The following is a 72,089-nucleotide window of genomic DNA, read 5'->3' as shown; positions in this document are numbered from 1 at the left end:
TCCCCTATAAAATATTCCCACCACACTGTCCCCACTTATATACTATGACCGCCACACTGCCCCCTAATAAACTAAAACACTACACTGTCCTCATACCCACCACACCTTCCTCAATTATGAAATATGCACACTGTCCTCACATTATGCTGCTCCCTCCTCACAATGTCCCATGCATGCTGCGCCCTCCTCACACTGCCCCTCTCCATACTGGGCCTCCCATGCTGCCCCCTTGTCACAATGTCCCATGCATGCTGCCCCTCTCCATACTGAGCCTCCCATGCTGCCCCTTCTTAATGTACTCCAAATGCTGCCTGCCCCTTTTCCATAATGAGACCATCATGCTGCCTCACTCATCATACAGAGACCACCATGCTGCCCCACTCATCATACAGAGACCAGCATGCTGCCCCACTCATCATACAGAGACCTCCATGCTCCCCCACTCATCATACAGAGACCACCATGCTGCCCCACTCATTATACAGAGACCACCATGCTGTCCCACACATCATACAGAGACCACCATGCTGCCCCACATATCATACAGAGACCACCATGCTGCCCCACACATTATACAGAGACCTCCATGCTGCCACACTCATCATAGAGAGACCTCCATGCTGCCCCACTCATCATACAGAGACCTCCATGCTGCACTACTCATCATACAGAGACCCCCACACTACCACACATCTAATGCTGAGCCCCCTCCCACACTAGCTCACATTTCATACTGAGTCCCCTACATTGCTCCACTCCATACTGAGCTCACCCATGGTGCCCCCTTTCCATACTGAGCCCTCATACTGCTCTTGTCCGCATTGAACCCCCCATAATGACCCCCCCATATTGACCCCCCATATTGAACCCCCATGCTATCCCTTATCCATAATGAGCTCTGAATGCTTCCCCCTCTCCATACTTAGTGAGTTGATACTCACAACACTTCTGGGGTGGGGCGCAAAGAGGGTCCAAAACCGCCTCAAGTACACGTAGAAACTTGACAAAAACTTGACTCTCGAGATCAATGTGAATAGTGGTTTTTATTGTGAACAGCTTGTAGGAGCAGCACAAGCACATCATTGCCACATAGACAGCGAAAGACACCACGCCATACCCAGCTACGCCGCTCACCATGCTACTATACTTTCTGAGGACCCTCTGCACGCACAGATGAAGGTCTTTCCACCGAAACACCTCTGCTTGTGCTGGTCCTACAAGTTCTTCACAATGAAAACCCCTGTTCACATTGATCTTGGGTGCCAAGTTTCTACATCTACCCCTCTCCATACTGAGACCCCCAACATACTGAGTCCTTATACTTTTCCCCATCAATTTTCTCCCTTGCACTATCCCTCACTCTGTAAGCTCCCCTAAACCCCCCCATCTACAGCATTAGGCCCCCTAAACCCCCCTCCTACAGCAATAGGCCCCCTAAACCCCCTCCTACAGCACTAGGCCCCCTAAACCCCTCCCCTACAGCAATAGGCCCTTTAACCCCCCTTCTACAGCAACAGGCTCCATTAACCCCCCCTCCTACAGCAACAGGCTCCATTGACCCCCTCCTACAGCAACAGGCTCTATTAACCCCCCACCTCCAACAGCAACAGGCTCCATTAACCCCCTCCAACAGCAACAGGCTCCATTATCCCCCCCAACAGCAACAGGCTCCATTTAACCCTCCCTCCTACAGCAACAGACTCCATTAACCCCCCTCCAACAGCAACAGGCTCCATTAACCCCCCCTCCTACAGCAACAGGCTCTATTAACACCCCCTCCCACAGCAACAGGCTCTATTATCCCCCCAACAGCAACAGACTCCATTAACCCCCCCAACAGCAACAGGCTCCATTAACCCCCCTACAGGAACAGGCTCCATTAATCCCTCCCAACAGCAACAGGCTCCATTAACCCCCCCTCCTACAGCAACAAGCTCCATTAGCCCCCTCCTACAGCAACAGGCTTCATTAACCCCCTCCTACAGCAACAGGCTCCATTAACCCTCCTCCTACAGCGACAGGCTCCATTAATCCCCCTCCTACAGCAACATGCTCCCTTAACCCCCCCCAACAGCAACAGGCTACCTAAACCTCCCCCTCTTCAGCAACAGGCTGCATTAACCCCCCCTCCTACAGCAACAGGCTCCATTAGCCCCCCTCCTACAGCAACAGGCTCCCTAAACCTTCCCCTCTACAGCAATAAGGCCACTTGACCACCATCTTCTTTAATCGGCCCCCTAACTCTAAAGGGTGCTTTACATACTGCAACATCGCTAGCGATCTCGTTAGCGATGTAACACGCCAGATCGCACATATGATTTGCCGAGATCGCACATGTGACCGGCGCTACAAAAATGACCTATGTGCAATCTCGGCAAATCTTATCTGCAATCTGGTGTGTCACATCGCTAACGAGATCGCTAGCGATGTCGCAGCGTATAAAGCACCCTTTAGACTATACTAATAGCCCCAGCCCCCCTAACCACTGTCGAGTCATAGGCTCCCTAATCTCCAGACTACAATAATAGGCCTCCTAATCCCCAGTCTATAGCCTCTGTTTTCCCCTCCCCACAATCCTAGCTGTATAGCTTCACCCTGCCCCTCCCCCACAATCCTAACTGTATAGCTTTGCCCTGCCCCTCCCCCACAATCCTAACTTTATAGCTTCTGCCTGCCCCTCCCCCAGCCACAATCCTAACTTTATAGCCTCTGCCTGCCTCCCCCTCTCAAATCACAGCATTAGGAACTCTGCCAGCGGTTACCTGCTCCTGTGCCGACGCCTCCCTCCTCCTCCTTTTCCGGAGCTGCAGCTCCTCCTCCGGTGTTCATCATCCTCCTGGTGCTGGCTCCGGTGAGCGCTCTGTCCTCTGCGGCATCTACAGCTTTGGATGCCACAACATGGAGCTGATCGGCGCGCCTCTGACCCCGGAAGTGCAGGCACCGGCACTTCCGTGGTCAATCAGCTCCCTGTTCACGGCGCCCGCAGTTTATTTGCATGCGCGTCTTAAAGACACAGATACAGATAGAAGGAGGTGCGCATCTCACACCCCTCCCCCTCCAAAAACATAGCGGATTTAATAGGCTGTCTAACGGAGGGGGGGAGGATGTAAAAACAATTATTTTTTTTTGTTTTGCAGCCCGAAGGTGTTGCCCCCCGCAACCTGCCGCCCCAGGCACCGGACCACGGGTGCCTAGTGGTAAATACGGCCCTTGTTGTGACCAGTGTCACTTAATGATGTAATAACTCTGAAATGCTTCAGCAGATTCCAGTGATTCTGATATTGTTTGTACCACATTACAGTACACAATATGTTGTGCAATTTTGTATGGAGAACGCTGATACCCCATGAGTAATAGAAAACTACCGTGTGTATGCATGGCAGGGCTCGATGAGGATTATGCCAGCACAGCTCCTGTGCCCGCACACTTGCCATGACATACCATTACGTCTATTTGTTGGAAGACAGATCAATCTGCACAAGTGCCACTTGCACAGACCGTGCTGGAGCAAATTGTCAATAAGAGACACACTCAGATTTATATCTCGTCATTGAGCCAAGCTCTAAATCTGCGTATCTGCCACTACTGGCACCATTTTACTGAATATGATTGAGAGGTCAACCTGCGTGCACTTTTACTGAAGACCATTGGGAGATGAATCTGTGCAAGTGTTGCTCACAGACAGCGGAAGTGCAAATTTTATTAAAGGAAGCTTGTAAAGACACCAGAAGTGGGCAGAGGTGTCAGGACTAGAGATGAGCGAACCGGTAGCGGTTCGGCTCAAGCTCTGTTCGCCGAACCGAGGTCTCGTTCGAGTTCGGTTCGGCAAAAACTTGAACCTATAGGAAACAATGGGAGGCAATCACAAACACATAAAAACACATTATAAATGTACACATACAGTTAATAAACATTGCCATAACACTTACCGGTGGCCGCGATGCGTCCTGCACTCTGTCTCCTGTCGCTATTCCTTCCGATGATCGCTGCGTCCTCCCAATACCCAGCACTGACAGGACTTTCCGTGGCGTCATCAAAATAGCCATGTGAGCAGTCACGTGTCTGTTATCTCATTGGCTACAGACTCGTCAAATGACTATGACGCGTCATGTAGGACCTGTCATTGCATCTCTCTGTTACACGGTGAACGTTTGTGTATCGCCGTGTACCGGCGACATGCTCTAGCAAACGGTCGACTCCCCATTCTGCTTCCCCGTTCCGTTAGATACCGGCTGACACAGCCGATCAATAACGGAGATCACCGTTGCCATAGCTAACTGCGGCTCCGGGAATCACATGATCGGAGCACCGTTGCTATGGTAACGCGTCTGTCAGCGGTAATGTTACCGCTAACAGCCCGCAGCACTGATCACTCACGGAGTGAAGGCTGCACGGGAAGCAGCGTCTTCCCCCATGCAGTGCTGTCTGATGTATTAGAGCTGCATGTGTTGAACGAGAAAGACAGAAGAGCATGGATCGTGGAGGGCTGACAGTGAGTAATAAACATGGAGTCTCTAATGTGTCTGTGTATTTATTTCTATTAAAGTTTTTTTTCTCTGTGTGGGGTTTTTTTTAACCCTTTATTGGAGATTATTAATGGCCGGGTCAAACTTGCCTGACATTAAGAATCTCTGACTTAATACTAGCTAGTAAAACAAAGCCAGTATTAACTCATTATTACCCAGCAAAGCTACCATCATCGGGGCTGTTGGAAGAGTTGGATATAGTGCCAGATGATGGTGCTTCTATGAATGTGCCATTTTCTGGGGAAACCGCAGATTGCAATTCGCAGCAGAGGCGCCCAGAAACCTTGGGCTAACCTGTGCTGCGGATTCCAATCCCCAACTGCCTAGGTGTACCTGGCTTGACACAAAAAGGGGGCGAAGCCCACGTCATTTGTTTTTTAATTATTTCATGAAATAAGTGAAATAATAAAAAAAACGGGCTTCCCTATATTTTTGGTTCCCAGCCGGGTACAAATAGGCAGCTGGGGGTTGGGGGCAGCCGTACCTGCTTGCTGTACCTGGCTAGCATACAAAAATATGGCGAAGCCCACGTCATTTTTTTGGTGGGCAAAAAACTCCTGCATACAGTCCTGGATAGAGTATTCTGAGCCTTGTAGTTCTGCAGCTGCTGTCTGCTCTCCTGCATACACTAGTGAATGGAGCATGCTGAGCCTTGTAGTTCTGCTCCCCCTGCCTCTCCCTCCAGCATACAGTCCTGGATGGAGGATGCTGAGCCTTGTAGTTCTGCAGCTGCTGTCTGCTCTCCTCCATACAGACAGACAGAAGACAGCAGAACTACAAGGCTCAGCATACTCCATCCAGGACTGTATGCAGGAGTTTTTTGCCCCCTGAAAAAATTATGTGGGCTTCGCCATATTTTTGAATGCTAGCCAGGTACAGCAGGCAGCTACGGACTGCCCCCAATCCCCAGCTGCCTATTTGTATCCGGCTGGGAACCAAAAATAAAGGGAAGCCCTTTTTTCATTATTTCATGAATTTCATGAAATAATTAGAAAACAAATGACGTAGGCTTCGCCATATTTTTGTGTCCAGCCAGGTACAACTAGGCAGCTGGGGATTGGAATCCGCAGCACAGGTTGGCCTGAGCTTTCTGGGCCCCTCTGCTGCGAATTGCAGTCTGCAGCCGCCTCAGAAAATGGCACTTTCATAGAAGCGCCATCTTCTGGCGCTGTATCCAACTCTTCCAGCTGACCTGGTGAAGGGTGGTTCGCTGGGTAATAATGGGATTAGGGCTAGCTGTATATTATCAATTGAAATCATTATTACCCAGTGAGCCACCGGCATCAGGGCAGCTGGAAGAGTTGGATACAGCGCCAGATGATGGCGTTTCTATGAGAGCGCCATTTTCTGGGGTGGCTGCGGACTGCAATTCACAGCAGAGGGGCCCAGAAAGCTCGGGCTAACCTGTGCTGCAGATCCAATCCCCAGCTGCCTAGTTGTACCCAGCTAGACACAAAAATGGGGTGAAGCCTACATCGTTTTTTTTTTAATTATTTCATGAAATTCATGAAAAAAAAAAAAAAATGCTTCCCTGGATTTTCCATTGCATGTGAAGGTAACACCAAGCAGTGGGGGTTAGCAGCCAGTAGCTGCTTGGATTACCCTTAGTTAGCAATACAAAAAATGCAGTGGGAGCCCATATATATTTTTTTTTAATTATTTATTTACATAACTAAAAACAAAATGCGCTTCCCTGTATTTTGCTGGACATCACAGTGCTGTAAAAATAAATCTTTAAAATAAATGACGTAGCGCTCCGCGGTATTTTTGATTCTCAGTGCAGATAAAACAGACAGCTATGGGTTGCCACCCCCATCTGCCTGGCATTACCTTGGCTGGCAATCAAAATTCAGGGAAGCCCATTATTTTTTTTGTTTAAAAAAATAGTTAAAAAAAAATGACGTTGGGTCCCCCCATTTTTGATAGCCAGCTAGGGTAAAGCAGACGGCTGTATCCTGAATACCACAGCTGGCAGCTTTACCGTGGTTGGGGATCCAATGTGGAGGTCACCCCAGGCTCTTTTTTTATAATTATTTTATATATATTAATAATTACAAAAAAAAAGTAGGGTCCCCCCCAAATTGGATCACCAGCCAAGGTAAAGTGGACAGCTGTGGTCTGGTATTCTCAGGGTGGAAAGGTCCATAGTTTTTGGCCCTTCACAGCCTAAAAATAGCAGGCCGCAGGCGCCCCAGAAGTGGCCATCAACTAGATGAGCCACTCAAGGCGCTTCACCCCAGCTCATCCCGTGCCCTGGTGCAGTGGCAAACACGGTATTAAATGGGGTTGATACTAGCTGTAAGGTCACCTGACATAAAGCCCAGCAGTTTGTGATGTCATGGCATCTATCAGAAACCCGACATCACAAACTGTTAGTACTAACAAAACAAATAGACGAAAAAAAATGTATTTGAAAAAAAACTCCCCAAAACATTCCCTCTTTCACCAATTTATTGTAAGGAAAAAAAATCAGGGGGTCCCACGATGACTCTGGACCGTCTAGAATATGGGGGGATACGCTCAGGGAACGTATCTCCCATTTTCTAGGAGTGCAGACCCTCCATGTGAGGAGCGTGGGTGTAATGAATCTGCACCCACTCTCCCCGGGTCCACAGCAGCAGAGTCCATGTCATAACTGTTGCTACCAAAGCTGCAATGCCCTGCTCATGAGATAAGGGCATTCCTAATCAGGAGAACTATTCTACGTTTCCAAATATTGGTATTTGCTGATATTATTGCTATTCCACCTACTATATATTGGGGATAGGATCTTGGAGATGGAATACCCCTTTAAGTCCAGTTATCCAGCTGAATGAATACTAAACAGAGCTCGCTATTTAGACATGTTTTCTTGTGGCGTATAACGGACTCTCATGTTTGGTAGTCGTTCAGCAGGGCAACAGAAATAGCAAATCCCTCCATTTTTAAATGAAGTATAGCTCTCCTGATCAACTATGTTCCACGAGCAGGGCATTGCAGTAGCTTACAGATGCATGGTTACCACCACTCACTGTGTCTGAACACAGGAAGCTGAGCTGATATCCGCTCTGTGCATGCGGCAGCGTCTATTGTGAAGGAGGGGGCCGCGGGGGATCAATGCTGCACAGGTACCGTGGGAAACTGGGGAACACCGGTGGGGTTATAGGGGGTGACCTGGCAGGGCCTGGGGAGGAGTTTTCTGTCGCATGTGTCATGGCACATGCGACAGAAATCAGAGGAGTAGGGTGAATGCAGCCGGCGCATTGCAGTGCGCGCGGCCATCTTGGATTTCCGGGAGGGGGTCATTGGGGGCACTTTGGCGACACCGGGGGACTGGAGGGGACCGGGAAGGAGATTTATCTCCCATCTGACATGTTTGTTCATGCCAGATGGGAGATAAATAATTTTTTACTGGCGCTGTCGTTTACTGTAACGTGATCACCGGTATACGGTGTATACCGGTGATCACGTGAGCGGGGATCAGAAAAACCGGCCTGAATCATGATCTCCAGGGTCTCAGCTACCCCTAAAACTCCGGAGATTTTCTGATGCTGGGGGACACTGTTCACTTATTTCTGCCTGCTGTTTATAAATGGCAGATCAGAAAAAGGCTACATTCACACAACTGATCCGTTTTTGCGGTCCGCAAAAAAAAGTCTGATTTTTTCACGGGTGCATCCGTGTGGCATCCGTTTCCGTTCCATTTTGTTAGGTCCGGGTGGTGGATCCACTGGGCCGTGCACCCCACCGGAGGCCTGGGTGCACGGTAGCCGGAGCACTGGCGTGGCAGGGACTGCGTCCCACAGGGGACGGGTAGAACAGTCACTGGGGCTTCAGAGTTCCTGGAGACAGTGCAGGAATCTGGCACAGGTGCCGGGTAGGAATGTCAGGCAATAGTATTGATCACAGGACACGGCACAAGGGGGACCTGAGCACCTAGCTTTCAAGACAAGGCTTACAAGACACGTTGTACAGGCCCCGCCCACATGGCAAGGCCAGTCTTATATACCCAGCACAGCCTCATGTCATATCCTGCTGCAGCAGTGCTGGGCCCATAAGACCAAGTGAGTGGGCGTGGCCCGACCCTATACAGAAGCATGAGTCAGACACATGAGACTGGGGACAGGACACAGGAAAGCACAAGCGGGAGCGGCAGCCATGACCGGTGGACAAGTGGACCGGATCAGTGGGTAAGGAGCGGTGCTGTGCAGGTGCGACCGGATCAGTGGGTAAGGAGCGGTGCCGAGGCATCGGGAGCATGACACGTATACGGTCCGTATGTCATCCGTTTGTCATCTGTGCGCCTTCTGTTTTTTTGGCGTACTGCCAAAAAACTGAAGGAGGGAAAATACATAAATTTGTACACTTCATATCAGTCTTTTCTGTCATTATAATGGCAGAAAGACACATAATGTCCCACTCTCCTGCATTTTGTAATTTTGCACCCTTTGGTGCCTTTCATGTGGCACTAAGGGGTGCTTAGCTTTGTATTTAGCCAAAAAAATAAATAAATTTAAAAAAAAAATGACGTGGGGTTCGCCCTATTTTTGGAGCCAGCTAGGGTAAAGCAGACAGCTGCAGCCTGCAGACCACAGCTGGCAGCTTCACCTTGGCTGGTAATCCAAAACTGAGGGCACACCACGCTCTTATTTTAAATTAAATAAATAATTAAAAAAAAACACGTTGGGGTCCCCCCAAAATTGGATTACCAGCCAAGCTAAAGCGGACAGCTGGGGTCTGATATTCTCAGACTAGGGAGGTCCATGGTTATTGGACTCTCCCCAGCCTAAAAATAGCAGGCCACAGCCACCCCAGAAGTGGCGCACTTGCCCTCAAGCTCTGGGGTTGGTGAGGTCAGGCGTCTATCAGATACCCGACATCACCAACCCAGTCAGTAATAAAAAAAAAATAGACGACAAACACATTTTTATTTGAAAAAACACTCCCCAATACATTTCCTCTTTCACCAATTTATTAGAAAGAAAAACAAATCCAGGTCTGCTGTAATCCAAGGGGTTCCCATGGCGATCCATACCATAGTCACTGTCCCAGTCCATGAAGAACAGAATGTTCCCCATTGGCTGGGAGAGAAATGCAGTGACCTGAGCTAACATCAATAGGTCAGCCCAGGTCACTGCAGGGCATGACAAGTGCTGCTGTCAGGAGCAAGGTACATTACCTGCGGTGACGATCTCCTGCACTGCTGACAGTAGACCTGTCACTGAGTTCAATGACCTTCACAGCCAAGTATCGCGAGAGTCTGTGACGTCACCGCTAGTGACAGTCTCGGGCCGCAGTGAAAGATGTGAAGCGGCAGCCATGGAGGACAGTGACAGCGCTGAGGTAGGGAGGGCGGGACTTCATCACCGCAGGTAAGCCGAGCGGTGTAATGTGTGCGGAGTGCGAGGTGGGCGGAGCCTAGTGGGGCCATGTGTGCAGAGTGCCAGGTGGGCGGAGCCTAGCGGGGCCATGTGTGCAGAGTGTCAGGTGGGCGGAGCCTAATGGGGTAATGTGTGCAGAGTGCCAGGTGGGCGGAGCCTAGTGGGGCCATGTGTGCGGGCGGCGGAGTCCGAAGTGGGTGGAGCCTAGCGGCGCCATTTGGCGCTGAGGACGTCAGTGTCGTGGACTGCATGGCTGAGGACAGGTGAGTGTGTGTGTGTGAGTGTGTGTGTGTGTGTGTACATGCCGCGTGCAGGAGGGGGCGGAGCGAGCTGAGCGGGGAAGTGTCGGCTTCCTGCACACGTAACTAGGATAAATATCGGGTTACTAAACAAAGCACTTTGCTTGGCTACCCGATGTTTATCTTGGTTACCAGCTTACCGCAGGCTGCCAGCGATGGCTCTCTGCACACTGTAGCTGTATAAAGCCCTGCTTTTGCTGATAGAACCGTTCTCGAACGTAACTCGAACTGTCGAGCTTTTAGCAAAAAGCTCGAGTTCGAGTTCTAACTAGAACACACCCCAAAATCACTCGAACCGCGAACTGGAGAACCGCGAACCACGCTAAACTCTAGTCAGGACAGAAGTAAAATACTCTACTCACAGCCTTCCTCAATGCATCGGAAGCTTGTTACACTCAAATATCAAATGATGATTGAAGAAAAACCATAATGCAGGTTTCTTTACTAAAGTTATCTGTTTAATCTGTATAACAGCACCATTATGGTAATGCCTTTATTTTAACACCGTCACAACATGGCCATTTCCAATTTTATATTTCAATCAATATAGCTTTATGAGAGCTTGTTTTTTGTGGAACGAGTTGTACTTTTCAAAGACATTATTCATTTAATGATATAGTGTACTCTTAAATGGGAACAAAATTCCAAGTGCGGTAAAATTGCAAAACAATGCAACTCCACAATTGTTGTTTGGGTTTTCTATTTACAATATTCACAACGTGGTAAATCTGACCTTACAGTATGGTTCTCCAGGTCAGTACAAGTACAAAAATAAAAACATGGATATATTTTTTTTTATTTAATTGGTGAAAAAATTTTTTAAAAATTTAATTTGAACTTTTGGGTGTTTTTTCAGATTTTTAAAAACTTTTTTTTAACTTTTTATTGTATATCTGATCCAACCGCAACTGTTAGGCGGGCTTTGCACACTACGATATCGCAGGTGCGATGTTGGTGGGGTCAAATCGAAAGTGACGCACATCCGGCGTCGCTCCCGACATCTTAGTGTGTAAAGCCTTTTACATACGATTAACAAGCGCAAAAGCGTCGTTATCGTATGATCGGTGTAGGGTCCGCCATTTCCATAATGCCGCTGCTGTGACGGTACGATGTTGTTCCTCGTTCCAGCAGGCAGCACACATCGCTGTGTGTGAAGCCGCTGGTGCGAGGAACATCTCCTACCTGCGTCCCGGCCGGCTATGCGGAAGCATGGAGGTGGGCGGGATTTTACGTCCCGCTCATCTCCGCCCCTCCGCTTCTATTGGCTGCCTGCCGTGTGACTTCGCTATGATGCCGCACGACCCGCCCCCTTAGTAAGGAGGCGGGTCGCCGGCCAGAGCGACGTCGCAGGGCAGGTGAGTGCATGTGAAGCTGCCGTAGCGATAAAGTTCGCTCCGGCAGCAATCACAAGATATCGCAGCTGCGACGGGGGCGGGGACTATCACTGCAGCGTCGGTAACACATTGTTACCGATGTTGCAGCATGCAAAGCCCGCCTTAGAGGCACATGTCATCATAGCGTGCAAGCCCATATCAAATTAAGAGACACAAATAGTGATGAGTGAGCACCACCATGCTCAGGTGCTCGGTACTCTCCAGGGCAGTTGGATGCTTGGATGGGTGTGAATCGAGTACTGAGTGTAATGGAAATCAACTGGGGAACTCTGGGAATCTTTCAGAACGATCTTCGAGTCCCATTGACATACAGTACATTATACTCCGTACACAAGTTGAGCCCACCCGAGAGTCCAAATGCTCATAGGGAATACCGAACACCCAAGTATAGTAGTGCTCGCTCATCACTAGTCACCACATATGACATAAATATACATCATATGTCGTGAAGGGGTTAGCATGCAAAATCGTAATGACAGTTTCTCTGTAAGCTTCATTTATGTTTTCAGGATAACAGATAAGCAAATATGCTAACACATGTGCAAGAGTCTGTGAAGAAACAGAGTTTAAATAATACATGTTTATAAAGGAATCATTAAAACTTGAAGGTTTATTTGTTCATAAATAGTTTAAATATGCTATAGGAATTTAAGAGGTATAAAAAATATGAAATGTCCAATTATCTAAATGTTTCCTATAAGGTGAAGCCCTATCCCTGGCAAATAATGATCTACTCTAAGTTAATTAAGTTTCTGCATTTAGTTGAACACTTGTAATTGTTCCTGAAGATAAACTGATTTTCCTGTGTATCAATTATAATAACTAGCTGCCCTTTATTGCTCCTAGCTTGTTAGTTTCTTTGCAGAACTATAGTTTTACATCTTATTTTAAAACCTCTTTTCTTGTAAATGTTAATGGTTATTAATCTGTATATAAATAAATGCTGATTTCTGTACATCTGTTAATTGTCCTCATTTCATTTTATCACATTCCTAAAAACCTAAATAAAAATATGCAGATTGAGCAAAGACCAACAAGACAGTAAGTGCTTTGCTAATGAAACACTCCAATTCATCAAGATCATCATTTTTCACGCTGGTTTTGATGAGGAGGCATGCTGGAGTCAGACACTCCCGATTCTTCATGAGCAGGTCCATCTCAGCAGCACATCATCCTGAGTTAGCGGGACAGGTGCTGCCAAGAATAATGGTAGTCTAATCAAACAAACCATCTACTTACGCTCATTTGGTGCTCATTGGAAGTGAAATCATTCTATCCAAACAGGTCATTAAATGACCACCAACTGGTAATCATGTAGCCAATCTGGTTGTTTAACACCTGCCAACGGCTTTTGTAAGCCCACCCTTAGAATATTACTATTCTTTTTACTGAGTTTTCAATCACAGCCAGACTTTTAATAATTTTTATATTCTCAAACTATTTCTGAGGTTGCTATTATTTCTAATTATGTTAGAGTCGAGTATTTTTCAATTTTACAGTCAGATTCTGCGTAACATTGTAGTGCTGTTTTCATATGAATGCCTTTCCACTATTCACTTGCCTGACATAACAGAAAGCTGATATATGAAAAAGCTAAATTAGACTTAAGTTACAATGCGGATTTCCGATTTCAAGATTGGACCCCCACAGATCTCAGTGAGGAGCAGATCCTAATATGTTGGTGTAGACAAAGCAAAGTTCCTATAACTTTCAAATTTATTAAACCTACTTTGAAAACACAATAATTGAAGATACCATTGAAAAAACTTCATTAAAAATGGTAACAGACAGGAAACGATATGATATATGGGAGTAAGAGTAAACATATACAATATACAAATGCTACAGGGCCCTATGAATCTCCCAAAGGGATGGCCCTACCTTGCTGCGGAGGTCGGCACTCTAAAGAAGGCAATGGTGCCCCCGCTTACCGATAACTCTCCCTGGGATTCCCTAAGGAGTTCCTAAACTAGAACCTGGCTGTACCAAAACATATCCACAAAATGGAGATTTAACTGTGAGGGGTTAAATAACTGAAATAGCCAAAGCAAATACCACAATGAGTGTAATAACTGCAAATAGCCAAATAAAATCATAAAAATGCAAAAAGTCCAAAAAAAATGGCTAGAGTTAACTGGTGCGCACAACAGTGTCCATTATCCACCTCATCCTGGGACATTTACAACCTACTCATGGCCTCCTGATGAACCTGAAGCAGAGGAGAAATGCATTGAGTCTGTCCTTTCTGAACAAATGCATCAATAAGGAAACTTTTTTTCCTTTTATTTCACTGGTTTGACTTGTGATTGTATTGCTCATCTTTTTGAAGTTCCATTTAATTATTTTTCTGGGCACTGTGGTGGACACCATTTAACACTACCCATTTGTATGGACTTTTTGCCTTTTTGTGACTCTATTTGGCTATTTGCAGTGACTACACTGATTGTGGTGTTTGCTTTGGCAGCTTCAGTTATTTAACCCCTCACAGCCAAATCTTCATTTTGCTGATAAGTTTTGGTATGGGCTGGTTCTAATTTAGAGACTCCTTAGGGAATCCCAGGGAGAGTCATCGGCAAGCGGGGGCTCCATTTGCACTTTTTAATGTACCGACCTCCGCAGCAAGGTAGGACCATCCCTTAGGAACATTCATAGGGCCCTGAAGTATTTGTATAATGTATACGTTTACTCTAACGCCTTTCTATCGTCTAGTTTCCTGTCTGTTACCATTTTTAATGGAGTTTTTCTATGATATCTTCACTTATTGTGTTTTTAAAGCATATTTCATACATTTGTAAGTTTTAGGATTTTTTTTCTGTCAACCAACTTTTTGGATTCCTCCCATATTGTTAATGGTTAGCTTTTTTTCTGTAGACAAAGCAAACCTGAACATTGATCCAACAAGAATCAGATATTAACGTGAAATGTTGGAAGCTTAGTGAAATTAGCTTGATCTATGCAATAAGAATATACATTTCTAATCAAATATACTTACAGTAACATAACTAATGTTCCTAATTAATAATCCACATTCTTTTAAAGATTTCACATTTCTCCTGTTACTAAGAATTTCTAGCTTTGGTGGTATCAGATGTCTTGTTCCTGTTGTGCCTCTATTTTAGTCCTTTCGACTTTTCTTTTATTTAGCTTCTTCCATTGTTACTTTCATTCTAGCCCTCTGGAGCTCTGTTCAACATTTAACTAATGAATGTTTTATAAATGACTTTGTGTTACATGCTTTTATAAGAGACAAGACAGCTTTCTTTCCTAAACAGAGCAGCAGGGTCACAAATTTCTTTACTCTGTTGTTCTAAATTGGCTCAACAAACCAAAGAGAATCCAAGAATGAAAGAACTGAAACATGAACAGACAGTAAAAAAAGATTTGAAGAGGCATAAGAGATCAGCAGGATGAAATCTTCATTCCCATAGGGAAGGCTTGTACTGTACATCACATAGGTAGTAACATTTTGTTCCACCTGTTTTCTCGATGAGAATGTGTATCTGGAACATTTTGGTAAATATTCGAGTAAGAGAGATAACAAAAAACCCATAACACCATGTAATTCAGCCTCTATGATTACAAAATTCACTAACTTGTATAGGCATAATGAACATTATAAAACTTATGCATGAATCGTCCCACAGCGGTAGAAAAAAACATCCTCATATTCATTGACACTCAGTGCATGCATTATTGATAAGGTAGAACATACTAAAAGATTAATAAACCCAAGAATAAATATAAACTAGATATACATAAACCTTTCGCACCACAAAACATGAGATGAGAAAGATTATATATAACTGTCATCTATTCACATAACTGGAGTATTTCAGTTATAGGAAATAATTGCCCTGACTTAGAGGCATAACATGTTGGTTATTGCACCTCAAAATACCATCTGTATGAAGTTCAAAGAAGATATGACAAGCCATGGAGAAAAAGACATGGATCGCACATCCCAAAAATACATTGATCTAAAAGCCGCTAGGCAAAAATGTAAATAGAACATGAGGTTCTTAGTTACCATTCTGATCAGACTGTATTAAGCCCACTGCCACGTCACGGCGAACCTCTTGAGTGGGTCCCTAATCTAAAGCCTTTATGGTGCGGCACTGTGCACCAACCACCGCCGCAGCGACAAAGCACCAGCAAGGCAGGCGACCTGGCGCCTAACAGCACCCATGCTGCAAGGCAAAGCCCCCAAGGCTCCAGGCCGCACTGCCCCACTGTCACGACATCACCACAACAGCGGCCACTGCACAGCACCAACACACAGTGAGAGAAGCTGCGCACTCACCTCCCACCGGCTCCCATATGTAAACTGGGAGCAAAAAAAGGCTGACCCCTCTTGCAGTCTCCTGCTGATTAAAAACACCTGTGCCAAATAGGGGGAATGCAGATCCAAGCAATAAACAGAGGGGGATAGACTGTTATATAACAAGCCATGGAGAAAAAGATCATTGTATTTTTAGGATGTGCGATCCATGTCTTTTTCTTCATAGTATGGTATTTATATCAGTCTATCCCCCTCTTCTTTTTTTGCTTGGATCTGCACTCTCCCCATTTGGCACAGGTGATTTTAATCAGCAGGAGACTGCAAGAGGGGTCAGCCTTCTTTTTGCTCCCAGTTCACATATGGGAGCCAGTGGGAGGTGAGTGCACAGCTCCTCTCACTGTGTGCTGGTGCTGTGTGGTGGCTGCTGTTGTGGTGGTGTGGTGTCGGTGGGGCGGCGCGGCCTGGAGCCTTGGGGGCTTTGCCTTGCAGCATGGGTGCTGTGAGGCACCAGGTCGCCCGCCCTGCTGGCGCTTTGTCACTGCGGCGGTGGTCGGTGCACGGTGCCACACAAAAAGGTCAGGTTAGGGACCCACTCAAGAGGTTTGCCGTGACGTGGCAGTGGGCTTAATACAATCTGATCAGAATGGTAACAAAAGAACCTCATGTTCTATTTAATTTTTTGCCTAGCGGCTTTTAGATCATTGTATTTTTGGGATGTGCGATCCATGTCTTTTTCTTCATAGTATGGTATTTATATCAGTCTATCCCCCTCTTCTTTTTTTGCTTGGATCTGCACTCTCCCCATTTGGCACAGGTGATTTTAATCAGCAGGAGACTGCAAGAGGGGTCAGCCTTCTTTTTGCTCCCAGTTCACATATGGGAGCCAGTGGGAGGTGAGTGCTTAGCTCCTCTCACTGTGTGCTGGTGCTGTGTGGTGGCTGGTGTTGTGGTGGTGTGGTGTCGGTGGGGCGGCGCGGCCTGGAGCCTTGGGGGCTTTGCCTTGCAGCATGGGTGCTGTGAGGCACCAGGTCGCCCGCCCTGCTGGTGCTTTGTCACTGCGGCGGTTGTCGGTGCACGGTGCCACACAAAAAGGTCAGGTTAGGGACCCACTCAAGAGGTTTGCGGTGACGTGGCAGTGGGCTTAATACAATCTGATCAGAATGGTAACAAAAGAACCTCATGTTCTATTTAATTTTTTGCCTAGCGGCTTTTAGATCATTGTATTTTTGGGATGTACGATCCATGTCTTTTTCTTCATAGTATGGTATTTATATCAGTCTATCCCCCTCTTCTTTTTTTGCTTGGATCTGCACTCTCCCCATTTGGCACAGGTGATTTTAATCAGCAGGAGACTGCAAGAGGGGTCAGCCTTCTTTTTGCTCTCAGTTCACATATGGGAGCCAGTGGGAGGTGAGTGCACAGCTCCTCTCACTGTGTGCTGGTGCTGTGTGGTGGCTGCTGTTGTGGTGGTGTGGTGTCGGTGGGGCGGCGCGGCCTGGAGCCTTGGGGGCTTTGCCTTGCAGCATGGGTGCTGTGAGGCACCAGGTCGCCCGCCCTGCTGGCGCTTTGTCACTGCGGCGGTGGTCGGTGCACGGTGCCACACAAAAAGGTCAGGTTAGGGACCCACTCAAGAGGTTTTCCGTGACGTGGCAGTGGGCTTAATACAATCTGATCAGAATGGTAACAAAAGAACCTCATGTTCTGTTTAATTTTTTGCCTAGCGGCTTTTAGATCATTGTATTTTTGGGATGTGCGATCCATGTCTTTTTCTTCATAGTATGGTATTTATATCAGTCTATCCCCCTCTTCTTTTTTTGCTTGGATCTGCACTCTCCCCATTTGGCACAGGTGATTTTAATCAGCAGGAGACTGCAAGAGGGGTCAGCCTTCTTTTTGCTCCCAGTTCACATATGGGAGCCAGTGGGAGGTGAGTGCACAGCTCCTCTCACTGTGTGCTGGTGCTGTGTGGTGGCTGCTGTTGTTGTGGTGTGGTGTCGGTGGGGCGGCGCGGCCTGGAGCCTTGGGGGCTTTGCCTTGCAGCATGGGTGCAGTGAGGCACCAGGTCGCCCGCCCTGCTGGCGCTTTGTCACTGCGGCGGTGGTCGGTGCACGGTGCCACACAAAAAGGTCAGGTTAGGGACGAACTCAAGAGGTTTGCCGTGACGTGGCAGTGGGCTTAATACAATCTGATCAGAATGGTAACAAAAGAACCTCATGTTCTATTTAATTTTTTGCCTAGCGGCTTTTAGATCATTGTATTTTTGGGATGTGTGATCCATGTCTTTTTCTTCATAGTATGGTATTCAAAGAAGATATGAAATGTAAAGAACATCAGAGAAATACAAAGGACTGAAGTGGAAAACCCCCAAAAGACTCTTAAAAGACTTACAAATCTTTTAATAGAACTTATAACACTACATTGTCTTCAGGAGTGCACATAGAAATCATGGGGCCCTATAGCAGAATTTTTAATTTTCCCCTTTCATTGCAGCCATAAGGTATGATGGCAACAAAAAGGGCTCCATAAAAACTGTATGATACCTCACAGTTAATTCCTCCACAGTATCCTCCACATGCCCAGTATAATGGCCTTACTCCTTACTATTCCCCCTTTCAACTACCATGGCAATGAGTGACCGCCAACACAATAAGATCCCCAACTGTAACCCCCATACAGCCCCTCATGCAGTAGTATTGGCCTATAAATAGTATAATGACCTCTATTATGCCTTCAAATAGTATAATGGCCCCCACACAGCTCTCCGCACAGTATGATAGACTCCACACAAACCTTCACACTATATATATGCTTGCATACAGTATAAAGGTCCTTTACTAACTGTAGATAAAGTATAAAGGCTCCCTAATAGCTCTCCAAATAATATAATGGGCCCTACAAAGCCTTCCATATAGTATAATGGGCCCCACATAGTCCTCGAAAGAGTAATGGGCCCCACATAGGCCTCCATATTGTCTAATGCACCCCATAGTCCTCTATATATTTTAATGCACCTCATAGTCCTCCATATATTATAATGCATCCCCAATAGTTAGCCATATATTATAATGCACTCTTTAGTCCTTCATATAGTTTAATGCACTCCTCATAATCCTCCATGTATTATAATGCACCCCATATTCCTCCATATAATATAATGCAGCCCAGATATTCCTCTATATAGTATTATGCAGCCCCCATATTCCTCCATATAGTAATATACAGCCCCATATTCCACCATATAGTATTATGCATCTCCCATATATCATTATGCAGCCCCCGTATTCCTCCATATAGTATTATGCACCCCTTATACTCCTCCATATAGTATTATGCAGCCCTCATATTCCTCTATATATTATTATCCAGTCCTTATATTCCTTCATATAATATTATGCACGCCTTATATTCTTCCATATAATATTATGCACCCCCATATAGTATTATGCACCCCTTATATTCCTCCATATAATAGTATGCACACCTTATATTCTTCCATAAACTATTATGCAGCCCTCATAGTACTCTATATGGTATTACATACCCCTTTATATTCCTCTATATTGTATTACGCAGTCCCCATAGTCCTACATATAGTAGTATGCAGCCCTTATATTCCTCCATATAGTATATTAGAAAAAGAATACCTGGGTCCATAGTAATCCAAAAGTCTTAATCAAAGTCACCAAATTACTGAAAGACTACTTAAAAATTGACTCGGTATCCAATAGTGATGTCAGTCATGTGGAAATAGACCATAAATTATATTCAATATATATAATGTTATGCAGACAGCAAAAAGTGATTCAATCAGACAGAATTTCTTAAAAACAACAAAGAAAAGACAGGGCAATGTGAAACATTCAAGGGTCAGACAAAAACATTCAGTATATATCAGATTCCAGCATCATTATATCAAAAAATTGTATAAAAAGTGCAAATAAAGGTTTATATGACACAATTTATATAGAACATTAACCTTGGAATCCCTGGAAAAAATTGTACAAGTCCCGGTTAAAGAATGCAATCACAGTAATGTCTATAATGCAAAATACCTATAGTATTAAACTGGAATTGGTCAGACCAGACATGCGTGCAACAATATAGAATGAAAAGAACCAGGGAGGTACATGGAAAAATGTCATGCTACCTTTTGGGCATTCATGATAATTGCACAAACCATCCAGGGATTAAGTTAACCACCAAGGCTGCACAGGGGACCCTCCAGAACACTCTACCCTGCACCTCGATGCGCATTAACACATGCAAAAGAAATTTTTTAGCAATTCATTTTAACAAGTTACAATTAAACTTTTCATCCCTTTATGGGAGGCATCATTCCTTCAACGTTGCAAACAAAACTTTACAATAAAATATAACATCTGCATTATTAACATTTTGTACAACTTTTCAGGAGTCCATTGTGGCGCCCCTGAGGCTTCCGTCGCCACAGGTCATTGCACCCCATCCAGCGGTGTGATGCCCCATTCTGGGAGAGGAAGGGAGTGAACTCCGGTCCCCTGGTAAATCCACACTACACCCATTGCTAGGAACACACTGGGACCAGGGAAAGTGGCAGAAAACCCTCCCATGCTGCATGCTGGGAGGGGTCGTAAGACCCATCCCTGCTCCTATAGGGTAGATCAGAGCAACTGGGGAGGTGGGAGGAGCCACAGAGTGCAGACACAGAGAGGAAGGTCTAGTTTAGTCAGTTGAAGAGTGAAGAGAGGGTGGGGAAGGAGGAGGAGGCCTGCTGGAGGCAGGCAAGGAGGAGAAGAGAAAGGAAAGAAAGCTCCAAGTCAGTCAGGAGCTGAAAGGAAAGAAAGAGACGCTTCCTGGTGAAGATCCTGGGACTCAGAGGGTCCAGGTGACACCAAGCAGAGAACAGAAGGGGTCCCAGGGCCACGGGTAGCTGTAGAGCTGCGGTGGCCTGTTCCACAAGAACATCGGTGGAGGGATCAAGCTGCAACAGGGGACGGTCCCTAGAAACCGGAGGAGTGCAAAATCATCTCCAAACAGTAAAAACCGAGGCCCAGGGAATGTTGTAAACTCCCCGGGCCACAGCCCACAGTAGTACCTCTAGAAAAGGGATAATCAGCCGACAGGTGACTCCCCAGCCTGGAGGCTGTTGTGGAGGCCAAGCCAGGTTCAACCTACCAAGGCAAGGCTAAGGAAGACAGCTGAAGGCAGAGACACTTAAGAGAAGGGTACCGGCTTTTACTCTCAGAATCACCCAGAAACGGCGGAGGTCCCTGACAGTGGTCCCAGCAGTCCAAGGGTCCCTGCAGGACTGTGACAAGAATTGTGAATAAAGAACTTGAAACTGTACCCTTGAAGTTGCCTCTGTTATTTCATCTGCATAGACACTCACAAGCACCAACTGTGCCCCGGGGCATTGCTCCACCTGTGGGGAGTAGTACCACCACTGCTGCCATATCATCCCCCGGAGGCCTCATACAGCAGCGGCGGCTTATTAGCCGCATACCACAGGTGGCGTCACGAACACAAACTTTATTCACCAAGCCACATATTTTACTGACACCCACCAGGGCCACGGAGCCGGGCCCAGCCACCACTGACTACCACCGGACTAGTCCGGCCCGGCACCGGGTGTCCCACAGCCCTGGGGTGGGCGAGTCAACTTTTGGCGTCACGAACAGGATTTCGTGCCCGGTTCCACCGGGTACTGTGCGCCTGAAGAATCGTGAAATAGCCTGTGTTTTACTGTGAGAAACTGCCGCCATTGAAGCCACTGAGCGCGGGAAGAAGGGGGGCGTGCCAGAAGAAAGGGCGCGAAGAGAAGCCCCACCCCCTTGTCCAAGAAAAGAGCGCGAAGCGGTGCCCGCCATAGAAGGCGGAGAAAGAAGAAATGGCGACTAGACAAGCTGGCCGGCTGGCAGAAAGAGTCTAAATGCCAGACCAGCAGATAAAGAAGATGTACCTGATAGCGAGCAGAGCGGTGCCGGCCGTGATGGGCTGGGCGCCAGTCTGGCGCCAGATGCTAGTGCAGCCTCCGGCCCCGCCTCAGAGAAGGGAAAGGGTGCAGCCGAGTGGCGTGGTCGAGCACCCGAGCAGTGATCCAGCAAGCGTCCCCCAGGTCGGCAGCATGGCAGAGAGGCTGCAGAAGTGCGCACCAGGGACCGGGAAGATGGATCCCGAGCTGGACCTGCTCCGGGAGGAAATGAGAATCCTGGCTCGGAGGCTGAACAACATGCAAACAGAGGTGGACCGGCGGAGTGGAACCTCGATGGTGCCGGAGAGCGTGGGCCACAGGATGGAGGCCGCAGAGCAGCGACCGGGTGAGCTGTTTGATACCCTGAACCGTCCGTACCCAAGGCCCTACCAAGCGCCACCGCCCAGTCCCTCCACCGTCCCGCTAGCTTTCCCAGCCAGCCCCGCTGACGCCCGGTGGGGCACCGGAGCTTTCCCCACCAGCCCCGCTGACGCCCGGTGGGGAACCGGAGGCCTGCCGGCAACCCCGAAGACGGCACCTGGGGAGGGGAGGACCCCGAGCAGTTAGTGGGCCCCCTACCGAGTCCCCCAGTAAGCCTCCTGGGAACAACATCCCCGGGAGTGAACTGGGACGCGGCACCCATTGAGAGTGGGAGACTGCAGCAGCCACTGCGGCCCAAGGAGACCCCCCTGGCAAATGAGCTGACCTGCCAGAGATTAGTGGAGGAGTACCAACGGGAGCGGGAGGCCCGGGAGAAGAAGCGGAGGGCCGCGGAGGCGTCCAACCTGGCCTCCAAGGATGAAATCCATAAGGCTCTTAAGGGGTCACAGGGCCCAGTGAGACGGGGCCTAGTGGTAGATTTCCGGCAGAAAGGAGGCTGGGGCTTCATCAGAGAGCCCGGACTGGGTAAAGATGTCTTTGTGGCCCGACGTGATATTGAGGAACACCTGCCCAAAGGCCACCCAGGGCGAGATGCTAAGCCGGGTGATGCTGTGGAATACACACGGCTGATGGGAAGCCGGGGCTGGTACGCCCTGCACGTCCACATCCTGCGGGAGGAGATGGCCTCTGAAGAACCAGAGTGGCGCCGCACTATGCCAGCGTGCAGCGTCTCCCCTGTCAGCAGCAGCCGCAGCACTACCTCGAAGCAGGCCCAAACCGCAGAACTGAGCAGCGGGCCTGCAACAGCCACCCAGAAGACACAGACCCGGATCTCCATGGCTTGTTTGATGCAAGGTGCACGGCCAAAGCAAGACGCCAAAGATCACAGCAACAGCCCTCTGCAAACCAGCAGCCCTTTGCAGGAACGCCAAGCTGAGCATGCAAGAAGCCCCATTCCTGCCCGGGCTGCAGCGCCTCGCAGTAGGTCAGGGACCAGCACACAGGAGACGCAGACCCAGATCTCCATGGCCTACCTGCTACCCAGGGCCCTGCCGAAGCAGGATCCCAGCCATTGAAGTAAAGAAAAGAAGAAGATGAACTGTAAATAGCCCCTGTCTGCCCCTTATGCTTTGTGAAGATGTCCCTTTTGTGCTGCCCTAATGTTCTTTTTGAAGATGACACCCCTTTCCTGCCTTACTGCCCCTTGTACTTTTTGAAGAAGTCACCCCCCCTGTTGTTGGCCTATTTGTAGTGTGTACTAATTGTTGCCACTTTTCCTGTTCCCTTACTTTAATTTTTGAATATATGGAGACTCCAAGTAGTCTTCTGTAAGCAAGAGGAATACAGCTGTCACTCATGCATCTGTTGAATTTTAAAATTTCAATGCAGGCCACATCCTGTGTGTAAGTCAAGGCAATTAGGCAATGCTTAAATTAATATGCATCAGAGATTGCAGTGACACAGCTGCAGAGTTGTGGAACAATTTCAAGGCCAAGTTTGATAAATGACTGTTTCCACTGAACCTGGAGCCAGGGAAGGTTATGTGCGATAATCACATATGCACTGCATGGATCAACCTGGTTGTACAGAAATTCCTAGGGCACTTTTATGTCCTGGATGTGCTACTGCAGAAGGCATGGTCGCTGTGTGCTCAATTTTTAAAATTGAAATGCCAGGTCACAGTTTATGTGTTGCACGGACAGTACCTCCCTGCTGTGCAAAGACACTATGGGGAGGGGGGCAATTAATCCTACTTTACTGGTGTCTGCCTGAAAGGTTTTTAAGACTCGAAGATGGGTCTCAAAGTTGTGCCTTGTCTGTACTGACAGACTGACATGTACTGACATGGGAGCACCAGCCCTACACCTGTCTCTTATCCACCTCTATATTTGTTATGTTAATAGTCTAGGGAGCTAATGGCTATGCCAAAACAGTGGTACTGCACTGTAATACATATTATTTTTGCTGTTTTGGAAGGTTTTTGACCCCCTAAAGGAGTTTTCTCTGCTTACGCTTGGCTTCCCTTTCAATCCAATGGGGTTTGGTAAGGTTTGATAACTGTTTGGATTCAGTTTGATGAACAATTTGACGAACGTAGCATTCGATTGGGTGGGCTCGGCGATCCGAACATTGAGAGGTTTGCTCATCTCTAATCCTGGCAATTCGGCTGTCATTGTGCAGGCAAAGCAGCTCTGACTTAGCTGGGTAATTTTTAAGGAATCTCTGCACCACCAAATTCAGCGCATGCACCAGGCAAGGGATGTGCGTCAAACTTCTTAGCCTCAGAGCTGCTATGAGATTTTGACGTTTTTCGCACACTACCAGGTCATGCCACACTACCAGGTCAGGTTCACCAGCAACAACCACTCTTCTGTCTGTTGTTTGATCACTGTCATTAGCGGGAGATTTATCCCCCCAGACAGATGAGTTTCAGAATAGCCTGCTGTCATTTCCCACTGGCCATGCTGAAGTTGGTGGTGCATGTCTTTCTCTGATGGGATGAGGAGGCAGTGGAGAAAGTGGAATTGGAGGACGAGGCAACATGGACAGAGAAATGTCCAGCAATCCTTGGTGGTGGTAACTGGTGGTAGAAAATGGGCAAGAACACCATCAGCCTGTGGCCCAGACACCACTACATTTACCCAGTCACTGTGGAACACTGTTAATGTGGAACTATTACTGCGCTGCTGAAGATATGACACACATCCAATAATATGTTATTATTGATGGATTTCCTAAGGAAAAAGTGGGGTACACTTTGAAGTGCATAGAATTAAACCACCTTGCATTATACCTCTCCTGAATGTGTGTTGTATCTTCAGCAGCATAAATGACAAAAGAAGAAAAGAACGTATCTAATAAAGCGGGATCACCACATAATAAAGTATCAAAACCAAGTTTCTTTTATTTGATAAGTCACACATAAAAAAGCCACACATGACATAGAGTACAAAAAATACATAGTGACAAATACAAACATCTAAAACCAATTAAAAGCACAAATGCACTTGTGTATAACCCACATTTGAGTAGAGATGAGTGAACCTCTGAAGGCTCGAGTTCGGTTCGGTTCGTCGAACGGAGGCTCCGTTCGACAAACCGTTCGACTAACCTCTCGAACCCCATTGAAAACAATGGGAGGCAAACACAAACACATAAAAACACATAGAAAAAACCTTCAAAGGTGTCCAAAAGGTGACAAATAACTCCCAAGACACCACAAACACATGGGAAAGTGACAAGGACATATACTCATGCGAAAACAAAACAGCTGGACGAGGAAAAAGAGGAGGAGACACAGATATATGGGTATATGCAAGTGAACATCGATGCCATTACTGTGCAACTTGAGCCTTGCTCATTTTAGGCTTCCAATCTGGATAAATTGCCTGAGCTCGCCACTTACGCCTTGGGGTTTTGTCGTGTCCCGCAGCCAGCGTTCTCTCGGAACGTGTCCTCAGTGCTGCTGGGGGTGTGCTGACAGATAAGCGCATGCATCTGTCCACTGACAATGTGGACAGACTAACGTTCATCAAGATGAGAAAGTCATGGATCACAGACGACTTTTCTACCCCTGTGTCATCCAGGGGAGGCGAAAGTCTGGTGTATTTTTGAGAGTGCTTCATGCAAAGCATCTTTTGAAGATTGCAACTGGGGGACAACTGATGCCAGTGAAGTGGTGTGTGTGTGGCCCAATTTTTGGAAATGAGAGAGACTGTGGTTGGAGTCCCCTTGCTGTGTTTTACATGATTTTCGAAGGGCATGACATGGCTTAGAGGTTGACTTTCAGCATCTGCAAACTGTTGGCTACAGAAATGCTGCCTTTCCAACCTTTTGAACAGAGGATTTTCGAGACCTTATGCCCATCGCAGTGCTCCAAGATCCGATGCCCAGTCGCCACTCCTTCTCCAAAAAAGGCGTGCCCGCGCTACACCAGCATGTCGCACACAACATCACCGCTTCCTTGAGAAACTCTATGTGTGACAGGGTGCATTTCACCACATATACTTGGACAAGTAAGCATGGACAGGGGCGTTAAATGTTGCTGACTGGGCACTGGCTAACTATGGTGAGAGATGGAGAAGGTCTGCTGTACAGGTCTTTCCGTCTCCACAAGTTGTGTGTCAATCCTTCCTCTATATGTAGAAGTTTCTCCACTACGTCTGCCTCCTCAACCTCGTCTAGGTCCTCAACCTCCGCTCAAAACTTGTATTGAAAGACCACCAGCATTGTAACTGCACAAGGAATCGCACACACCTCCTTACTATGCTGGCAGCAGAGCTCAATGGCATCAGGTGGTCGACTCTTTACTTTGAAATGTCTGGGAAATGTGAGTCACACCGCTGAGGAGTTGTGGTTGGTAAGCTCTGGAGAGTGAGACCGAGTTTCATCAATGGTTGTCTCCACTCAACCAGCAGCCAGGGAAGGCCGGGTGCGACAATGATGCAAACCTGGGTGCGGCCCTTTGCTGTGACAATGTGACACACGTGCCTTGTATGGCTCACGTGTTCAACCTTGTTATCCAGCAATTTTTAAACCACTATCCTGGCCTACATGGCCTTCTGCAGAGGGCACGGTGTAATGGCTGCCTGGATCCACACACTCAGACGGGCTGTTAAGGATAGGCTAGAGGGAAGCCACTCACCAAGCAGGACTCTCACAACCCTGAAACCCTTTAACTCCTATACAGGGATTTGGAATTACATAGGGCGCGAGGTGATCAATACCTGTGGAAGGCTGCAGTCCGAGAAAGTAGTAATCAGGCAGGGTCAAACCATGAATTGAGGAACATGAACAGAATCGGACGGCCAGGACTTAATCAGAAAACAAGCAGAGGTCAAATGTGGATCGTGCAACGAGGCACATAAACAGCAGGCAGGAGACGTAGTCAAGAAACAAGCCGTAGTCAGCACACAAAATCACAAAACAGAACTGGGCTGAACAGGAACCAGAGGTTCAGAGCTATGTCTGGCAGTGGTCAGCAGACAGGATGGGCCTAAAAAAGGGTGTGGTGTCTTCCCATTGGTTGTAGCTGAATGATGGTACTTCAGCTGTGAGACACCCATCACCTACAGTCAGCCAGTGGTTTTGCATATCTCTAGGTAACCCAGCCCATTGGCTGAGCGGAACCTGTGGTTACCAGCGCCACTGGCATCGACTCCTCTCCCATCATCAGCACTATCTACGAAAGGAACACGGTGTCACCTGGCGTTCGGAGTACAAGTTGATGGAGTGGACTCCGATGATGACTTAACAGCCGTGTGCGACAATGATGCAAACCTGGGTGCGGCCCTTCGTCAGGGCAATGTGACACACGTGCCTTGTATGGCTCATGTGTTGAACCTGGTTGTCCAGCAATTTTTAAACCACCATCCCGGCCTACATGGCCTTCTGCAGCGGGCACGCTCGCTATGTGCTCACTTCCACCGTTCACACCCAGCAGCTCAACAACTTGCATCGCTCTAGAAGTCTTTCGGTCAGGCGGTTCACCGTCTGAAATGCGATGTGCCGACACGCTGCAATTTGACTCTCCACATGTTGCAGCAGCATCGGCGGGCGAGCACTGCTGCAATACGTTATGACGTATAGCCTGGGCTAAAGAGATAAAAAGGTGGGGCAGATCACGCTGATGGAGTGGTCTCAGATCAAGGACCTATGCACCCTCCTTTGAAGTTTAAAAATGTCGACGAAGATGTTTAGCGCTGACGTTGCCATTATCGGCATGACAATTCCGGTCATCTACATGCTGGAGCACACTCTAAACAGCATTCCTAATCAGGTGGTGGGACCAGAGGAATGGGAGGAAGTACAGTAGGAGTCATATGCAGAAGGGATAACAACATCTACAAGGTCCAGATGGTCAGCAGCACCAAGGCGGCAGGCATGGGACGGTGGGGGAGAGGGATTAACAAGGGCGCATAGTATCAGCCTAACTGTTGAGGAAGGTGCAAGAGCCCAGTAAAAAATGAAGGACAAACTGGCGATGGGCATGGAAGACTCAGCAGATGAGGGAGACCTTGCTCTCATTTCGGTTGTGCGCGGTTGGAGGGAGAGGGCAGAGGAAGGAGGCATGATTATCACCTCTCCGCCACCAACACAGCAAGGAATTGGTCCTCCTTGATGCGCAAGACACATGTCCTTCTTGCTGCACTACCTACAACATGACCCTGGGTTTGTCCGAATTAGAAGTAATGCTGACTAGTGGGTTGCCACACTGTTAGATCCCCGGTACAAGACAAAATTTGGCAAAATAAATCCTGCCATAGAAAGGGATGCACGTATGCAGGAGTATCAGCAGAAGCTGGTATGCAATCTTAGCTCGGCTTTTCCACTAAACACCAGTGCTGCACAGAGTGAATCTCAACGCTTTGTCATGGCTAGGAGGAAATGGTCTTTTACTTGTCCACATCTGAGGGACTGAGGGCTGGCTGCTGTGCTGAGATGGCGTTGCCTATGGTGTCCCTGCAGAGTTGCAAATTTGTAAATATACAAAATAAGTGCCAAAAGGTCATATGCTGGTGGAAAGGGGAACAGGTGTGTTGGAAACGAGAAAAAAGTTTGAGTCCATGGGTTTGGTGGTTAAGCAACAGTAACATCTGCTGAAGAAACATCATCTGTTACGGGGGGACTGGCAGATTAGGATAAGGTGGTATATATCCCAATCGCCAGTCAGGGTCCACCGTGCTCCCAGATGGAAAAGGAGATGCTGTCAACATGAAGGTTAGGCAGAGGATACAGAGCTGGGTGGCTCTGAAACTAATAGTAGCCTGAACCGATTTAGACAACACTCGGATCTGGAGAATGGGAACCCTGTTAGCGTCACAGGGTTCACACACCCAGCACAGGAACTCCCTGTTAACAACACAGGGCCCATTGGGTACGCTGTCCGTGTGCATATGGGGCACACCTGTGGACAGCAGGTGCAGCAGCAGCCAAGTTAATGCCACTGGGCTGCACTAGCAGGACTGGTAGGACAGAAGCTGGTCTTAACCATTCTGCGTTACCAAGTGTGGTGGCGGCCTGCACGGACGCCCTATCCCTGGCTACCTCTGGTCTAAAGCCGCAATGGGTTCAACACATGGAGGTGTGCTCTTTCTGAGCATAATAGAAGACTGCGCACCTACTTGTTGTCTCCAGCCCCTTTTATAACCTGGGTCCGCCCAAACCCAGGGTGGACCACAATGCACCTCCTGGAGCCAAAAGCAGAGTGCCACATCATCAATGGCATAACCAGTGGCCTATTCGAAACTGCCACTTAAATGATGACCTCATGGCAGTCACGACCCAAACACCTCACCAGTCATCGTCTGACGAACAATAATGAGGTGACAAGTCAGAGGGGCGGGCCTCTGCAAGCCAGTCCGGAGTAGCATGGCCACATCATCAGGACACCTTATGCCCTGTGGCCTATCTGGGCCTGCCAAGTCACGGACAGGGCCAAAGAGTTCATTAACGGACCTAGCCTGTGATGCACTAAGTGCCTGAGCATGCTCAGTAGCCTGAACAACAGTCTCAGAAAAAAGACTATCAGCTTCAGCATGCTCTCTAGGCACAACACCGGACTTAGACACGGCACGGAGACCAAGTACCTGTGCAAAGAGGCTTTTCGCACTAAGTGTGGGAGCATGCACTGTAGCCCGAACTGAGGACTTAGCCTCAGGAAATGCACAGTCAGGCTGAGCATACTCACTAGGCGAAACACTGGACTTAAGCTATGGCTGGGGTAAATCGGCACACGCATGCACAATAGCCACCTCTCCACACTTAGACGTGGAGGACAAAGCAGCCAGCTGGACAACCCAAGGCACAGCCAAAAATAGCAGCTGATGCCTGGGCACAACTGGAACCGCAGCATGCTGCTTACGTCTATGGCGGCACCGATTCGTCACACCAACTACCAGCCAAAATAACAGGTGTACTTCTTCCCGTGGATAATCTGATATGATCCCTTTTTTCACGGACACGACCATCGCTAACAAATGTAGATGAGGCACCAAAACAGCAGCTGCTTCAATGGATCTCAAATGCTCCATAAAGTGGCCTCTCCTCCACCTCAAGTTCAATATCCCAAATGCTCCATTCCTCTGGGATGTCAACCCAATTGCACTTGCTTCCTAACAGCTCTCAAGTTTCCACCAGCCCTGCTGAGTATGGGGTAACAGAGATGGTTGAGTCTGCAGAGCTGTTCAGTCACACTATAACCTGGGAATCAGAGGTCTGCTCCAAAGCTGCAGTGAGTCCAGACAAGGAAATGATCTGCACTGATGCTCAGAAGCTTTGTGAGTCAGATCCAGGCCCCGATGAAGAAGGTGCTGAGCATAATGTACACCCTCATTCCCAAACTGTAAATCCTCCTGATGGAGACAATGGGGATCATGCTGATGAGACTCAGATACCTGATTGGAACGACAACTTTACTATTCAGTCAGGGCAGGAAGAGGTTGTCTCGGAGGATTCAGGATGAGGGGAGTGAAAACACACTGGGTGATGATGAGGTTGGAGACCCCACTTACTGTCAAACCAAAGTCACCCAGTCGATGAGGTCAGCAGAGGAGGTGGAGGGGGATGCTACTGACAACGAGGTTACGTTGCGTCTTCCTGGACAGAGGCAAAGTACTGGAAGCACGTCAACAACTGAATCCTCAGCCACAACTCTGCCTCTGAGCAAAAGTCGTGGTGGCTCTGCAGGTCGCATGGGCTCTAAGCCTTTGCTAGCCTGGGGCTTTTTTGACATCACAAAGGATCACACAAGTCATGTAATCTGTAAGATTTGTCACCAATCTCTAAGTAGAGGCCAAAAACTCACTACTTTGAGTACTTCGTCCATGAAGTGTCACATGGATATGAATTGATAGCGTGAGGGTGTATTGATCAGCTATATCCAATGTCAATGCAACTTGCTTATTTGCCGTTCATTGCATGCATTGTTGCAGACTACACACAAAGGGCTGCTGTTTTTTTGCATCTGCCTTTGTCTGTTTGGTCACGATAGCAATAGCAAAACGGTCTTCAACTGTGGACTTGGAGATCGGAGGAGATTCTGTCTATGAACAGAAGGAAAAGCTAAAGGTGTGTGTTACAGCAAGGAGCCACAGCGGAAATATTTCGGTCAATTGTGAGGGGAGTCGTGTTGGAGTTTGGTGAGGAGGACCATAACGCCTGTGAGCAGCATCCTGTGCCAGACACCAACATTCTTTCGGTGCTATCTATACTGTTTACCGTGAGAGGAGCGTAAAGTCTGTATTTATGGCAGCTGGACACCACAGTACCCGGGTACGGTAGGGTGGGCCCATACAGTAATGCATGCATGCAACACTTTGTTTTATTAGCAAAACACATATCTGTTCTGGTTAGGCCAACTATATAGACAATAAGACTTGCTGCCTCTGCACTGTCAAATTGTCACTTATAGTTAAAATCATAGAGGGACAGCGACTCATGTTTGCATTGACTGTTGCTTTACAAGATTTCCAGGACTGTGTTGCTGAGCTGCGTGGTTTGCATTCACACTGTTATCATCTGCCTTATCTGTGGGGCTTCAGCTAACAAGGGTATTCAGGGGGGGTAATGGGCTTTGTCTATGTTTAGGTAGATAAGTTGTAAGCTCTTGTGATGCGCCACTGGTAAGTCGTGTTTGCACACACACACACACACGCACACGCACACACACAATTATTCCTGCAACACAAAGGGATTACCAGGTAGTAGGCAACTGTTTACACAGTCCCTTGGGTAGGCCAAATTTGGTGTGCAGGGTGTATAATGCACATCCGGCATCGTTCACGATGTCGTCTCGTCTGACACCTACGTGCGACTCCAAATCGGTTAAAAATCGTGGATCGTGTACTCGTCGGTCATTTTTTAAAAATTGTTTAATCTCATTTGCGCAGGTTGTTCATCGTTCCCGGGGCAGCACACATTGCTCCGTGTGACACCCCGGAAACGATAAACACAGCTTACCTGCGTCCCGCGGCACCCGCCGGCTATGTGGAAGGAAGGAGATGAGCGGGATGTTTACGTCCCGCTCATCTCCGCTTCTCCACTTCTATTGGCCGGCGGCTGTGTAACGTCGCTGTGACGCCAAACGTCCCTCCCCCTTCAGGAAGAGGATGTTCGCTGCCCACAGCGAGGTCGCTCAGCAGGTAAGTATGTGTGACGGCGGTTTAACAACTTTGTGCGACACGGGCAGCAATTTGCCCGTGACGCACAAACGTTGGGGGCGGGACGATCGCTCTTGCAATTGCACGATAGATTGTACCGTGTGAAGCCTGCATTACTTAGTATTCCAGACACTTTTAGGATGCCCCAAAAAGTGTCAGCTCTTGGGGAAATAAAATAGCTAGTTAAAAATTGGCAGGTGGGTAGAATACACCGGTGCTGTGGGTCAGTGGACAGCAAAGGAACACTAACTTAGTATTCCAGACACTTTTAGGATGCCCCAAAAAGTGTCAGCTCTTTGGGGACATAAAATAGCGTGGCAAAAATGGGCAGGTGGGTAGAATGCAAGGGTGCTGTAGGTTGCAGGACAGCAAAGGAAGCCTCACTTTCTTTCCCTGCTAATGAAAAAATGCAGCAAAGAATTGCCTGAGCTGAGGTAGCCAGACGCTGTTACATATAGCCCTTCACAGCGTTGGCACGGACCTGCCTAGCAGCTATGGCTATGAACACATGCAAATCAGCCCTGAAAAGGGCTGAAATAACCAGTAGTCCCTAATCCCTAAAGCGCTGTGTAGATTGCACTGTATGGCTATAGCGCACACAGCAGCAGCAGCAGGAGCGGGAGCAGTGACTGTCACCCACCCGCGGCAGAGAGCTAATGGCGGCGACGGGGAAAATGGCCGGATCTTATAGAGCAAAGACATGTGACATGCACAGCCTATGACACATGCCCTTGCTTGTCTGGCAAAAATCCACATTGCAGTGTGTTTCTCTGTGATTTGCTGACAGCCTGTCCCGCCCCACTGTATGCGCGGTTAGGTAAAAAAAAAAAAAAGAGGCGATCGGCATTCTCTCAGCACTCAGCAGCAGCACTGATCTAAACCCCGTGCCCCCGCACACTATACGCTGAATTTTGATAATAGCGTGATTCACAGTCACTCACACTATTACAGTGAAAAGCCAGCTAGTAACTAGCTAGGCTTTTAGTTGATCGAACCGTTCTCGACCGTAACTCGAACTGTCGAGCTTTTAGCAAAAAGCTTGAGGTCGTCGAACGTTTCGAACACCCCCCAAAATCACTCGAACATGAAATTGGCAAACATCGAGCCTCGAATATCGCTCATCTCTACATTTGAGTATTATTCTGGTCCACACCGAAAAATCACAATTTTATACAAGCCCTGAAATAACCGTGATCACACCAAGAAAAAAAAACCTGCAAATAAGCAATTTATACAAGGCTAGTGTCGCGGGCGGAAGGGACGCGCTCGCCACGCTCGTGTCCAGGGCTTCTGCTGCTGCTCGGTGGCTCGAGCGGTGGGCCGGACCCGGGGACTCGAGCAGCGCTCCTCGTCCACGAGTGAAAAGGGGTGGTTTGTTTTGGGAGATAGTTCGTGACGCCACCCACGGGTCGTGGTGATTATTAGCACCACCGCTGCTGGTGACGGGGATCCCGGGAGAGATGGTAAGGAGCAGCTAGGATGTTGTCCCCTCCGTGGGTATGGGGTTGGTGATCCCGGGGCCCGGTGGTGTAATGGGGAGGCTGGATGGCTGGGGTGCAGGGTTGCAGGGGCAGCGCGGCGCGGTGCCGGATGGCACTGGTGTACTCACTCAGACTCTCAGTTAAACCAAAACGGCTGGATGGACGGGTCCCGCAGCCGGCTGCAGTGTTGTGCTCTCCCCGGACGGCTGATGGTGGCTGTCTTTCCCTGCACCTGTTAGAATGTTCTGACTCCTGTGGTTGCCCACCGGTAGTCCGCTCCCCGGCGTATAGGTGCCGTAGGAGCCCGTTTTGCCCGTAGGCGCTGGCCCTTGGATCTCTAGCCTGTGGCAGTGGCTGTATATCCTCTCAGTGTGGACGTTTGCCTTCTGTCGGGTCTTGGTTGTTAGGAAACCCCTGGGCTTCCTGTCACACTCGGATTTGACTGTTATCGGCGGCTCCAAGCCTAGTCGGGGTCCGATGGCCCTGCCTGTGTGCTTAGCTTCACTCCGCTCCCCGGTTCGGTACTGGTGGGCCAACGCCCGACCCCGGTCCTATGGCTCTGCAGAGATCCGCTAACTCCTGCAGACGTCCACCACCGTCGGCCAACCTTGCTGTCAGTGCCTGGGCTCCGACCCAGCTACTTGCAGTTTCTACTCCTCACACTTTCACCTCCAAAATGAATCTGTCTCTTTTCCTGCCTCCAGGCCTGTGAAGTCCTCGGTGGGTGGGGCCAACCGCCTAGCTCCGCCCCACCTGGTGTGGACATCAGACCCTGGAGGGAGGCAACAAGGGGTTTTGACTGACTGGTGTAACTATCCAGGGAAGGGGGTGTGTGCGGTGTTATGTCTGTGACTACCTGGCTAGTCCAGGGTGTCACACTAGCAACCTTATGCAAGGAAACCCTGCAGATATTTCAGCATTGAAAATCAGCCAACTGGCTGAATTATTGCAAAATAAACAGCCATGGCTGTAGGGGAAAGATTATTGCATAAAGTCAAACTGACAATTCTTTTAGATGCCTATGCAAGGGACCCCTGCAAATATCCCAGCATGAAAAGAACAACAATCAACTGGCTGGGCTATTGTAAGGTACACAGAGAGCCCAGTGATCAGCTGGAAGCCGAGACTGCAGTGAAATAAGCTCAGCAAGAAATAAAAAAACATACTAAACCTCCAAAAGTAAAAAGGCAGATCTATACCATCCAGGGCAGGACAAGTGAGGGTAGTTGACCAAGTGTGGGTTGATACCCCACGCGTATTGCAACACATTGTGTTGTCCTGCCCTTGAGAAAGCTGCTGAAGAGTAGCGATACGCGATACTTGTCCTGCCCTGGATGGTATAGATCTGCCTTTTTACTTTTGGAGGTTTTGTATGTTTTTTTTTTTTTTGCTGAGCTTATTTCACTGCAGTCTCGGCTTCCAGCTGATCACTGGGCTCTCTGTGTACCTTACAATAGCCCAGCCAGTTGATTGTTCCTTTCATGCTGGGATATTTCCAGGGGTCCCTTGCATAGGCATCTGAAAGAATTGTCAGTTTGACTTTACCCAATAATCTTTTCCCTACAGCCATGGCTGTTTATTTTGCAATAGTTCAGCCAGTTGGCTGATTTCCAATGCTGAAATATCTGCAGTGTTTCCTTGCATAAGGTTGCTAGCCTTGTATAAATTGCTTATTTGCAGGTTTTTTTTTTTTTTTTCCTTGGTGTGATCACAGGGTTATTTCAGGGCTTGTGAATAAGACCTGCGACACACATCCGTGCCGCCGGTACGTGTTTGCCATTTTTTGCACGTCCCGGCGGCACGGAGACACGTTCAGCAATGCTACCCTATTGTAGCAGGCACACACACGTAAAACCACATGGAACGTGTGTCGTGTGCATTTGTACGTTTGTGCGTTTTTCTAAACGCTGACATGTCAGTGTTTTCTCCGGCAGCACGGGTGTCACACGGCCCGCACCCGTACCACACAGGTGTAGTGTGGATGCGGTCCCGTGTGACACGTGTCGCGGGCAGAAGGGACGCGTTCGCCACACTCGGGTCCGGGGCTTCTGCTGCTGCTCGGTGGCTCGAGCGGTGGGCCAGACCCGGGGACTCGAGCAGCGCTCCTCACCTGTGAATGAAAAGGGATGGATGGTTTGGGGAGATAGTTCGTGACGCCACCCACGGGTCGTGGTGATTATTAGCACCACCGCTGCTGGTGACGGGGATCCCAGGAGAGATTGTAAGGAGCAGCTAGGATGTTGTCCCCTCCGTGGGTAGGGGGTTAGTGATCCCGGGCCCGGTGGTTTAACGGGGAGGCTGGATGGCTGGGGTGCAGGGTCGCAGGGACAGCACGGCGCGGTGCCGGATGGCACTGGTGTACTCACTCAGACAATCAATAATAGAGTCTCTGGTAAACCAAAACGGCCGGATGGACGGGTCCCGCAGCCGGCTGCAGTGTTGTTGTGCTCTCCCCGGACAGCTGATAGTGGCTGTCTTTCCCTGCACTTTTTAGAATGTTCTGACTCCTGTGGTTGCCCTCCGGTAGTCTGCTCCCCAGCGTAAAAGTGCCGTAGGAGCCCGTTTTGCCCGCAGGCGCTGGCCCTTGGATCTCTAGCCTGTGGCGGTGGCTGTATATTCTCACGGTGTGAGCGGTTGCCTTCTAGCGGGACTTGGTTGTTGGGAAACCCTTGGGGTTCCTGTCACACTCGCATTTGACTATTGTCAGCGGCTTCACTCTGCGCCCCGGTTCGGTACTGGTGAGCCACCGCCCAACCTCGGTCCTACGGTTCTGCAGAGTTCCGCTAACTCCTGCAGATGTCCACCACCGTCTGCCAACCTTGCTGTCAGTATCTGGGCTCCTACCCAGGCACTTGCAGTTCGTGTCCTCCTACTTTCATCTCCAAACTCTATCTACTGCTTTTCCCGCCTTCAGGCCTGTGAACTCCTCGGTGGGTGGGGCCAACCACCTGGCTCCGCCCCACCTGGTGTGGACATCAGACCCTGGAGGGAGGCAACAAGGGTTTTTGTCTGACTGGCTAGTCCAGGGCGTCACACACGCGCCGGAGAAAACACACGTGTCAGAGAAAAAAAAACCTTAACTCACCTTCTCCAGCCCTCCTGTCTCTGCCGCTGCTGCCACTTGCTGCCGACCGCTGCTCATTACTCTCATGTAATATTCCCTTCACTGCGGCTGGAAGCAGCAGCAGCGGGGAGACGGCAGGGCTGGAGACCAAAGATCAGCATCCCGGACAGCAGGAAGGACCACGTGAGTATGTAAATAATCTGTTCTCCGTATGTTATCACGGATAGCATGCGGAGAACACACGTGGCCCGCACGTAACAGAGACACGTACTTACCTGCACGCAACATGCAGGGGAAATACGTGTCTCTTTGAACGTGCGTGATTTTCACGTGAGTGTGTCGGAGGCCTAAAATTGTGATTTTTTTTTTTTGGGTGTGGACCAGAATAATACTCAAATGTGGGTTATACTCAAGTGCATTTATGCTTTTAATTGGTTTTAGATGTTTGTATTTGTCACTATGTATTTTTTGTACTCTTTGTCATGTGTGGCTTTTTATGTGTGACTTATCAAATAAAAGAAACTTGGTTTTGATACTTTATTATGTGGTTATCCCGCTTTATTGGGTACGTTCTTTTCTTCTCTTGTCATTATTGCATTGTGTACCTAGGAGATCCCACTTTTAGGTGGTGTCATCCTTTTTTTCCTTCCATCTTCAGCAGCATAATAATAGTTCCACATTAACAGTGTTCCCCAGTGGTTTTATGGCTTCTTCAGCACATGGACTCTGCAGCAGCTGGTTAAAAGCTCAATATCTAGTTGTGTGATTCTCAACCCAATAACGTGAGCCCATTCCCTTATTACTTTTGTTCTGTGTTACTGGGTAAGACCCTATTGCACTTTTTCCACTCCAGTTTTTTATACATTTACTCAGTGACAGATAGGGAATTATAACGTCCCTGTCCATGCTTACTGGTCCACGTATCGGTGGTTTTGGGGACCTTGACATTGATGGCATTGCGCAGTGCGCACCTGTTGTGGTCCACAACATGTGTGCAGGGCAGGGATAACCCACCTTGAAAAGTAGTGGCGACTAATAACTGTGCAGCGGAACAGCCACCAACATTATTTTTTAAAACTATCTGTCTCCACCAGCAGGAATGGTAGGAATTTTGAAATGCTGTCTTTTAAGGCCAGTGATCATGGGTGAGTGGGGGGTTATTTGCTCTTTCTCTGCAGGATTTGTGGGATAGAGAGCTGAACACTTCCATGGAATGGTGTTGAGTTGCTCAGTGACACTGATGGTAGTGGTGGTGCTGTCACATCCTTTTTTTTGTAGGGAGGCAAGTGGGCCTGTCGATCATGAAAGAGAAAAAGAGGCCAAGACCGCAACAGAAGAGGGAGCATGAGGAGTCTCAGATCTTTCCTGGTTTTTCAGGTGTGTATTCTACTGCAGCTTGTGTGTGACGCCCTGGCAAAGATAAACCTCTGGTGGTGTCCTGTAGCTTGTGGACGAGCTACCTTTAACCAAAGGGGAATGTGATGCCCTGGCCTATCAGGTCATCAGAGGGTATTCTGCAATCTTCCCTTCTGCACAGTATCCACTCCTCCTTGGTTACGGATCCTGGTCCTTTGGTGTTGCTAACAGCTTAGCCAGTCAAAATCCTAGGAACACTTTACACCGAACCCACCAGACACACCATTGGAGGGCCTGAAGGGAATAGTTCCGCCCATATGGGGGTTGGTAGGGAAAAGTGAGAAAGTGACAGAGAAGTGAAACAGGAGTGAAAGGAGTAGGAGATTGAAAGTGATTCTCTATGAGGGAGAAGTCACCGGTCCGGAGCAGGGCACCTGGAGTTTAGTAGATGGCAGACATTGGTCTGGGCCTGGTAGGAGCTGGAACCCCGGTCGCAGGGGATCGCATTAAGGGGCACGATCATCACCGCGGGCAGGGGCCAGTGCACGACGGGGTATGTGGACCCTAGGCCGGGAAGTAGCTTCACGCGTCCCGGTAATTTACCCGACGAGGGTGAAGACTTCAAGTTTCATCCCCAACCCGCTACAAAATCGGCGTACTAGCGCACCGATGGGATAGGACTTTCCCACATATAGTCCAAAGAAATTCTACGCTTGAAGCCTGAGAGCAAGCTCACTCCGTTAGCCATACGGCTGAGCGGGACCCGAAAAGTTTCAAGCTTGAGGGTCCAACTAGTGAGAAAGTGCCACGGAAGAGGCCACAGGCTAACAGCAACACAAAGGGCATTGATCCCAGCGTGCTCCCTCCAGGCTGCAGTGGTGCTCAGAATTTTGGTTTACAAGCTGTCAGTGTTATTATTCCTGGACTGAGTGAGTACGCTGAAAAGTCCCTTTTCCTTTACCCAACAGCACCCCAACGTAGGGGTTAAACATCCTTCTGCTACACCATCGCCACCGGGCTCCCCCAACAGCAGTGGTGGTCTCCTACATTACCACGCACTGTGAGTGGCATCACGAACTTTCTAATCCCCTGTACATACTCCCCCACTCTTCTTAATTTGAGTGTCCGCGTGGACCCCTGGGTCCGGAGACGGCTCTGGATCCGAGCGGCTCGGCCACTGACACGGGGGAGGTACATGTGCTTGAAAGTCAGATTACATTTCATGCGCTTAGTGCTGAGGTTCAGAATATTTATGTCTCGCTGCAAGCTCTGACAGTACAGCGTGCAAACCACCCATCTCTTGTTACCAGTACATTGCCTGAAGAAATATCATACCAGGGAGCTCCTTAATACTGGTTTTGGTGTGCTGATTTCCTCAGAGTATTATGCGGTAGCATTTGACATACTCGCTAAGGGCTAGCCGCTTTGTAATGGCACCCTGCTCCCCCTTTTGTTATGCTGCTGGGTCAGCATAACCACCTTCTCTTTCTCCAAACTGCTCACGTCAGTAGGATGGCCTTCACTCCATGTGGTGTCTAGTACCTCATCATTCCCTTCATCTTCCACCCACCCTGCACCACTGTCCTCCTTGTCAGTGTGCACACTACCAAAAGCTGCAGCAGTTGGCACCTGTGTTTTTTTCATTCTCAGATACATGAGGCAGTGGTGCACTGACCATGTGCACTAGCCCTCTGACATACTCATTCTCCCACACAAGAAGTGTTTGGGCATCAGTGCATTTGGTCTCTTAGACCTCTGGGGCAGTTCTAGGTGGATGGGTCATGTGACTGCTGCATGACTTGAGGTTCATGCTGCTTGGCTGATTTACAAGGAGGTGAGGTGGAAGAAAGATGCCCATAGTCCTCACATGCCAACTTGGCCCTTTTAGCAAAGGATAGAGTGAAAGACAATGCAAAGGAATTGAAGGCAATGCTGGTCATCCAATCTAAAACCATCTGTACATGTTCTGGCCTCATCATTCACCCAGCAGTAATTGGGCCTACGAAATAGCGCAGAATGTCCTGTGCCCTGTGTGCACCAGAGGAAAATGTTTAATTTTGTTATGTACCAGGAACAGATCGATCACACCCCCTTCCTACAGCAACTACACCACCAACCCCAGCAACACCATGTCCATGTCCCCTATTTTATACTCTCATCATGCTTGTACCCTAGAAAAAAAAAAATTGTAAATAGAGAAGCTATATTAGGGCTGTATGCATGAGGCCAGATTAGTCCAATATGCACCAGGCTTATTATCACCTGTTTGTGTGGCGACCCCTTTGGCTTCAGGCGCCACAAGGTACTGCCCCTCACTTAAGGTGCGGTATTCATCTTGGATACAGAGGATGTCATCTCTGGTAACAACCACAACCACACTCACCAACACATAACACGGGGGTTTTGTCTCTGGGACCGGGCAAGGGTAGGTGCTGGAGTAGCCATCACGAGGCATGGGACCTCATGCCCACTAGTCAGGAACCCAGGAGGTGGGGCACCCACAGGGGGAAGTTAGGATCCATCTGCAACACAATTGTCGCGGGCGGGGAGGAGGGTGTCAGCACACCGCGCTCACCCCTTCTGCTCGGGTCCGGCGGCTGCCGCTGCTCAGTGGTGGCTCGAGCCGTGGGCCGGATCCCGGGGGTTCTCGAGCGGCGCTCCTCGCCCGTGAGTGAAAGGGGGGATTTGGGGTGTTGGGATAATGTCCGTGACGCCACCCACGGTTGTGGTGATTTCACCACCGCTGCTCAATATGGGGCTCCCGGGGATGGTGATGCGGAGCAGCCAGGTGTTGTGTTGCCCCTCCGTGGGTAGGGGTTGGTGATCCCGGGGCCCGGTGATGGAGTGCAGGGTGCAGGGCCTGGTGGGCGCAGGGACGCGGGGGCAGCGCGGTGCCTTGCGGCACTGTGGTACTCGCTCAGCCTGAGACAGGGACACAGTTCTCGGTAAACAAACGGCTGGTTGGTCGGTCCCACGGACGGCTGCACTTGCTCCACCAGTCGGTAGCGGTGATGTCCCTTTTCCTTGCACCTAATGTTGTCTGTTGGTCGCGATGGGTTCCCACCGGTAACCCGCTCCCCGGCTTCAAGCTGGACTGGAGGAGCTCTACTCTTTGCCCGCAGGCGCTGGCCCTCAGAAACTGGTGCCCTGGCGGTGGCGGTGTCTCTGTTGTACAGGTTGGGCTGTTGCCTTCAATCGGGACTTGGTTGTTGGGGGATCTGCATCCCCGTCACTGACGGATTTGGCAAATTTGGCGACTCCTAGCCTTGCCGGGGTCCGAGAGGCCCCTGCCCTGGTGCTGACTGTCCTTTGGTACGCTGCTCCAGACCGCCGGGTCACTACCCGTCCGCGGTCCATCCAGGAACTTCCAAACGGTCACCCCTTCAGACAATCACCACCGTTGCTGACCTTGCTGACTCCGTCCTGCACACAGCTGGACACACTTCAAGCTTTCCTTCTGTAACTGTTCTCACTTTCCTTCAGCTTCTCTTACTCCTCCTTTACCACCTCCACTTCACTTCACTACTTTCACTTCCTTAGCTCATCTTAGCTGTTTACTCCTTCACCTCCCTAGCTTATCTGCTGGTTTTTCCCGCCTCCAGAGCTGTGTCCTCCTCGGTGGGCGGAGCCAACCGCCTGGCCCACCCTCCTGGTGTGAACCCCAGCCTCTGGAGGAAGGCAACAAGGATTTTGGTTAGCTTTGGTGTTCCTAACTGGGATGTAGGATGTGATGGTGCATGACCTCTGACCCCTGGCTTGCCCAGGGCGTCACATTCCCCCTAGCAAAATGCAGACCGTCCGCGGGCTGCCGTTCCAACACCGGTTTTATTTTTCTGTAAAAAGGGGTAACAAGGTTAATAAAACATAAATACATTTTTAATAACTCTTCCCTTCCGGGAGGCACATTACTTAAACGTTGCAACGGTTTACGGTTACGGTTTCCGCTCTCTCCCACCCAAGTAACCTGGCCCTGATGCTGCCCCTAAAACCCAGGCAGCACCCCTTGACCCACAGTCCAGCACACGGTACCCGAGCGGGATCTGTCCTTCCCCTCCAGAGGGTAGCCACCGGTCCCTTTGGTGGCTGGGCCCCAGCCGGCTCTGCTGCGGGCCCTCCCTCCAATCTGCCTCTCCGGAGGCGGCATGCGGAAAACGGTAACGGTAAACAACTTATTTACAAGCCACTAACGTCTTTGGTTGCCCTGCAAGTTCACGGGCTTGTCTATGGATAGTTTCCATGCAAACACAACTTGTAAACGGTCCCCACGGGGACAACGGTGCCGGCTCCAGCCGGTTGCAAATCAAACAGACAATCAGGTGAAACTTCGGTAATCATTTTCTTCTTATCATTTTTCAACTTTCAAACACAAACTTAAACTCAGTCTTACTGATGGTCCCAACGGGGACGGTGCAACGGGCATCCGCTGCCCTACTCCGGATATGCAGCTAACGCAGCTCCATCCCCCTCCACCAGCATATCCAACATGCACTGACATGCCTGCGGTGACAGGGGCACCCGGTACCCATTTCCACCGGTACACGGGGCATGGACGACCACTGGGGCTCCTTCATAGTGGGAACACTCACTTGCTCCTTCAGCTGCAACAGTGGACCCGGAGCTGGGGCAGGAGTCGTCCTCTCTTATTCCTGCGTCAGGCGGGTTGCCGCCAGCTGCCGCAGCCTCCTGGTCTCCAGCATCCAACACTTCAGCCCCTTCTGCGGTAGCATGGAGCAGCAGAGTAGGCGAGCTTATACTGAGGCGCCCCATAAGTAACGGCAAGGGCGATGCATAGGCCGAGACTAGGCCGGGCCCCTCAGCCGCAGCGGCCGGTCCAGGTAGGACATAGGGACGTGGGTCACCAGTCGGTTCTGCTACATCTATTCCCCTTTCGCACATCGGGGCAGTTGTAATCAGCTCCTCCACCTCGTTGGTCCACTGCTCCAGCATCCGGAAGATCTGATCCTGCTGACGTTGGTGGAATTGTATCACCCGGGCCTTCATCCAAGCCACTGTCCCGGGCTCAGGGTCTGGCAGAGTCTCTACTGGGACTTCTGGCACCACGCTATTAAGGGGCCGCGGTTCTAGCGGTTCCCCTTGGTGCATTTCAGGGCCGTCCTGGACGTCTGCAGCCGGCTGGTCCGCCGGAGCGGCTGGGCAGGGTATCTCTACCGGTTGGACAGGTAGCGGGCCTAATGGCGGGGCGGCAGCAACTATCGCGGGTAGCGGGGAGAGAGGCCGGGTGAGCGGAAGCCGGCCGGGCCCCTCAGCTCCAACGGCCGATCCTTCAGGAATACAGGGGCGTGGGTCGCTTACCCGCTCCTCCAAATCCTCTTCTGCCTCGCATCTCCACATAGCAGCCACTACGTCCGCCATGTCGGTCTCCCACTCCTCCAGGAGGAGTTGCATATGGGCCTGCAGACGGTTACTCAGCGGGACGGTCCGGTCCCTCAACCACGTCGCCGTGCCGGGCGCAGGGGCTTCTTCGTTGGGAGCTGGGTTGTACATCTTGGCACTCGTGCCTTCCAGGAACCCAATATTGCTGCAGAGTCCTGGCGTCCCTGCTTTTATAGCTGCAGCTACATGCAGCCAGCCGCCATCGTGTCCCCCTTAGCTCTTTCCGGCCCCTCCTCTCTCGGGGCGGGGTCTTGGCCTTCGCGCCTCTGCTACTCGAGAAAGACGCTCGAGCGGGAACTTTTCGCGCCAAAGATGGCGGCTTTTGAAATTTTTCAGCCGGATACCTCCGGCGGTCACAAGGCGCACCTCTACCAGACGGCAGAGCGGTAGGATCCTGTTCGTGACGCCAAGTTGTCGCGGGCAGGGAGGAGGGTGTCAGCACACCGCGCTCACCCCTTCTGCTCGGGTCCGGCGGCTGCCGCTGCTCAGTGGTGGCTCGAGCCGTGGGCCGGATCCCGGGGGTTCTCGAGCGGCGCTCCTCGCCCGTGAGTGAAAGAGGGGATTTGGGGTGTTGGGATAATGTCCGTGACGCCACCCACGGTTGTGGTGATTTCACCACCGCTGCTCAATATGGGGCTCCCGGGGATGGTGATGCGGAGCAGCCAGGTGTTGTGTTGCCCCTCCGTGGGTAGGGGTTGGTGATCCCGGGGCCCGGTGATGGAGTGCAGGGTGCAGGGCCTGGTGGGCGCAGGGACGCGGGGGCAGCGCGGTGCCTTGCGGCACTGTGGTACTCACTCAGCCTGAGACAGGGACACAGTTCTCGGTAAACAAACGGCTGGTTGGTCGGTCCCACGGACGGCTGCACTTGCTCCCCCAGTCGGTAGCGGTGATGTCCCTTTTCCTTGCACCTAATGTTGTCTGTTGGTCGCGATGGGTTCCCACCGGTAACCCGCTCCCCGGCTTCAAGCTGGACCGGAGGAGCTCTACTCTTTGCCCGCAGGCGCTGGCCCTCAGAAACTGGTGCCCTGGCGGTGGCGGTGTCTCTGTTGTACAGGTTGGGCTGTTGCCTTCAATCGGGACTTGGTTGTTGGGGGATCTGCGTCCCCGTCACTGACGGATTTGGCAAATTTGGCGACTCCTAGCCTTGCCGGGGTCCGAGAGGCCCCTGCCCTGGTGCTGACTGTCCTTTGGTACGCTGCTCCAGTCCGCCGGGTCACTACCCATCCGCGGTCCTTCCAGGAACTTCCAAACGGTCCCCCTTCAGACAATCACCACCGTTGCTGACCTTGCTGACTCCGTCCTGCACACAGCTGGACACACTTCAAGCTTTCCTTCTGTAACTGTTCTCACTTTCCTTCAGCTTCTCTTACTCCTCCTTTACCACCTCCACTTCACTTCACTACTTTCACTTCCTTAGCTCATCTTAGCTGTTTACTGCTTCACCTCCCTAGCTTATCTGCTGGTTTTTCCCGCCTCCAGAGCTGTGTACTCCTCGGTGGGCGGAGCCAACCGCCTGGCCCACCCTCCTGGTGTGAACCCCAGCCTCTGGAGGAAGGCAACAAGAATTTTGGTTAGCTTTGGTGTTCCTAACTGGGATGTAGGGTGTGATGGTGCATGACCTGTGACCCCTGGCTTGCCCAGGGCGTCACACAATGGTGTCCATGTAAATAGTTTTGATTATGCCAATGATTTATAAGGTGCGGTATTCATCTTGGATACAGGGGAGGTCATCTCTGGTAACAACCACAACCACACTCACCAACACATAACACGGGGGTTCTGTCGCTGGGACCGGTCTAGGGTAGGTGCTGGGGTAGCCATCACGAGGTATGGGACCTCATGCCCACTAGTCAGGAACTGGCAGGTGTCCATGTGAGGTCGCACTGTGGAGGAGCAGCAGACAACGAACAGTTCACAGCCCGTAGTTTGGAGCGGGAAGCTCGACCTGGGTTCTTAGGAAAAAAAGGGGAATCCCAGGGTTCACGGGGAGTGCATCAAGCACCCGCGACCCGTTCCACGGCGCAGGAGCTGGGATGGAGGGAGACCATTGAAAGGAGACTAACAGAAGGGACTGTCGGTAACAACCTTCGAAGTATCCTGGACTCCCCATCACAGCAGGGATCGGCACTTTCTGATGGCTGAATGTGTGAGCAGTGAGTAAAAAGACCTTGAACTGCACCGCTTGTGTCGTCCCGTTACTGCCAGCACCCACGCTATCACGCCCTTTGCGTCTGAGAGACTACTGTCGCGGGCGGAGGAGGGGACGCTGCGCTCTCCCACTGCTCGGGTCGGGCTGCGGCTGCTGCTGCTCGGTGGTGGCTCGAGCGGTGGGCCGGATCCCGGGGACTCGAGCGGTGCTCCTCGCCCGTGAGTGAAAAGGGGATTTGATTGTGGGGATTTGGTTATTGTCCGTGACGCCACCCATGGTTGTGGTGAAGTTGGTGACACCACCGCTGCTCTAGACGGAGGATCCCGGGAGCGGTGACAGGGAGCAGCTTTGTAGGGGGTTGGTTGTCCCGGGGCCCGATGATGGGGTAGGGAAGGATGGCAGGCAGGTTACGGGGCCTGGTGAGGTGCAGGGTCGCGGGGGCAGCGCTGTGCCGCACGGCACGGTGGTACTCACTCAGCCAATGATGAGGACACAGTTCTCGGTAAAACACACAGCTGGATGGACGGGTCCCACAGACGGCTGCGGTGTTGTTTCTCCCGGCAGGTTGATGGTGACTGCCTTTCCCTGCACCTATGTACGGTAAATGGTTCCAATGGGTTCCCACCGGTAACCCGCTCCCCAGCTTGGATATGGGCCGGAGGAGCCCCTTTTGCCCGCAGGCTCTGGCCCTGGGAATGGTAGCCTTGGCGGTGGCTGTGTTTCCCTCTCACGGTTGGACTGTTGCCTTTTGTCGGGACTTGGCTTCTGGGAAACCCAGGAGGTTCCCTTCGCTAACGAATTTGGCAAATTCACGGCGACTCCTAGCCTTGCCGGGGTCCGTAAGCCCCTGCCAGATGGGGCTGGCTTCTCTTTGCGTACCGGTCCGGTACCGCCGGGCCATCGCCCGTCCACGGTCCTTACGGTAGACTCCGATAGGCCACTCCTGCAGACGGTCACCACCGTCTGCCAACCTTGCTGATCCGTCCGGGCCACACACCCGGACCAACTCCAGTCTGCTCAGCTGCCACTTCACTCCTCTCACTTGCGCTTCCTAAACTAGTCTGCCCTACTTTTCCCGCCTCCAGGACTGTGAACTCCTTGGTGGGCGGGACCAACCACCTGGCCCACCCCCCTGGTGTGAACATCAGCCCCTGGAGGAAGGCAGCAAGGGTTTTTATCTGACTTTGGTGTGCCTGACCGGGAGTGTGGGGTGTGTGGGTGTTGTTCTCTGTGGCCCCTGGCTTGTCCAGGGCGCCACATTCCCCCTTAGTAAAATGCAGACCGTCCGCGGGCTGCCCGTCCATCACCGGTTTTATTTTCACAACTGGAAAAGATAAAACGGTAAAACAGAATACATTTATAATAACATCTTCCCACATCGGGAGGTACTCTTACTTTAACGTCGCGTAACGGTTATGGCTTCCGCTCTCTCCCACCCAAGCAACCTGGCCCTGATGCTGCCCCTAAGCAAATAGGCAGCACCCCTTGACCCCAGTCCAGCAGAAGTTGCCCGAGCGGGTTCTGTCCTTTTCAGGAGACCCACGTCCATGGGGAACCCCTGAAACCCCCAGAGGATCGCCACCGGTTCCGGTGGTGGCTGGGCCCCAGCCTGCTTCACTGCAGGCCCTTCCTCCAATCTGCCTCTCCGGAGGCGGTAACGGTGAAAGCCACAAAACATTTTAATTTACATGCCACAAGTTTGTGGTTGCCCTGCTAGTTCTCAGGCTTGTCCGTAGTAGTTTCTACGCAAAATTTGAAAAAGGGGGGTCCCAACGGGGACCAGTTGCCGGCAACGACCGGTTCTAATCAAGCAGCAAATCAGATGAATCTTCTCGGTAATCATTCACTTATCATTCATTTTCCAAAACGTTAAACGGTACTTTTATGGTCCCAACGGGGAACAACTGCAACGGGACTCCGCTGCCCTTACTCCGACTCTTCGGTGTCGGCTGGGGGAGGGGACGCGGTGGACACCCGGGCCTCCTGGCTGCCCTTCAGCTTAGCATCCAGCGCAAACCACCCCCTCTCCCCACAGTGCCGGGTGTACTGTACCAGGTCGCCAAGCATCAGGTTACGGCCTGGGTGCTCCTCCGGCAGGTGGGCATTAACATCCCGCCGGGCTATGAAGACTTCGGCCTCCAGGCCTGGTTCGTATATAAAGCCATAGCCCCGGCGGACATCAAACCGCCTCACCTGCCCTTCATACAGGGGGCCCCGGACATGGAAGGTTGCTTGGCGGAGGCTCTCCTTCTCCCGGATCGTACGGGCTACCATCTCCGCCTTCTTCCTTTCCCTTTCCGCGATCTCCGGGCCCAGCGGTGTCGGCTCTCTGTCCCAATACGGGGCTGCTGCGAGCTCCGGCGCACGGGTCGGGCCCCGCAAGACCTTCTGGACACTGCCCACCACTGGCAATCCTGGTGGAAGGTCCCGCGGTGACTTGGCCTGGGCTGCTGCTTTGCAGCGGCAACCCGGCGCAACCTCAGCCGAGGTGTGGGGGATGGGCACAGGGGCTTTCCTCCGCTGGGCCTTCTGCACGGAGCGGCCTGTCGGCTCCGGCTTGGGGGGAGTCTCTGTAAATGCCTCTGGCTCGGGCTTCTGTACTTTCCAGGGCAGCACTTCCGATCGGTCACGGGCTCCGGCTACAGGTCGATCCGCCTGGGCGGACATGCAGGGTACCGCTACCAGTAGCGGGGTTAGCGGGCCTAGTGGCGGGGTCACGGCAGCCGATATGTGTAGCGAGGGAGGTAGCAGGGCGAGAGGGTTCAGACCGGGTCCCACAGCCATGATGACCAACCCACTAGGGGTACCGGGGCGAGGGTCACTCACCCTCCCTTCCGAAGCTCCCTCCTCTTCGCGTCTCCGTAAGGTTGCTTTAACCTCCGCCATGTCGGCCTCCCACTCCTCCAAGAGGAGCTGCATCTTGACCTGCAGCTGTTGTTGGAGCTGAGCGGTCCGGATCTCCACCCACGCCGCGGTTCCAGGCGCGGGGGCTACGGTGCTACGCGACGGCATGTACATCTTTCTGGCGGCCTCTCCCAGGAACAAGATGGCCGCAGGGTCCTGGCGTCCCTGCTTTTATAGCCGCAGGCTACATGCGCCATTTTGTCCCCCTTAGTCTCTTTCCGGCTCCTCCTCTACAGGGGCGGGGTTTTGGCCTTCGCGCCTCTACTACTCGAGGAGACGCTCGAGCGGGAATTCTTCGCGCCTAAGATGGCGGCTTCACAAATTTTTCGGCCGGACACCTCCGGCGGTCACACAAGGCGCACTTCCACCAGTTGGTAGAACGGTAGGATCCTGTTCGTGACGCCAAGTTGTCGCGAGCGGAGGAGGGGACGCTGCGCTCTCCCACTGCTCGGGTCCGGCCGCAGCTGCTGCGGCTGCTGCTGCTCGGTGGTGGCTCGAGCGGTGGGCCGGATCCCGGGGACTCGAGCGGCGCTCCTCGCCCGTGAGTGAAAAGGGGATTTGATTGTGGGGATTTGGTTATTGTCCGTGATGCCACCCACGGTTGTGGTGAAGTTGGTTACACCACCGCTGCTCTAGACGGGGATCCCGGGAGCGGTGACAGGGAGCAGCTTTGTTGTTAGTTCTCCCCTTCGTGGGTAGGGGGTTGGTTGTCCCGGAGCCCGATGATGGGGTAGGGATGGATGGCAGGTGGGTTACGGGGCCTGGTGAGGTGTAGGGTCACGGGGGCAGCGCTGTGCCGCACGGCACGGTGGTACTCACTCAGCCAATGATTCTCCCGGCAGGTTGATGGTGACTGCCTTTCCCTGCACCTATGTACGGTAAATGGTTCCAATGGGTTCCCACCGGTAACCCGCTCCCCAGCTTGGATATGGGCCGGAGGAGCCCCTTTTGCCCGCAGGCTCTGGCCCTGGGAACGGTAGCCTTGGCGGTGGCTGTGTTTCCCTCTCACGATTGGACTGTTGCCTTCTGTCGGGACTTGGCTGCTGGGAAACCCAGGAGGTTCCCTTCGCTAACGAATTTGGCAAATTCACGGCGACTCCTAGCCTTGCCGGGGTCCGTAAGCCCCTGCCAGATGGTGCTGGCTTCTCTTTGCGTACCGGTCCGCTACCGCCGGGCCACCGCCCATCCACGGTCCTTACGGTAGACTCCGATAGGCCACTCCTGCAGACGGTCACCACCGTCTGCCAACCTTGCTGATCCGTCCGGGCCACACACCCGGACCAACTCCAGTCTGCTCAGCTGCCACTTCACTCCTCTCACTTTCGCTTCCTAAACTAGTCTGCCCTACTTTTCCCGCCTCCAGGACTGTGAACTCCTCGGTGGGCGGGACCAACCGCCTGGCCCACCCCCCTGGTGTGAACATCAGCCCCTGGAGGAAGGCAACAAGGGTTTTTATCTGACTTCGGTGTGCCTGACCGGGAGTGTGGGGTGTGTGGGTGTTGTTCTCTGTGGCCCCTGCTTGTCCAGGGCGCCACACTACCACCACCTTCATCCTCCCTGGGGCACAGCTCTGCCTGTGGTGAGCTGAACCATTCGAGCTGCATAGTCATCCGCACCAGCATAAAAGTCCCGCAGCAGCGGCTCATATTGGACGCACTGCACTGGTGGCGTCACGAACAACTACCCCCATCGTCTCCATCCCCAGCCTTTTATTGACACCCGGGGTCACGGATCCGGGCAAGGCCACCGCGGCATCCCAGGAGAAGCACCGTGGCCCGGTGATGAGTAACCCACCGACGCCGTGGGCGTGTCATTTGCACCAGGTAGTATTGGAGCTGTTTGCACCAGGAGATAATAAGGTAGGGTGCATCAAGCTATATTAGAGCTGTTTGCACAAAGTAGTATTAGAGCTATTTGCACCAGATGGAAATAGAGCAGTATTGCACTAGGCTATATTACAGATGTTTGCACTAGGCCAGGGGTCTCAAACTCAGCTGGGTGTTCGGACCACATTCTGTTCAGGGCCAAGTGACATTTTTAACGATTCCATGTTTTTTTTCTATACACCTGTTGGATCACTTTTTGGAACATTTTTTCATTGTTTATGTGGCACCCTTGACTAGCCAGGTCGTCACAGGTACTACAACACGACACACCCCCACCCTGAGATAGGCACATCAGCCAGACACTAAATTCTTGTTGCCTCCCTCCAGGGGCTGATGTCCACACCAGGTGGGGTGGAGCCAGGCAGTTGGTCCCACCCACTGAGGAGTTCACAGTCCTGGAGGCGGGAAAAGGAAGGGAGTGAAGTTAGGGAAGTGGAAGAGTGAGGAGTAAAGTAGTAGTAGAGGAGCAAACTGACTGTGTCCGAGTACGTGGCCCGGGCACCAAGAGCAAGGTTGGCAGACGGTGGTGGCCGCCTGCAGGAGAGGCAGATCAACGCGGAACCGTAAGACCGGGGATGGGCGGTGGCTCGCCGGTACTGAACCGGGGAGCGAAGTGAAGCCAGCACAAACCGGCAGGGCCTGCGGACCCCGACCAGGCTTGGAGTTGCGGTAAATAGGTCAAATCCATCAGTGACCGGAACCCCAGGGGTTTCCTAACAGCTAAGAACCGATTGAAGGCAACCGTCCAACCAGCAAAAGGAAATACAGCTACCACCACAGCTAGAGTTCCAAGGGCCAGAGCCTGCGGGCAAAAGGGCTCCTCCGGCACATATACACGCTGGGGAGCGGGTTACCGGTGGGAAGCCATCGGCACCGAACATACACAAAGGTGCAGGGAAAGACAGCCACCACCAACCGTCCGGGAGCAACCACAGCAGCCGGCGGGACCCATCCATCCAGCCGTTTGGTTTACCAGAGACTTTGCATCCATTTGTGGCTGAGTGAGTACTACCGTGCCATCCGGCACCACGCTGCTCAGTCCAAGCGACCCTGCACCTTGCCAACCCTGCCTCCCCGTCACCTCACCAGGCCCCGGGACCACCAACCCCCTACCCATGGAGGGGAGAGAAACATCTCAGCTTCTCCTTGCCATCGCTCCCGGGATCCCCGTCAATAGCAGCGATGGTGCCCAACCTCACCACAACCCGTGGGTGGCGTCACGGACCAAATCAACAAACCGAACTACCCCTTTTCACTCATGGGCGAGGAGCGCCGCTCAAGTCCCCAGATCCGGCCCACCGCTCGAGCTACCAAGCAGCAGCAGCAGCAGTGCCGGACCCGAGCGTGGTGAGCGCAGCACCCCTTCGCCCGCGATAGGAGCGCCGCTCGAGTCCCCGGATCCGGCCCACCACTCGAGCCATCGAGCAGCAGCAGCGCCGGACCCGAGTGTGGTGAGCGCAGCGCCCCGCCGCCCGCAACAACTTGGCGTCACGAACAGGATCTTACCGTTCTGCCGTCTGGTAAAAGTGCGCCTTGTGTCCCGCCAGTGGTGTCCGGCCGAAAAATTTCAGAAGCCGCCATCTTGGGCGCCAAGATTTTCCCGCTCGAGCGTCTTCTCGAGCAGTGGAGGCGCGAAAGCCGAAGCCCCGCCCCTGAAGAGGAGGTGCTGAGAAAAGACCAAGGGGGCGGAAACAATATGTCTGCGCTCGACGAGGCTGCTGGAGGAGCGGCGGTCGCAGCCGCAGCGGAGCCTGTGGATGGGAATGGGCCAGCCCATGCTCTGGCCACACGAGCAGGGGAGGCCGCAGCCCCCGCCATTGCTCAGGTGATGCCGTTCTCCTTGCCCTCTGTGCCTGGAGCTACCTGGCTGCCGCAGTACGACGGGAAACCTGACGCTTTATAGGTCTTCCGGAAAAAGCTTAACCTTGTCCTAGAACTGTATCCCCTGACCGATAAGCAACATGCAGCGGTAGTGCTGGGGCAGCTAACCGGCGCGGCTGAGCAGGAGACAGAGACCTGGACCTAGGGGGACTGGGCCTCCGTGGCCACTATGTTTGAAAAGCTACAGATTGCCTTCGAGACCCGCACCGAAGCCGAGCTGCAGATGCAGTTTTATCAATGTCGACAGTGGCCTGCAGATAGTATTAGAGACTATGCCTTGCGCCTGCAAACTTCTCTCCGTACACTGAAGTGGGTGAATACCATTAATGATGTGGACAGCAACAAAATGTTAGTTGAGCAATTCGTGCAGGGGATGGGATCCCCGGAGGACCGCAAGCAGCTCCGGCTGTGGGCCCTAGAGCACTCTAATGTGGACTTTGCCGTGCTGAAGGAACGGGCCATCAAAGCTCTGCAGCCCCCAGCATCCGACGTCCCTGAGGTGGCCCCTTGGCCAGCTGAGACGGCTCCCATTGTGGTAGCCCCTTCTCTCCCAGCTCCCTCGGTGCCTGCAACCCCTGGCTGGATGATGGAGGAGCTGGCTGCACAGGTCCGTCGCATGGATGGAGACCTCACCAAGATCCTCGCCGCACTCAAGCCTTCGACGAGACCCAAGCCCCCGGGGAGGATGCAGCTCGCCGACAGCCCAGAGGACGTCTCCTGGATGCAGCGGAGGAGGGCCAATGACTCACGGTATGGACCTCCAATTTGTTACAGATGCAGCAAGCCCGGCCACTACTCCCGACGGTGTCCGTTAAATGAGCAACCCCTGGCGCCACGGGCCAATCCTCAGGAGTAGAACCCAGTGGCCCCCCAGACTGGCAAGACCGGTACATCGGAGCCCGGCCCATCATCCCTCTGGCAGTGGACGGCATCCCGCTGATGGCACTCCTGGACACTGGATCCCAGGTAACCACGATACCCTACACACTGTATCAGCGGTATTGGGGGAATGATGAACTTGCCCCTCCAGACGGTAGTGTGACACTGGTCGCAGCCGATGGACTCCCCAAGTGGGGTACAAACAAGTGGCCATGACCGTAGGACGGGCTGAACTGCAGCACCAGGGAATGATTGTGATAATGAATGAACCCAGCGACCATAACCCGAAGGTAGTGCCAGGGACTAATGTGATGGAGCACAGCATGAGTGGGGTGTTAACCCTACTGCAGCAACTGGCCGCCACAGCAGCGGGAGGCCGACAGAGGGCTGTGCAGCGTGAGATCCGGGCCTTGATGTATCGGCAGCAAGTGAATTCAACAGGAGGGGAGATTGGGGGAGTGAGAGTAATGGATGCGGCCCCTTTCATTGTGCCTCCCAGGAGTGAGATGATGATCTGGTGCAGGGCAGCGGTAGGTCCCCAGGGACGGGATTACCCAGCCATGGTAGAGCCCATGCCCTCCGAACAGTGGCCCACAGTAATGTTCGCCCGAGGGGTGGTAGATGTCAGGAAAGGGAGAGTGCCAGTAAGGGTGTTAAACTGCGGGGAGGAGGAGGTTAGGCTTCCCCGATACGCTACCCTCGCCAAGCTGCTTAATCTAGACCCCCACACCATCCAGGAGGCCATTTTCCCGTCCTCACCGCCTCCTGTCAGTCACCACCCATCCCCGGAGCGGTTAGATGAGTGGTGTCAAGAGTTACATGTGGGCACTGATGATACCCTCACACATCACAAAGAAGGGGTATACAGGATGGCACAGGAGTACGAGCAGGTTTTCAGCAAACATTCACTAGATTTTGGGTGGATTAAAGGGGTCCAACACCACATCCCCACCGGCGAGCATCCCCCCGTTAAAGAGAGATACAGACCTATCCCACCTGCACACTACCAATGCGCCAAAGACATGTTGAGGAACATGAAGGAGGCCGGGGTTATTCGGGATAGCTGCAGTCCCTGGGCCGCCCCGCTGGTGCTGGTAAAGAAGGATGGCACCATGAGGATGTGTGTGGATTGCCGAAAGATTAACCAGATAACGCATAAAGATGCCTATCCTCTGCCCCGTATTGAAGAGTCCCTGGCCACGCTGAGAACTGCTAACTACTAGAGATGAGCGAACTGGCCGTGGTTCGGCTCGAGTTCGGTTCGCCGAACGGAGGTCTCGTTCGAGTTCGGTTCGTCGAACGTTCGACGAACCAAACTCGAACCTATAGGATATAATGGGAGGCAATCACAAACACATAAAAATGCATGATAAATGTACACAAACAGTTAATAAACATTGCCATAACACTTACCGGTCCCCGCGATCCCTCCTGCACTCTGTCTCCTGCCGCTATTCCATCCGATGATCGCTGAATCCTCCCGGTGACCGGCACTGCCAGCAGAGATGCAGGACCTATCGTGACGTCAAAATAGCCATGTGACCAGTCACGTGGCTATTATCTCATTGGCTACAGACGGGTCACATGACTATGACGCGTCATGTAGGACCTGTGAGTGCATCTCTCCGGTACACGGTGCACATTTGTGTATCGCCGTGTACCGGCGACATGCTCTAGCACACGGTCGACTCCCCGTTCCGTTAGGGACCGGCTGACACAGCCGGTCATTAACGGAGATCACCGTTGCCATAGCAACGCAGTTAGCGGTGACGTCACCGCTAACCGTGGCTCCGGTAGCACCGTTGCTATAATAACGCGTCTGCCAGCGTTACCGCTGTTACCGCTGACAGCCATCAGCACTGATCACTCATGGAGTGAAGGCTGCACGCTGCTGCACGGGAAGCAACGTCTTCCCCCATGCAGCAGTGATGGAGCAGAGCTGCATTTGTTGAACGAGAAAGACAGAAGACCATGGATCGTGGAGGGCTGACGGGGTAATAAAGATGGAGTCTCTAATGTGTCTGTGTATTTATTTCTATTAAAGTATTTTTTCTCTGTGTGGTGTCTTTTTTTTAACCCTTTATTGGAGATTCTTAATGGCCGGGTCAAACGTGCCTGACATTAAGAATCTCTGGCTTAATACTAGCTAGTAAAACAAAGCTAGTATTAACTCATTATTACCCAACAAGCCACCCGGCTTCAGGGCTGTTGGAAGAGTTGGATACAGCGCCAGATGATGGCGCTTCTATGAAAGCGCCATTTTCTGGGGCAGCTGCGGACTGCAATTCGCAGCAGAGGTGCCCAGAAACCTCGGGCTAACCTGTGCTGCGGATTCCAATCCCCAGCTGCCTAGTTGTACCCGGCTGGACACAAAAATGGGGCGAAGCCCACGGCATTTGTTTTTTAATTATTTCATGAAATAAGTGAAATAATTAAAAAAAACGGGCTTCCCTATATTTTTGGTTCCCAGTCGGGTACAAATAGGCAACTGGGGGTTGGAGGCAGTCCATGGCTGCCTGCTGTACCTGGCTAGCATACAAAAATATGGCGAAGCCCACGTCATTTTTTTGGTGGGCAAAAAACTTCTGCATACAGTCCTGGATGGAGTATGCTGAGCCTTGTAGTTCTGCAGCTGCTGTCCGCTCTTCTCCAGACAGACAGCAGCTGCAGAACTACAAGGCTCAGCATACTCCATCCAGGACTGATAAGAGGGAAATTCCCCAGCACTTAGGTCCAGGCAAAATGTTTCTTTAAAATGAAGATTCTTTATTTACATATCATTAAAAAGTCCATACTATGGTAATCAAGCCCATGTTAGAGAGGACGCGTTTCGAACATCCAGTTCTTATTCAGTCTCTAAACCATCTAGTCATCGGACTGTTTAAAAAGGGCTGAACCCAAACACGTGGTCAAATGGATAGAGAGAGCATAGTAACTGCAAAGAAATTAACCCCGTAGGGTAAACCAATTTGTATTTTTATATAATGGTATAGCAAATATATATATATACAATGACAAACAGGTTTAATAAGCAAACATTAATTCATTCCTTTTATTCAAACCCATAGGGAATCTTGTGCCCATTAAAAAAATCCATTTTATTTCTCTTTGAAAGAGGATATTTTTTAAATTTCCACCTCTTTTAGGTAATTTGACTTTTTCAATGGCATTAACTTTCATGCCATTAAAATTACCAGCATGAGCGTCTCGAAAATGCTGAGACGCACCTGATAATTTTCTGGTGGTGGCATTATTCACATCATAGATGTGTTCCGATATCCTCTTTCTAAGCGGTCAACAAGTGCTGCCTTGCAACTGACAGATTGTGCAAGAGATCAGATAAACTACATGATCTGAACTGCAGTTTATCAGGGACATTATTTCATAAGTTTTTTTGTCCGTATATGAAGAAAAGTTTTAACGTTTGACATATAGCCACAGAGTCCACAGGTTTTATGTCCGCATTCATAAGAACCTGTGGTAGGTAACCAGTTACCGGTATTTTTTTCCACATTAGAAAAACCGCATCTATTGGTATGGTCACTTGGTGACAAAATAGATCCCAAAGTGGTGTTTCTCTTTGAGACAAATTTAACCCCATCTTTCAAAATTTGATGCAAAGTATCATCTGTAGATAAAATGGGTAAATATTTTTTGATGATTCTGGTCACATCATAGTAGTTTTTACTATACATAGTGGAAAAAACAACCGGTAATTCCTTCTGAGGGCTGATTTTATTCATTTCAAGGTATTGTGATCTACTTTTAATACTGGCTTTGGTTCTGGCTTTTTGAAGATTTTTTAATTTGTACCCTCTGGCCAAAAATCTTTTTTCAATAGTGTCACATTCTGTCTCATATTTTTTTTGGGGTAGTACAACACCTCCTGGCACGGATATATTCCCCTGTAGGGATGTTTTCTATGACATGTCTTGGATGGCAACTTCCCGCATGTAATAGGGAGTTGCCTGATATGGGCTTTCTATATAGACTACAGTTGATTTCACCACTAATACTATTTCCATGAAATTGTATATCTAGAAAATTAATTTTTGATAAATCATGGAAAAAAGTAAAAGAGAGATTGTGGGCATTATTACTGATGTAAAAAATGAAATCTTCGATTTTTTGGTTAGGATTTTGCCACACAATAAGTATATCATCTATATATCTTAAATATAGTGCTATATCCGATAGAAAAGGGTTACATTGGTTGAAAATAAACTGCTCCTCCCACCAGAACATGAATATACCCGCTAGTGAGGGGGAAAACCGTGCGCCCATTGAACATCCCTGCAGCTGGACATATCCATTACCAAGGAAGGTGAAGTAATTGTTTTTTAATAAAAAAACAGTGACTTCTAGTAAATAATTTTAAAGCTCAAATGAATAATTAGAATATTTTTTGAGTAGATCCCTCAAGGCTAAAATGGCAAGTGAATGCGGGATGGATGTGTATAGCGATTGTACATCGCAAGTTAGCCAACTGTAATTACTTTGCCATTTTATTTGTGAAATGATATTCAATACATGTTTACTATCTAATACATATCCGGGGGACATTTTTGGAAGGAATTGCAGATGGTTGTCCAACCACTTTGAAAAATGTTCGGTGATGGAATTAATGCCTGAAACAATTGGCCTCAGTTTTGGAGGAAAAATGTCTTTATGTGATTTAGGTAGGGCATGTAAGAGTGGCGTTAAAGAGGAAGAAGGATTAAGAAATTCTTTTTGTTTTTCATCTATCAAACCAAGATGCAAACCCACCTCTAAAATTCTCTCCAGAGATTTTTTGATACCCGCAGAGGGGTCGTACTCGACTCTCCTGTAGGTATCGCAATCCTGCAACATATTTAACACCTCCTGCTCATAAAGTCCTACATCCAAAACTACGACTGCTCCCCCCTTGTCAGAATTTTTAATAATGTTGTTAGAATTTTTACATAAGGAAATAATTGCATCTTTCTCTGTTTTAGATAAGTTTTGAACCATGGGTTCCTGTTGGTGAGAAAGAGCAGTTAATTCTTTTTCCACTATGTTCTGAAAATCAGTCATCTGCTCACATCTCGAGGGGATAGGATAGAAAAGCGGATTGGGAACATTCATATGAGGAACCGCACAATGTGCACTGATGTTGGTATTATTATCGCTTGAAAGATCATACAAATTTTGTAACGACATCTGTTCTTTGAATGATAGGGGGGAAAAGAAAGTATCGGCTGATGCATTTGAAACATTGGAAACATTTTCATTATGAAAGAAGTGTTTTTTTACTGTTAATTTTCGGATGAATTTATTAACATCCAATATTGTTTTAAAAAGGTCAAACCTTTTGTTGGGAACGAAATTCAGACCCCTTTTTAAAACACTTATTTCACTATTGTTTAAAATGCATGCCGACATGTTTATAACAGAATAATTATCAACAACATTTACTTCTTTTTCCCCCTGGTATAGTGACTGTGTTGGTACACATTGCTTTCTGTGTTTCCGACCCCCCCCCCTCCTTGTTTTTTTCGGTTTTTCTGAAAGAAGGGTTGGTTTTTTGAAACACTCAGAGAAGTGGATGGAATGTCAAAGTTGGTATCAGATGTATCTGTGTTATAGTCCGTAGAGTCCACATCGGTAGTTTCAGGATCTGTAGAGGAAAAATTAACACGGGTAGGAGTATTATGTTTTTTGTTTTTTAATATAGGATCAGTCTGGGAAAATCCTCTAAAATTGTGCCAGCTGTAGACTTTATTGTCTTCATAATCTCTCAGATCTTGAACAAACTTTTTCTCTTTAAATGTAGTTATTGTGTCCTCAAGAGTGGTAATTTTGACATTTATCTGTTCCCTCCGGTTTTATATGAATCCAAACTGTTATATTGCACAAGAAAAGTTTCAATTTCTTTAATTTTAATCTCCAAGTCCGATATTTTGTTCTGTTCTTGTTCAACAATCAATTGAATAAGTTTCTTGGAGCAGTCGGATAAGATTAGATCCCATTTTGCAACAAAGTCCTGATTAAACTCTACTGTGGGTCTTTTGTTCAGGCGGAGTCCCCTGGGAATCATGTTTTTGTCGAGGTATGCTTGTAAAGTCTTACTGTCCCACCAGGTACGGATTCTCGCCGACATTATTTTTTCCAGTTCCCACATGAGTTGATTTAATTCAATATGCGTTTCCGTAGGGGTATCATGTTTGTTCAATGAAAAAAGTTTTGCAGCTCTCTCCATTCTGATTTGATCAGAAATAAAAAAACTTTCAAGGTTTTGATTATCATTGGCATTATTAATCTGGTTTTCCATTTTATAACAAAACTAGGTAAGGAACTATAAGTCATACAATAAACATCATATATAGAAGTAGTTATTTCTTCTCTTAGATACAATCCAAGTTGATAGTTGTATGACTTACTTGAAGTTCCTGATTGTGAAAGTTAGGGAGCAAGGGTGGAGTAGCTCAAGGTAGACAAAAAATAGGAGTTGCCCAGCTCACCTAATCCGATGGAAGCCCAGATGCCATGGATAGTGCACGGAGGAAGGAAAAGGTCAGCCAATCCTTGTAGGAATGATAAGAGGGAAATTCACCAGCACTTAGGTCCAGGCAAAATGTTTCTTTAAAATGAAGATTCTTTATTTACATATCATTAAAAAGTCCATACTATGGTAATCAAGCCCATGTTAGAGAGGACGCGTTTCGAACATCCAGTTCTTATTCAGTCTCTAAACCATCTAGTCATCGGACTGTTTAAAAAGGGCTGAACCCAAACACGTGGTCAAATGGATAGAGAGAGCATAGTAACTGCAAAGAAATTAACCCCGTAGGGTAAACCAATTTGTATTTTTATATAATGGTATAGCAAATATATATATATACAATGACAAACAGGTTTAATAAGCAAACATTAATTCATTCCTTTTATTCAAACCCATAAGGAATCTTGTGCCCATTAAAAAAATCCATTTTATTTCTCTTTGAAAGAGGATATTTTTTAAATTTCCACCTCTTTTAGGTAATTTGACTTTTTCAATGGCATTAACTTTCATGCCATTAAAATTACCAGCATGAGCGTCGCGAAAATGCTGAGACGCACCTGATAATTTTCTGATGGTGGCATTATTCACATCATAGATGTGTTCCGATATCCTCTTTCTAAGCGGTCGACAAGTGGTGCCTATATATTGCAACTGACAGATTGTGCAAGAGATCAGATAAACTACATGATCTGAACTGCAGTTTATCAGGGACATTATTTCATAAGTTTTTTTGTCCGTTTGAGACAGAATGTGACACTATTGTAAAAAGATTTTTGGCCAGAGGGTACAAATTAAAAAATCTTCAAAAAGCCAGAACCAAAGCCAGTATTAAAAGTAGATCACAATACCTTGAAATGAATAAAATCAGCCCTCAGAAGGAATTACCGGTTGTTTTTTCCACTATGTATAGTAAAAACTATTATGATGTGACCAGAATCATCAAAAAATATTTACCCATTTTATCTACAGATGATACTTTGCATCAAATTTTGAAAGATGGGGTTAAATTTGTCTCAAAGAGAAACACCACTTTGGGATCTATTTTGTCACCAAGTGACCATACCAATAGATGCGGTTTCTCTAATGTGGAAAAAAATACCGGTAACTGGTTACCTACCACAGGTTCTTATGAATGCGGACATAAAACCTGTGGACTCTGTGGCTATATGTCAAAAGTTAAAAACTTTTCTTCATATACGGACAAAAAAACTTATGAAATAATGTCCCTGATAAACTGCAGTTCAGATCATGTAGTTTATCTGATCTCTTGCACAATCTGTCAGTTGCAATATATAGGCAGCACTTGTCAACCGCTTAGAAAGAGGATATCGGGACACATCTATGATGTGAATAATGCCACCACCAGAAAATTATCAGGTGCGTCTCAGCATTTTCACGACGCTCATGCTGGTAATTTTAATGGCATGAAGGTTAATGCCATTGAAAAAGTCAAATTACCTAAAAAAGGTGGAAATTTAAAAAATATCCTCTTTCAAAGAGAAATAAAATGGATTGTTTTAATGGGCACAAGATTCCCTATGGGTTTGAATAAAAGGAATGAATTAATGTTTGCTTATTAAACCTGTTTGTCATTGTATATATATATATTTGCTATACCATTATATAAAAATACAAATTGGTTTACCCTACGGGGTTAATTTCTTTGCAGTTACTATGCTCTCTCTATCCATTTGACCACGTGTTTGGGTTCAGCCCTTTTTAAACAGTCCGATGACTAGATGGGTTAGAGACTGAATAAGAACTGGATGTTCGAAACGCGTCCTCTCTAACATGGGCTTGATTACCATAGTATGGACTTTTTAATGATATGTAAATAAAGAATCTTCATTTTAAAGAAACATTTTGCCTGGACCTAAGTGCTGGTGAATTTCCCTCTTATCATTCCTACAAGGATTGGCTGACCTTTTCCTTCCTCCGTGCACTATCCATGGCATCTGGGCTTCCATCGGATTAGGTGAGCTGGGCAACTCCTATTTTTTGTCCATCCAGGACTGTATGCAGAAGTTTTTTGCCCCCTGAAAAAATTATGTGGGCTTCGCCATATTTTTGTATGCTAGCCAGGTATAGCAGGCAGTTACGGCTGCCCCCAACCCCCAGTTGCCTATTTGTACCCGGCTGGGAACCAAAAATGAAGGGAAGCCCTTTTTTTATTATTTCATGAATTTCATGAAATAATTAGAAAACAAATGACGTAGGCTTCGCCCCATTTTTGTGTCCAGCCAGATACAACTAGGCAGCTGGGGATTGGAGTCCGCAGCACAGGTTGGCCTGAGCTTTCTGGGCCCCACTGCTGCGAATTGCAGTCTGCAGCCGCCTCAGAAAATGGCACTTTCATAGAAGCGCCATCTTCTGGCGCTGTATCCAACTCTTCCAGCACCTGCCTGCTATACCTGGCTAGCATACAAAAATATGGCGACGCTCACGTCCTTTTTTTGTAGTTTTTTGGCAAAAAAAATAAAAAATGCTTCCCTGTATTTTCCATTGCCAGTGAAGGTAACACCAAGCAGTGGGGGTTAGCAGCCAGTAGCTGCTTGGATTACCCTTAGCTAGCAATACAAAAAATGCAGCGGGAGCCCATATATATTTTTTTTAATTATTTATTTAATTAACTAAAAACAAAATGGGCTTCCCTGTATTTTGATTGCTGGACATCACAGTGCTGTAAAAATAAATCTTTAAAAAAAATGACGTAGCGCTCCGCGGTATTTTTGATTCTCAGCGCAGATAAAGCAGACAGCTATGGGTTGCCACCCCCATCTGCCTGCCGTTAGCTTGGTTGGCAATCAAAATACAGGGAAGCCCATTAATTTTTTCTATTTAAAAAATAGTTAAAAAAAATGACGTTGGGTCCCCCCATTTTGATAGCCAACTAGGGTAAAGCAGACGGCTGTAGCCTGAAAACCACAGCTGGCAGCTTTACCGTGGTTGGGGATCCAATGTGGAGGTCCCCCCAGGCTCTTTTTTTATAATTATTTTATAAATATTAATAATTACACAATAAAAGTAGGGCCCCCCCCAAATTGGATCACCAGCCAAGGTAAAGCGGATAGCAGTGGTCTGGTATTCTCAGGGTGGGAAGGTCCATAGTTATTGGGCCTTCACAGCCTAAAAATAGCAGGCCGCAGGCACCCCAGACGTGGCGCATCCACTAGATGCGCCAATCCTGGCGCTTCACCCCAGCTCATCCCGTGCCCTGGTGCAGTGGCAAACGGGGTAATAAATCGGGTTGATACTAGCTATAAAGTCACCTGAGATCAAGCCCAGCAGTTTGTGATGTCATGGCGTCTATTAGATACCCAACATCATAAACTGTCAGTACTAACAAAAAAAAAAATCGACAAAAGAAATTTATTTGAAAAAAGTCCCCAAAACATTTCCTCTTTCACCAATTTATTGTAAGAAAAAAAATAAAGGGGTCCCACGACGACTCTGGACCGTCTAGAATATGGGGGGAGACACTCAGGGAACGTATCCCCCATTTTCTAGGAGTGCGGACCCTTCATGTGAGGAGTGTGGGTGCAATAAATCTGCACTCACTCTCCCCGGGTCCACAGCAGCAGAGTCCATGTCGTAATGGTTGCTACCAAAGCTGCAATGCCCTGCTCATGAGGTAAGGGCATGCCTAATCAGGAGAACTATTCTACACTTCCAAATATTGGTATTTGCTGATATTATTGCTATTCCACCTACTATATATTGGGGATAGGATCTTGGAGATGGAATACCCCTTTAAGTCCAGTTATCCAGCTGAATGAATACTAAACAACAGAGCTCGCTATTTAGATATGTTTTCTTGTGGCGTATAACGGACTCTCATGTTTGGTAGTCGTTCAGCAGGGAAACTATAAAAGCAAATCCCTCCATTTGGAAATGTAGTATATAGCTCTCCTGATCAATTATGTTCCTTACCTCATGAGCAGGGCAATACAGTAATAATAAAAATGTATTCATTTATATAGCGTTATTAATTCCATAGCGCTGTATGTCTTTGGAGTGTGGGAGGAAACCAGAGTACCCGGAGGAAACCCATGCAAACATGGGGAGAACATACAAACTCCTTGCAGATTGCACTCCTTGGTGAGAATTGAACCCAGGACCTCAGTGCTGCAAGACTGCAGTGCTAACCACTGAGCCACTGTGCCGCCCATTTAGCTTACAGATGCATAACTACCACTCACTGTGTCTGAACACAGGAAGCTGAGCTGACAGCCGCTCTGTGCATGCGGCAGCATCTATTGTGAAGGAGAGGGCCGTGGGGGGATCAACGCTGCACAGGTACCGTGGGACACCGGGGAACACTGGTGGGGTTATAGGGGGTGACCTGGCAGGGCCTGGGGAGGAGTTTTCTGTCGCATGTGTCATGGCACGTGCGACAGAAATCAAAGGAGTAGGGTGAATGCGGCCGGCGCGCTGCTGTGCGCGCAGCCATCTTGGATTTCTGGGAGGGCATCAGGGGGGGCACTTTGGCGACACCGGGGGACCAGAGGGGACCGGGGAGGAGATTTATCATGTTTGTTCATGCCAGATGGGAGATAAATAATTTTTTTACCGGCGCTGTCATTTACTGTAACCTGATCATCGGTGTACGGTGTATACCTGTGATCACGTGAGCGGGGACCGGAAAAACCGTCCTGAATCATGATCTCCAGGGTCTCAGCTAGCCCTGAAACCCCGGAGATTTTCTGACGCTGGGGGGCGTTATTCACTTATTTCTGCTTGCTGTTTATAAACGGCAGATCAGAATAAGGCTACATTAACACGACCGATCCATTTTTGCGGTCTGCAAAAAACAGTCCTTTTTTTTCACGGGTGCATCCGTGTGGCATCCGTTTCCGTTCTGTAGACGGTCCGTATGTCATCTGTTTGTAATCCGTGTGCCTTCCGTTTTTTTTGTGTACTGCAAAAAAACTGAAGGAGGGTAAATGCATAAATTTACCCAGGATCCATAGCTTCATCCTACATGAGGCGGTCACATGTTCACTCCAGTGCCATTTTCTACTGCTTTTCACAGCGTAGAGCGCTCTGGTGATTTTCTTGTGCTTGTGCACTTCATATCAGTCCTTTCTGTCATTATAATGGCAGAAAGACACATAATGTCCCACTCTCCTGCATTTTGTAATTTTGCACCCTTTGGTGCCTTTCATGTGGCACTAAGGGGTGCTTAGCTTTGTATTTAGCCAAAAAATGAAAAAAAAAAATGACGTAGGGTTCCCCCTATTTTTGTAGCCAGCTAGGGTAAAGCAGACGGCTGCAGCCTGCAGACCACAGCTGGCAACCTCACCTTGGCTGGTAATCCAAAACTGAGGGCACCCCACGCTGTTATTTTAAATTAAATAAATAATTAAAAAAAAAAAAACATGTAGGGGTCCCCCCGAAATTGGATCACCAGCCAAGGTAAAGCAGACAGCTGGGGTCTGATATTCTCAGACTAGGGAGGTCCATGGTTATTGGACTCTCCCCAGCCTAAAAATAGCAGGCCGCAGCCGCCCCAGAAGTGGCGCATCCATTAGATGTGCCAATCCTGGTGCTTTGCCCCAGCTCATCCCGCGCCCTGGTGCGGTGGCAAACGGGGTAATATATGGGGTTAATACCAGATGTGTAATGTCACCTGGCATCAAGCCCTGGGGTTGGTGAGGTCAGGCGTCTATCAGATACCCGACATCACCAACCCAGTCAATAATAAAAAAAAAATAGACGACAAACACATTTTTATTTGAAAAAATACTCCCCAATACATTCCCTCTTTAACCAATTTATTAGAAAGAAAAACAAATCCAGGTCTGGTGTAATCCAAGGGGTTGACATGACGATCCACACTGTCCCATTCAATGAAGAGCAGGATGTTCCCCATTGGCTGGGAGAGCAGTGCAGTGACCTAAGCTAACATCAATGGGTCAGCCCAGGTCACTGCAGGGCATGACAACTGCTGCTGTCAGCGAGGTACATTACCTGCGCTGATCTCCTGCACTGCTGACAGCCCCTGTCACTGAGTTCAATGACCGCCGCCTTCACAGCCAAGTATCGCGAGAGGCCCGTGACGTCACCGCTAGTCAGTCTCGGGTCGGAAGTGAGAGAAGGTGATGTGACAAGCGGCGGCCATGGACGACAGTGACAGCGCTGAGGTCGGGACTTCATCACCGCAGGTAAGCCGAGCGGGACCATGTGTGCAGAGTGCCAGGATGACGGACGTGTGTGTGTGTGTGTGTACATGCCGCGTGCAGGAGGGGGCGGAGCGAGCTGAGCGGGGAAGTGTGGGCTTCCTGCACGTAACTAGGATAAACATCGGGTTACTAACGAAAGCGCTTTGCTTGGATACCCGATGTTTATCTTGGTTACCAGCTTCTGGCAGGCTGCCAGCGATGGCTCCTGCACACTGTAGCTGTAAAAAGCCCTGCTTTTTGCTGCTAGAACCATTCTCGAAGGTATCTAGAACTATCGAGCTTTAGCAAAAAAGCTTGAGTTCTAGTTCTATCTAGAACACCCCCCAAAATCACTCGAACCGCGAACTGGAGAACCACGAACCACGAACCGCGCTCAACTTTACTAACTACTTCTCCACCCTTGATCTCACCAGTGGGTACTGGCAGGTGGCCTTGGCGCATGAAGACCGTGAGAAGACCGCCTTCGCTACACCCATGGGACTCTGTGAGTTCAACAGCATGCCATTCGGGCTGTGCAACACCCCTGGAACCTTCCAATGGCTGATGGAATGCTGTCTGGGACATCTGAATTTTGAGACCGTCTTGCTGTACCTGGACGATGTAATTGTATACTCACAGACATATGAAGCCCACCTGGAGCACCTAGCTGAGGTGTTCGCGTCCCTTGCCAAGTATGGGATGAAATTGAAGCCCTCCAAGTGCCATCTATTAAAGCCCAGGGTGCAGTACCTCGGACATGTGGTGGGTGCGGAAGGCGTCGCCCCAGATCCTGAAAAGATCATTGCCATTCAGGACTGGCCGAGGCCGACCACGGTGAGAGAGGTGAGGCAGTTCCTGGGTCTGGTGGGCTACTACCGCCGCTTCATTAAGGGATACACGAAGATGGCCGCCCCCATGCAAGACCTCCTCGTGGGACAGACCAAGGGTGGCAGGTCCCCTGGAACCCCGTTGGCGTGGGAAGAAAAGCATGAAGAGTCCTTCCGCCAGCTGAAGACGGCCTTGACCGGGGAAGAAATCCTGGCGTACTCCGACTACAGTCTCCCATTCATCCTCTACACCGATGCCAGTAATGTGGGCTTGGGAGCAGTCCCAGATCCAGGACGGAAGAGAGAAGGTGATCGCTTATGCTAGCCGGGAACTCCAACCTACGGAAAGGAACCCTGAGAACTACAGCTCTTTCAAGCTTGAGCTCTTAGCACTGGTGTGGGCCATCACCGAGCGATTCCGCCATTACCTAGCGGCAGCCAAGTTCACCGCTTATACGGACAATAACCCATTCACCCATCTGGATACAGCTAAGCTGGGTGCATTGGAGCAGCGGTGGGTGGCAAGGCTGGCTAATTATGACTTCACCATCAAGTACCGAGCTGGCCGTAAAAATGCTAATGCAGACGCACTTTCCCGGATGCCCCACCTGTTGGGAGAAGGGCCGGACGATGATGACCTCGAAGAAATCGAGTTGCCTGCGTTCCACCGGCCGCCAGCCGAGAAGTTACATGTCCATCAACAACAAGTGAACTTAGATCCGCTGCCCAGCCAGGGGTGGCAAGAAGCCCAGGACCAGGCACCTGCTGTCCGCTTGGTCAAGACCCTGGTGGAACAAGGCTCTGCCGGAATAGACCCTGCCTCCCCCACCGAGGCCCAACGACTGTGGAAGGAACGAGCCCGGCTGTACCTGCACCAGGGGAAGCTGTATTGGGAATTGATCAACCGAAGACCCATGAAAGGGTTCGCCAGCTGGTGATTCCCCAGACTAACGTGCCCACTGTCCTGCAGGCATACCATGACGGTGCCGGGCACTTTGGGTGGAAGAAGCTGGAGATGCTGTTGAGGGAGCGATTCTATTGGAGTGGGATGCGGGAGTCTGTGGAGGCCTGGTGCCGAGAATGTGGTCCCTGTGCACTGAGAAGGGATGAGGCCAGCCAGAAGGCCCCTCTGCGCCCAATCATTACACATCAACCGCTCGAGCTGGTCGCCCTCGACCACGTGAAGCTTACCCCTAGCCAAAGTGGGTACACCTACGCTTTGACCATTGTAGACCACTATTCAAGATTCATGGTGGTTGTCTTAGTCAAGGACCTGACCGGCCGTACCGCCGCTAGAGCATTCCAGGCCTATTTCTGTCGACCGCACGGGTACCCAGAGAGGGTGCTTACCGACCAAGAATTCTGCCAGTTGTATGGCTGCAATAAAATTCGGACCACGCCTTACCATGCCCAGACCAATGGCATGTGCGAAAAGATGAACCATCTGGTCCTGGGTCTCCTCAAGACCTTACCGCTAGAAGAGCGGAACCTGTGGCCAGAAAAGCTACCTGACCTGGTCGATATGTACAATAACATCCCTTCCAGCTCTACCAAATGTACACCGGCGTACCTGATGAGAGCTCGGCCCGGACGGCTGCCAGCAGATCTAGAGATGGGTTTGGAAGCCCCAGAAGCCCTCCCTTCGACTGCTGGATGGGACACTCAGCGAAGGGCGCAGTACCGACAGGTCCAAGAATACGTAGAAAAGAACTTGTGCCGGAGTCGGGAACAGCAGGAGCAGTGCTTCAACAGGAAAGCTCCTGCAGGTCCCTTTCAGCCTAAGGATGTAGTACTGAAGCGAAAGAGAAGAACCCATAAGCTGGATGATCAATGGGAGAAGACCCCGTATGTCATACAACCCACTGGATGGGAGAATGGGAAGGCCTACCAGATCAGTCGTGACCAGGGGAAGACTTTGGCCATGGTTTCCAGGGACCACCTGAAGAGGTGCCCACCACCATTGAGGGTGGCAACTAAAGCTCCGGCCCCCAGACCGGCTGGGGAGAAAGAGAAAGGGGTAATCCACACCATGATGGGCGATTTCCCAGCAGATTGGCCTACGCAGAACCTCGTAGTGATTCTTCCAGTGATACTGTTCCCACAACCCGTGGAGGAAAAAGGGATGTAAGTAGCGACAATGAACCAGTGCCCAGGGATGCACCTGTACCCAGCTCCCCTATGTCTCCACCCGTCTCACACAATAGACGGGAAGAGGAACCAGTTGTTTCCTCTGCCCCACTGCCTGTCAGCACTGACATTGGGCCCCGAAGGTCCACGCGCCCCAACCTAGGTCGACCCCCGCTTAGGTACAGGGAAACTACCATTTAGGGGTGTGATACGTTGAGTGTGTAATTAAGTAAGTGAATAGCTGTGAATCAACCGAGTAAATCATCTGATTATCCGTCCCAAGAGAACCGTCCCCGTTGGGACTGGAGTTGTTGTCCCCTGATTAACCGCTGATTACCCCCCACCGTGCATAAGAAACTGCTTATGGACATGCCTGAGAACTTGCAGGGCACCCACAAACTGATGGAAATGTAAATATGTTGGGCATGTTTCCGTTGCCGCCTCCGGAGAGGCTGATTTGGAGGATGGGCCTGGAGGAAAGAGATGGCCCAGGCCCGCCACTACCGCAACCGGTGGCGATCCTCCGGGGGTCAGGGGTCCCCCATGGACGTGGGGTCCACTGAAGTGACAGTCGGGTGCGAGACACCGTACCCGTTCCCGCTCGGGCAGCCTGGATCTGGACTGGGGTCAAGGGGTGCTGCCCATTTTCTTAGGGGTAGCATCAGGGCCAGGTTGTTTGGGTGGGAGAGCGAAAGCCGACCGTTATTAATAAAAATGTGTTTGGAACGTTAAAGTACCGTGCCTCCCGTTAAGGGAAGATTTATAAATATGCTTTTGTTGAATGTTTTCACGTTTTCTACCTTTTGCAGTTGAAAAATAAAACCGGTGATGGACGGGCAGCCCACGGATGGTCTGCATTTAACCAAGGGGGAATGTGGCGCCCTGGACTAGCCAGGTCGTGACAGGTACTACAACCCGACACCCCCCCACCCCGAGATAGGCACATCAGCCAGACACAAAATCCTTGTTGCCTCCCTCCAGGGGCGGATGTCCACACCAGGTGGGGTGGAGTCAGGCGGTTGGGCCCACCCACTGAGGAGTTCACAGTCCTGGAGGCGGGAAAAGGAAGGGAGTGAAGTTAGGGAAGTGGAAGAGTGAGGAGTAAAGTAGTAGTAGAGGAGCAAACTGACTGTGTCTGGGTACGTGGCCCGGGCACCAAGAGCAAGGTTGGCAGACGGTGGTGGCCGTCTGCAGGAGAGGCAGATCAACGCGGAACCGTAGGACTGGGGACGGGCGGTGGCCCGCCGGTACTGAACCGGGGAGCGAAGTGAAGCCAGCACAAACCGGCAGGGCCTGCGGACCCCGACCAGGCTTGGAGTCGCCGTTAAATAGGTCAAATCCGTCAGTGACCGGAACCCCAGGGGTTTCCTAACAGCCAAGACCCGATTGAAGGCAATCGTCCAACCAGCAAAAGGAAATACAGCTACCGCCACAGCTAGAGTTCTAAGGGCCAGAGCCTGCGGGCAAAAGGGCTCCTCCGGCACATATACACGCTGGGGAGCGGGTTACCGGTGGGAAGCCATCGGGACCGAACATACACAAAGGTGCAGGGAAAGGCAGCCACCACCACCAACTGTCCGGGAGAAACCACAGCAGCCGGCTGCGGGACCCGTCCATCCAGCCGTTTGGTTTACCAGAGACTTTGCATACATTTGTGGCTGAGTGACTACTACCGTGCCATCCGGCATCGAGCTGCGCAGTCCAAGCGACCCTGCACCTTGCCAACCCTGCCTCCCCGTCACCTCACCGGGCCCCGGGACCACCAACCCCCTACCCACGGAGGGGAGAGAAACATCTCAGCTGCTCCCTGCCATCGCTCCCGGGATCCCCGTCAATAGCAGCGGTGGTGCCCAACCTCACCACAACCCGTGGGTGGCGTCACGGACCAAATCCCCAAACCGAACTACCCCCTTTTCACTCAGCGGATCCGGCCCACCACTCGAGCCACCGAGCAGCAGCAGCAGTGCCGGATCCGAGCATGGTGAGCGCAGCGCCCCGCCACCCGCGACAGGAGCGCCGCTCGAGTCTCCGGATCCAGCCCACCGCTTGAGCCACCGAGCAGCAGCAGCAGCGCCGGACCCGAGCGTGGTGAGCGCAGCGCCCCGCCGCCCACGACATTTATTATAACAAACCTGCACTTTTTTTTTAGTTAAGTATATATTGTATATAAAAAAGCATTTTTAATGGTAAAAAAAGAAAATTCATGCTTTACTTTGATTTTTTTACATTTTATCACCTTCTTGTAATATTGATTTACAATTGGCAGCATCATATAGTAATCTTAACTAGCAACGTATAGTAATGTCCCCAAGCTACATCCTTGTGCCCTGTTGTAAGGTGCTCATCCTTCTAGTATTGTGCCCAGTAGTATTGTGCTCATACTTGTAGTATGGTGCCCAGTAGTATTGTGCTCATCCTTGTAGTATTGTGCCCAGTAGTAATTTCCTCATCCTTGTGGTATTGTGTCCAGCCTTGTGCCCTGTAGTATTGTGCTCATCCTTTTGGTATTGTGCCCATCTTTGTGGTATTGTGCCCAGTAGCATTTTGCTTATCCTTGTGGTGTTGTGCCCAGACTTGTGCTTTGTAGTATTGTGCTTATGCTTGTGGTATTGTGCCCGTCCTTGTGCCCAATAGTATTGTGCTCAACCTTGTGCCCACTAGTATTGTGCCCAGTAGTATTGTGCTCATCATTGTGCCCAGTAGTATTGTGCCCAGTACTATTGTGCTCATCCTTCTATCCAGTAGTATTGTGCCCAGTAGTATTGTGCTCATCCTTGTGGTATTGTGCCCAGTAGTATTGTGCTCATCCTTCTGGTATTGTGCCCATCCTTGTGCCCAGTAGTATTGTGCCCAATAGCATTGTGCTCATCCTTGTGCCCAGTAGTATTGTTCTCAGTAGTATTGTGCCCAGTTGTATTGTGCTCATCCCTGTAGTATTGTGCTCATCCTTTTGTCCAGTAGTATTGTGCCCAGCAGTATTGTGCCCAGTAGTATTGTGTCATCCTTGTGGTATTGTGCCCAGTAGTACTGTGTCATCCTTGTGGTATTGTGTCCAGCCTTGTGCTGAGTAGTATTATGCTCATTCATGTAGTATTGTGCCCAGTAGTA

Source organism: Anomaloglossus baeobatrachus, chromosome 4 (assembly GCF_048569485.1).
Source record: "Anomaloglossus baeobatrachus isolate aAnoBae1 chromosome 4, aAnoBae1.hap1, whole genome shotgun sequence".
Taxonomy (NCBI): Eukaryota; Metazoa; Chordata; class Amphibia; order Anura; family Aromobatidae; genus Anomaloglossus; species Anomaloglossus baeobatrachus.
The sequence above is the reverse complement of the archived record's forward strand: the minus strand, read 5'-3'. Positions refer to the sequence as shown.